General features: G+C 36.2%; 1 protein-coding gene across 1 annotated transcript; it reads right to left on the reverse strand.

Moving 5' to 3' along the window:
- Window positions 1-21572: 21572 nt before the first annotated feature.
- On the reverse strand, window positions 21573-29301 carry LOC134679671 (hornerin-like). Its single transcript, XM_063538620.1, has 2 exons — window positions 29215-29301; window positions 21573-22864 (listed from the first exon to the last, which is right to left on the reverse strand). Exons 1-2 carry the CDS (start codon window positions 29224-29226, stop codon window positions 21797-21799), a joined length of 1080 nt encoding a protein of 359 aa, XP_063394690.1. The 5' UTR covers window positions 29227-29301; the 3' UTR covers window positions 21573-21796.
- Window positions 29302-72089: the final 42788 nt, after the last annotated feature.

Raw genomic sequence — 72089 nt, forward strand, 5'->3', positions numbered from 1 at the left:
TTTGGTTTAATATTAAATATTTAGAATCAGATTTCGACGAATAGGTAAATAGGGAATATTAGGCAAAGCTCTGCGTAGGTGGCATCTTTGTGGCATATACAGTAAACAAACCACATCGACACATCACGTCACGTCAATCACATGGCCTACCGCGAAACAAGAAAATCGAAATTTCGTTATCTAATCTCTCTATCACTCTTGCATATTCGAGCGATAAAGAGGCAGATAACTAAATTTCGATTTTCGCGTTTACCGGTAGGCCCTTTTTAACAAGCCGCCTTGATGCATCAATGTCATATTTTATTGTCTGTGAAAACTTGTCAATAAACAGTTAGTCTATGAATTTACTGAGTCGGTAGTGTTGCACTCTGGCGGCAGAACATTGCAGTAATATTCCCTATTGAAAGAACCGAATTCTACAGGGACAACAAGAAAGACTTACACATGGTCTTTATAGACCTGGAAAAAGCGTTCGACCGAATCCCGAGACCTCTGATTTGGCAGGCGTTGCGGTACCAGAGGGTCCCCGAATGTTACATACGGATGATAGTTGACATGTACAGGAACGCCACCACAAAAGTAAGATGTTCAGCGGGAATGGGTGATGAGTTTCACGTAAATGTTGGAGTTCACCAAGGGTCAGCTCTCAGCCCGCTTTTATTTAACCTCGTTATGGACTACCTCACGTCTAATATCCAGAAACCAACACCTTGGAACCTTCTATACGCAGATGATATTGTCCTCATAGATGAAGAGCCAAGAATACTCCAAAGAACGCTGGAAAGCTGGAGGTCAGCCCTAGAAAAAGCGGGATTGAGAATAAGCAGAGAGAAAACTGAATATATGCACTGCAATTTTGCCAATGGACAAGCCCAACACACCCTACACCTGCAAAATACTACGCTTAAAACTGTGCAAAACTTTAAGTACCTAGGCAGTGTAATAACCAAGGACGGCTACATAGACAACGACGTAGCGCATCGTAAAAGTACGGGCTGGCAAAAGTGGAGGGAGCTTACAGGAGTACTCTGTGACCCGAGGATGCCCATCCGCGTAAAGGGAAAAGTGTACAAAACCGCTGTCAGACCAGCAATGTTATATGGCGCAGAATGCTGGCCTCTCAAGAAGCAACAATCCGACCAACTTCACGTCGCTGAAATGCGAATGCTTAGGTGGTCTGCAGGAGTGACACTCATGGACAAAGTGCCGAACCGTTACATAAGAGGCTCGTTCAAAATAAGACCCATACAGGATAAGCTAACGGAAACACGACTCCGATGGTACGGTCATGTCATGAGAAGGCCGGAGGACCACATGACTAGAAAGGTGCTAGAGTGCATGAAAGGACCGAAAAAGAGTGGACGACCCCGACTTACATGGATGTCTGTAGTTAGGAAAGACCTAGAGAATAAGAATATAGATCCAACGACGACCCAGAACAGATATAACTGGAGAAAATTGATTAGGAGAGCCGACCCCAAATAAAAGTGGGATAAGGCCGAAGAAGAAGAAGAAGAAGAAGAAGAAAGAACCGAATTCTCTGTTGCAATGTTTTGACATTAAACGAGTATCAACATGAAGCCAATTCCCACTACCCCGACTATACATGACATACGCACATTATTGTCATATAAGCTGTTTGCAGCGACACTATCTCAGGGTTAAATAAACTGCTGTCAGGCTATACAACAATTGGAAATTATGAGCTACGGTGGGAAATTAGTAATTCCGTAGCCAAATTGGCCAAAACAGAATTCTTATAATTTCATCTAGTCTGTCTGTCCGTAGGTACGTTATAATCCTTTTGTAAATAGCTTGAGTTATGTGACAGCTGTCATCTCAATACAATTTTTCGTTTTATAAGGTTATAAAATATATGGAGACGACAGCTGTCACAGAACTCAAGCTATTTGCAAAAGAATTATAATCCGTCTGCCCGTATGTCACAGCCATTTCATTCGGAAACTAGAGGTATAAAGTAAAATTTTAATGTACCTAATAGAATAAATTTAAAACCTAAGTGTAGTGTCGACACATAATTTGCTATATAAGTTAAAACTAAAAAAAACAGGGGGGCACTCTATACATGTAACGAAACGTGAAAAAAAAAATCAAGATCCGGTTTTTCATAATACATTTTTTATAACGGTATAATATGCCGTGAAGCTAAATCACTGTTATATGAAAGCGCGTTTATTCGGAAAAAGCAATAAACATTTTAAGCTGTCCAATCCCGTCAGCTTGTCAACTCGTAATAAATTAATTTACGTCCAGTCATTTTTGTTGCCATTGTTGTGGTTGTTTTTGTTAATTTGTAAACATCATGTTTTATTAATACCCAAAGATAATCACAAGTTCTCTTCTACAGTTTCTAAGTATTATTACCGAAACAAATAGGTAGATATACTCTTAATAGAAGCCTTATTCTGATTGTAATAACAGGTAATTACAATCAGAATACGCCTTAAGGTTTTCTTGTAAAGGTCTTACGTTAATAATTTTCTAGACACTTTTCTTGGTATTTCTGTGGACCCTAGAATTAAATTGCCCATAAACCTAGTCCTAAAGCTAGTATTATTAATGAGTTCGACGAATATGTTTTTTTAAGGTTCATTGGGTACCCTAGGGATGTCAAAATGAATATTTTTATTAAAACTCCGCTGTCAGATTGTCTGTTCGTTTTAAGGGACTCTTTCTTAAGAACCCTACCTAATAATATCGTGTCTCCTTATTGCCGCTATATCACAAGAAACGTGTCTAATTCTTTGTTTTTATTTTATACAATGCAGTATAATTGGTGTGATTATAAAATAAAATAAACTGTTTAACAAACAAGACCGAAGTGATCTTATAAGTGTTCCGTGAATTTGTACGGAACTCTTAAAGTACTAAAAACTGGTCATTTGAGGTAAAAAGAACTACACAGAAATGTGTCGGTAGGTACTGAACCTTCCTGAAAGCGATAAGTCCAACTCTCACTTACAAGGAAGGGTACCCAACTGTCCGACTCCGATTTGATTTATTTTGATATATGTTATAGAGTCAGCGAACTGATATACATGGAAGTATTCTGTCCGCTCAGTTATGACCCAACGTAAACTATTCGATTGTAGGCGGTGCTTACAAACTATTCGATTCGCAACTTCAGTTCGTCCGAGATGACAGTCAGTGACGGATGGCTAAATTGATTTATAAAAACAACGTTTTTTTGTAATTAAAAATGTCTTCATGTGTCGTGAAGTGGTGCAGAAATTATTTTAGTTCATACCAAGGATAGTGGAATCACTTTTCACTTGTAGTAAACAGATAACTTCAGTAAAATTTGGAATAAACATGACGATTTGTTTTCAATACTACCGTGCTAAGCTAAAACGTAATAACTGCATACGACTTTCATAACAACATACGACTTTTTAAATTGCGAGGATAATAGGGATGGTGTTATGCCAAATGAAGTAGACTATTTTATTAACTTGTGCTTGGTTTAGGTATTTTCTATATAATTATAAATGTAGTAATGAATTCTTTCTTACAGATTTGTATTTTCCTTTTTTATTTCATGAAATGGAGCTGTAAAAAAACTACCTAATTATTTCAAATTAATAATCAAATTTGATATTATCATTTTACATTACTTTCCATTCAGATTCCCACAAGATGCTATTCGCAGAGAACTATGGAAAAAAGCTGTCCAATTAGAGAGACATGAAATTAAGTGGATGCCTGGAAAGATATCTAGAATATGTTCTATTCATGAGATATAACTCGTGAGATAATCATACCCGGTCTTCTATATGTAGATACACTTCCACTGAATTAATTTAACAAATACACACATTATCTGAAAATGTTGATCATTCGAATCCACCCTCTACCGTCACATATATATAGGTTCTCTCTCAAGCCATTTCCGTCAGTAGAAAAGAGCGGCAAATTTAGAAAATGTAAGCGTGCTAACGGGTGTGGTCCCATACAAAATTTTAATTTTGCACCTTTTTCTACTGACAAACTTGCTTGACCGGCTATATACATATAAAATATTTCCATTGGAACTGAAAGTGGGGATTTATTGTGACTCCGCCTATTCAAATATTTTTGACCCGATTCGTGTACCCATGTAAATTTTGCAGGCTGTATAGCCAGTCCGAATTCTAAGATCAAGTTTACCATACATTTACAATGGCGTACTTCATCTCAGAAAAACGGACAGACTATACCTGAATGTGACTTCGCACTGCCATACAAATTGATAATAAAATATACAAAATACTTATTATAGCGGAATACATTTATACAACAATGATATATTTACTTATGTTGAGTTAGTCTGTTATTTCACAACAACATTTTAACTAGTTATCTTTTAATCTGCATTAAATTATTATACGTGTATTATTTGACTGGTTCTTCAATGTATGGCATAAACCTATCCCTGTCCAAGTCATATTCTAATCAAATATGAACCGCAAACTCTCAGCGGCCAGTACGTACAGCAAGAAGGTTATTAGCGGATTAATGTCGCTGATTGGTAGTTATTGACATTATATGCATTTCATCTACACTTAGCTATGTACCATTAGTGTAAAAAAGATGACTATTATTTTGTTTACCAGCTTTGATTACAGGCTCTGTAAACGCGTCGTCTTATTTAAATGTAGGCGTAATCTTGTATGTGTGCTAATTTGGCCTGAGAATTTGAACGGTAATGTTCCTAAAGGCGGTTTCCATACTAAATATATGCGTTCACCGTATAGAGTAGTCTAAAATAATGGACACGTATTTTTTTTTAGCTGCCCAAACTCAACCTGTTAGGAGAAAATGGCCTTCAAAGTACCTACTGAAAATTGACAAAATTGACAAAAATATATTTATTTATATATTTTTTTTGTATAAAAAATGAGTTTGTGGTGAAATGACAAAACACGTCCCCATTTTTTATTCATGTTCTCCAACATATAGCGAAACCAGTAATTAATTATCAATTTTTTTGAAAAATGTTTTTCATAGAAATTAGAAGGTTTGGTCAATTTTCAGTACTTTGAAGGCCATTTTCTCCTAACAGGTTGAGTTTGGGCAGCTAAAAAAAAATACGTGTCCGTTATTTTAGACTACTCTATAACATATATCAAAATAAATCAAATCGGAGTCGGACAGTTGGGTACCCTTCCTTGTTAGCTGTTGTGTTTAAAATTCTCAATAATGTTATTAAATTTAGGACGTACGTTTCAAAAAATCAAAACAATTATATTCCTGACCGTACATCGCCATAAACACGCGTCGTTTGCGTCAAATTGAAATCGTGTTATAAACTACATTAAATGTGGCGGCGCGACGTAACGCTGATGGTTATTGCATATTAAGCTCATGCCTCACCTTTTATTTCACCCCCAAACTGCTGACACTGGTTCCGTGGTTCGCCAAGTAATCGGTTCAGGTTTTTATGAGTCATAGTATTATATGTACATCTATATGATATAATCTTAAATTAATTATTGAGTCAACGGACTCAATAAGTCCCAATAAGTCAATTTAGTCCCACGGATTTGGAGTTACTAATTGGGCAATCGTGGTTACCGTAATACCACGTCATGGTGGTAGGCTTATACAAAATTGTAATGGAAAAACTTGTGATAAGATACCTAAGTACTAATCTTTTTTAAGAAGAAATAGAACCCAGATCGGATAAATAATACCGTTTAAGTAGGTATCTATAACCTTGAAATGTATACAGAGTGGAAAGATAAGTCGGGCCCTGGAGGGAAACTACCTTAAATCCTTAAGCTGGCTCATTTTACTTAAAGGAAACATTCCTTTATTTTTAAAAAGAAACAAAACTGCATTCAAATATTTTCTAAAACTCACTTGCCTCGCCCGGGACTCGAACCGTCTAAAAATTCCAAAAAATAAAAACTCGCAATTTTTTTGTACTAGTTGATACAGTTAATGTTTTTAAAAAATAACATTTCTCCAATAAACATTAGGTCTTACACTCGTCTGTCGTACAAAATATCCATAAAATCAAATATTTAGTACTCAACATTTTTTAGACAAGCCAAATTGAAGAAAAAAATAAAAATTCTCTGAAAGCAGTTTTGTTTCTTTTTAAAAATAAAGGAATGTCTCCTTTAAGTAAAATGAGCCAGCTTAAGGATTTAAGGTAGTTTCCCTCCAGGGCCCGACTTATCTTTCCACACTGTATATCATCTACCTTCAATGCAATTGTGAATCGTGAAAAAATATGGCCGTGATTTCATTAACACATGTTTTCATGCGTAATTAATTAATTTATATAATTTCATTGCACGAACAAAGAAAAATATACAAATGGCGGCCTTAATGCAAAAAGGAATTCTCTACCAGTCGACCATTGGGTCATACAGAGACATATTATTACCTACCTTGGTGCGGGAAAGATTCCTAACTAACAGGGACAAATTTTACTATATGTATGTATGTATGTAAATATATAAAATATGTAGGTATAAAAAAATAAATGTAGCTTTTTAGTTTTACTATAGTTATTTTGACTATCTAAATAAAATCGGCAGTAGTTCATGAAAGCGAACCATTGTCCGACCGCTAAAATATCCTTATTCAACCCTCTTTCCATATTTCCGACCGCCATTTGTTAACCATGCATTATCTTTGCCAATTGAACCCCAAATCCGAATATGACTAACCCAAGAACAATCGAAACGAAAAATTAAGTAGGGCCAATTCGGCGAATTTATTTCAGCAGCTATATTTCACTGGGAACGAGCACGCGTCGGGCTTATCGGCAAGGCGCTTCCTAACCTCTTATAACTTATGAGGGGACTGGCAAAATCTTTTTTTAAGTGCCAAACTCTTTTTCCGGCGTAAGCCTGGGACGATAGAGTTTTCTTTGTCTTAAGTACAGTCGACGTCAAAGAGAAATTTACAGCCAAAGTAACAAAAAAATGTTTACACGACCTAAATGCTATGACAATAAAGTCGTGTAAATATTTTTTTGTAACGTTAGTCGTAAAGATCTCTTTGACGTCGACTGTACAAGCTAGTTGTTAGTAGCTCTAGTATATTGTTCAAACATTTTATAAAAATATAGTTATTTTATATATACCTGTCGCTATTGACATTTAAAGCGGATAAATTCAAAGATATAATCGTGACTCAAATGAGATAAACTTTTACATAATTCCAAATTACATTACAGGTTAGGCAACATTATAATATAATAAGTGTCAGTATGCTTTTGGGGGGATAGGCGTTGAGTTGGCGATGAGATTTTCGATGGCCCAGGTACCAACAATCACAGTACTATGAATAGACATGCCATAAGATGCACTGACGATCTGGCGAGAGTTCTGGCGATATTTAGAGCGACAATAGGCCGAGCATGAAGATAATTTGGGAAGGGTTGTATTTTTCTGGTGATTTTTCTGATAAGACTCAATAATATCGTTCAGCTGCAACTCTCTCGATGAGTGTTAAACTCATGCCACCCTGGTCTAGTGTGGTCTCAGACTTGTTTGGTTTTAAAAATGTTTGATTAAAACACCTAAACAATATGCTTTTAACTTGACACGCCACTGTTATCCGCTGCGTCTAACTACGTAGAACAACCAAAGGAACTTTCTTGAGTTTCAGTACAAAAAATTTCGAAAAGTTTTCGGCTTACCCCAAATTTTACAAAGGGTTTTATGTTTAGGTACAAAGCTGTGAGGTTGGAATAATTGACAAATCTGAAACATGAACATCTGCGTGCCGTTTATGTTATTTAAGAATAGGATATAGGGTATTTCTGTACAAATTGTAAGGACTAATTGTGACGAGACGAAAATTTTGTAGTAAATTCCAGTCAACGCAATTTTAAGCGCATTTCATGCAGTCTACGTTTTTTTTGTTCTGCCCTAATAGACTAGCCAAAAAACAAATGGTAGTAAGCGGCCATATTGTCTTTCCAACCATTATTGGCAAGGTGCGATGTCGGTGGAGGGAGAAGTGGCGCTGATTGTCCAAAACAAACGTTCTCGTAAGTAATCTTATGGAATGTCACATGCGGCATATAGAACTTTAAACTCTCGCGTTTTGTACACATATTTCATTACACAAACAGGTCTACCGCGATATAGGTAGGTAATTTCATTGTTTTTACTTTAAATTCCGACGTTTCAGCTGAGTTGCACCATACCACAACACCCACAACCGTGCCCGTGCCACAGCTGGTGCAACTCAGCTGAAACGTTGGAATTTAAGTTAAAAACAATGAAATTATATCGCGGTAGACCCGTTTGTGTAATTAAATGTGTCACATGCGGCAGCCGTTTCAACTAATTTTACTCCATAAGATTTAAAATAAGAAGGGCACCGCCAGTCGTGCACCCGGCGAATCTATAGGTCACAAAACCTAGCGCGAATTTTAAACGAGTGTCTTGACAATTCAAAACCAATTTCCAGCTCCTTAGAATTTACTGCCATTGCCGGCAAGCTGTTCACGGCGCCAGACTTACCCTAAAATCTAGTGGTAATTCATTTAAACGGAGCCAAGATCGTCATATAATAAGATTCTTCATTCTTCAAGCTCATTTAATCATAAAGCTATTACCCGCAGCCGTATTCGCTAATTATTCCGCAGTAATTTTGGTGCCACAGTTGCATAAAGAGTGCATTTGCATTTATTAAGGTCAGCTTCTAGGACGGAGTTTCTGATAGCTAAAAGGATTTATTTGGATTAAATAGTTTTCTACATTTTGGGCTGAATTCATAAATTTATGTATAGTGTGATCTATGAACACTGAGTGTCATAAGAACATTGTATTACTAACATAATATGGGCTTCATGCCCAAAGCCAAATATTGAATAGAATTTAATTTAATTGAACAGATTAGGGACGTTAGCACATGACTGTTGTGTTTGAAAATACCTACAATATTGCAGAGGCCGAGCAATGAAATTTCGTAGATGAGATTCGATTTTGACGATGTGAAGCAGAGACTGACAAGAAAAAAAATGTTGAATTGCTATATGTGGTATTTCTTTTAACTTTAAGCGAACAAGTATTTAGTAATTTGATAATGTCGCAAGTTTGGAAAGATAATGGTGTCAGTACTTAAATGCTTTATTAGTTTATTACCTACGATAGGTTTTTGGAGTTAATTTAATTTGTTGTGAAGACAGCACCTGCGCACCTGGAGTGTAAGCAGTGTTCGGAGTTCTCAATTTACCGTCGAACGAAAACCATATTTGAAATCGCATTTCTATATACAGCAAAATCACTCTGGAGTAACACTTCTTTTGCACACAAGAATATTACTTTAAATGCCGATTATCACATCAGCAGTACCATCAAATAAATTTTGATGACCTATGAAGTTTCGTCGAATAAGCAGCGAGACTGTAACAGCACAATAAAGAATCAAATATTCAGAGAAACATCACTGGATAGTGTCGACAGATGGCAGGGTAGTGATGGCAGCGATAGAATGCCGATATCGAAACATTTCAAACTAGTTTTTGCAAAAAATACGCTTTAACTCCCTAAATTAAACATAGCCATTAAGGTGGCCACTGACGAGCCTTCCAACAGTCCAAATAGCGTGGCTGCAATTCAAAATCGGTCCGTGAATGTCAAAAACGTACAATGTTTACCTATAATATTAGGATGCCGTCCATTTGGATGAATCCATTGTAACGGCGTCCATTTGGAAGGCTCGTCAGTGGCCTGCTTTACAAATATTAAATAATATTTTATTCCTAATTAGCAATTTGTTGTGACTTCGTTAGCGTACAACTCAGTGCAGCTTCTATACAAACTATCGCTACTTCTTTCACTGCGAAGGAGATGATTTATAATAAGGTGATAATATAATTTCTCATACGAATGTACATTTGTGTGATATATATTAGAGTAGGTAGCAACCGTTACGCAAGACTTTACCAGTTGTTAGCCGCGTAACTAAGCTGGAGATGCCGGTCACTTTTTTAGGGTTCCGTAGCCAAAGGGTAAAAACGGGACCCTATTATTTGCTAACACTTGGCTGTCCGTCCGTCCGTCCGTCTGCCTGTCACCAGGCTGTGACTCGAAAACCGTGATAGATTGATATTTTCACAGTTGATGTATTTCTGTTGCCGCTATAACAACAAATACGAAAAACAACTAAAATAAATATTTAAGTGGGGCTCACATACGTGACTTTTTGTCGTTTTTTTGCATAATGGTACGGAACCCTTCGTGCGCGAGTCCGACTCGCACTTGGCCTGTTTTTTATCTTTAGTATACCTATAACATATATTCAAGTTAAAATTTAATGTATACAAATTAGCAAATATTCAAACATTCTGTTTTACATTTATAAGTCCTTATTGGTCATTATAATATAATAAGAATAATCTATCAATAAAATATTCTCATTCTATTCTATTATGTAAGTCTTTATTGGGCATTATGCACAATAAACTATACCTACCTCCTCGAAATAATATTTGCCAATCAATTCACCAATAATCTTAGTTAATTGTACTTAAATGAGCAGCTTTAATAACATCTATTACTTCAAATTTGTTAACAAACAGTTGGCATATTTTGTTATAATATCAATAAACAACAAAGAGGCTATTGATTGAAGCAATTTCAAAAGATTATATCAAGTGCCAATTATTAGAATGGAACGAGCTGGTTCACAATGGCAAATTAAAGTTAACCATTCTCTGTGTAACTGCTTGAAAATAAGTAAAAAGCTTGTTGTGCAATACATTTTGTACGATATACGGCAGTGAAAGGCAATTTTGTCCCTCTCCTTTCGAGTTAATTAATGCTAGTTTTTGTGGAACGAAGTTGCGGTCATTAAAGTGGTTAAAACATCATTATGTCATCGCGATTCGTTAATTTATTATACACAACAATGGATATTGATTGATTGAAATTTAATTTAATATGTAAGAATTAAATTATATCTTCATTCATTTTCCTTCATAATATAATATTTAAAAGCAAGAAACATTACCTAAATATTTATTTCTTCAATCCATTCAACTAAATTACACAGATTTTTGTAACACGGCTTTTAATTCAGGGATCTACGGGACCTCAAATAATAAAACCAGTTTGGGTGCCTTTATTTTCTTTAAACTAACAACACACCTCTCTTTGATATGAACTAAAGGAAGGAGCAAGAAGAAAAGTTAATTGACTGCGCTTCCTTATATCAACGGTCAAAGAGCGTGAAATTGCATTCTGTTCTGAATGTTCGAAATTCGACACGTTGATTAATATAGTTTGTACGTTTAAGCAATTATTTACGTTTACGAGAACGCCTGAGAATAATTTACAGCAACGATTGCCATGCTCGTGTTAAAACTCTGAGACTTTGACGAACTTTTTTTTTGAAATTCATATTGCCTAAAACCCACTCCTTCAAGAATAAACGTCAATATTGTGACAATAGATAAATGAAAACTTAACCTATCGATAGAATGTGAACTCTTAATTAATGATTTAAGTTCAATTCACATTTTATCGATGATTTTCGACGAAATATAAATTTCGTCCGTTCTGCACTGTTTCGCACGACTGTGAACGCGGGTTTTATTCAAATTTAGAATATTACGTTTGTCCCACGCTGCTACTACCTATCCGTCCAAGTTGAAGTTGTTGGAAAATTCTAACGGAAATCTGAAAATTGCGAAATGGGAAACCTTCCAATTAAATGGAAATTCATGCGGATAGTTTCTGAATAATCAATAAAAACCTTTGAAATGAAAATTTTAAATTAATACGCGTGTTTGGATTGAAGGATTTTAATGAATAAATTTTACTGTTGGATATTTTTATCTTATGCCACGATGAAAAAAAATCAAGTGCACGGCACGGGCTGCCATTTACACCGTTCGAACAGAACAAAGTGAAACATTGTCATTATGAACATCATATTTTCATAGAAATTTGACGTTGCCAGTGCTCTACTTTGTCGTATCAAATCCTATGCAGAGTTAGAAATATCAAATCGTGAAAATAATTATTGTAAACAAAAGAAGTTTCATAAATTAAAAGCATCAAAAACCAACAATTAATTTTAACACGATGTATAGAAAAAGCTTCGAGTGCTTAAGAACTGTTAAACAACAAGGAAGTCTCGAAGTTTGTAACTTTTTTTCCGGCGTTTTCTTAAATGACCTCTTCCTTAATTAACAGAACTTACTTTTGAGTTGGCTTGGCTGTAAGTGATAAACTTATACCCACTAGATAGAGATCTTTAGTTTAACCTTGCTGCTTTGTTATGGGTTGAACTTCGGACAGAATTTCCAGTGTTATCTTTGTATAAAAGCAACATAAGCATCCTGTAATACCTAACCATGTAAGGAGATTTTAACCTAAACCCCATTTAGACGGATCAAGAACAAACATGCAATATTTGATACATTTCTAACTACAGAGTACAATGAAGTCAGTCAATCGACCAAATACCGCAATTTAATAAAAAATGCATGCAAGTTTTTGATCCGTCTAAATAAGGCATAATGTTACAATTATAATAAATAATATTTTTAGTCTATTAATTTGCTGGTCCTTTACCAAGCTCTGTAATAGTTATCATGAGGCCAAAAGTCAATTTTGGTAGCGCTTTTGATAGTCTTATTCAAACAATAGCAGCGGGTAAGGAAAGTATAAGGGTTCGTAACTAGTCCACTGACTACGGAACCCTAAAAATCAGAAGATTATTGGATACCTATTAAAGTGGCCAACCGGTTGGTCGATTTAGTATCTGATGCGATCTAAAAACACACAGCTTCTTATAACTAAAACTTTACAAGCCTCTATTAGTTAATTAGGGTTTCGTAACCAAAGGGTAAAAATGGGACCCTATAACTAAGAATCCGCTGTCCATATGTCTGTCCGTCTGCCTGCCTGTCTGTCTGTCTGTCTGTCTGTCTGTCTGTCTGTCTGTCTGTCCATCTGTCCATCTGTCTATCTGCCTGTCTGTCACCAGGCTGTATCTCATGAACCGTGATACCTAGCCAGATTAAATTTTCACTGATGACGTATTTCTGTTGCCGCTATAACAACAAATATGCTAAAATGGATTAAAATAATTATTTAAATGGGCTCCCATACAACAACAAAGATATTTTTACCGTTTTGCGTAATAGTACGGAACCCTGCCACGCGTGGCGATTATGGCATTCACCCCCCATAACAAGGGGGAGGCCTATGTTCAGCAGTGGACGTCTTATGGCTGAGATGATGATGATGATGATGATGACGGAACCCTTGGTGCGCGAGTCCGGTCGCACTTAGCCGGTTTTTTTTATGTTTTATCCCTTTGGTGTAAGTAATTAAGTATACGTAAGTACAATGACAGATTACGGTAAACGATTAATAGGTAGCTAATTGACTGCCCGATTCGAACTTTAAGATACGTCAATTTTTAGATCTAGAAACGATATGGACCAGATGTGTCAAAAGTTACGTTTTTGTTTGAAGAAACGTCACATTGATATAACGAATCCATATCGTTTCTAGATCTACTTATGACGTATCTTATAGTTCGAATCGGGCAGTGAGGCTTGTACTCGTAGCGCGTTTATGAATAATGCCATATTAGTTTATTATTGCATCCGGGTCAGATCACGTTTACCGGTCTAGTTTTCTGTGTCGGTTAGGTAATTTGTTTTGAGTCCGACTAATAGCGGAATTCTACTTCCGCCAAGTTACCTACTGCTAACTATTGCTCATAGTTGAACTATACCTATTCGCTTTTTTCGACACAACAAAACAAAGGCAAAAGTAATAAAGGCAGTCTTATAGCTAGAAAGTGATCTTTTCCTGTTACATAACCTTTAACCTTTGGGTAAAACCTTGCTATTTAATATGATACTTTTTTCTGTTTTCCTTCACCAAAAAAGCTTTTGTTTATAAATTCAGAAAAAGGTTGTGGATCTCGCCATAATACTGAACATATATATGACTTTCAGATTATAAGACGCATTTGAAACTCGACTACCAACTACATTTTGTGAGTTGGTATAATTAAGCTAATAACACAGAAGAATCATAATATTCATTAGTCGAAATGAGTGCGCCAGCGAAGTTAGCTGTAATGTCCGACCACGAAATCACATTTGCGCGGAACACTGCAGTGGTAAACAACATTTTACTGTTCTGTGTGTTATGGTTGATAACGAGTACAATGTCACTTTATTAGGGGTCATAGGGACGGATTATTTGTAACTGCCCCCATTGTTCCCGAAAATTAAGAATATTGGATTACCAGAGCTTTTGGGTTTGCAATAAATCTGTACACAAGGTTTAATTTTGAAACTTCAGCGTTTCTAGCATACTAATGGCATTTCAAAACTTTTATGTTTTGAACACAGAGACTAAATTATATTTTATCACGGTTCGATCACTAATTTTGTTTACCTTTGATATCCTAAGGGATTCATGGAACAGGATAACGGGCAGGTACTTAACTGAAACTGAGCGAAATGTTTTCATCATATTTAGTGTATCGACACGATTGGTTATCATAAATACCTACCTAGGTACCTACCATTGGGTACTGACAGATATATATATATATATATAAACTGCAACAGATGTCCAAACTTATATAATATTTTGAAAGACTAGCCGCCGCCGTCGTATCAACCTGAAGATCCAAGTTCGAATCCAGCTTCCGCCACTGAAGGGCTCAATCACTTCTTCATGAGTGTATGACATCTATTTAAGTATAAAATTTATATATATAGTAGTGTAACTAAGTAGGTACCTACTTGAAAAACACAAATCAAAATATGGAATAAAATAATTTGATTCTACATTATCTTTAACTTTTACTGTCTTAAATACGAGTACCTATTTGAACATCCGGAGCACATGCATATGCACTTATGCAGATAACTGACAAACATACTTTATCTGTAGGTATAAATGGAAATAGTTGTTGCTTGCGAAGTCGTGACACGGCAACAAAGTATAATTTATTAGTAGAGACTTTCTATTTCACCTTCAGTTTGCAGCTGGACTATTAAAATTTTACACGTAAATGCGTAATTGCGTATGTTATTTCTATCTTATAAAATGACAACAAATAGTACCTATGTTTTTCTTTTTTTAAATAATTTTACAAATAAACTTAACACCTACCGTCCGTTTGCCACAAAAGTACATAGGTATTTGCTTTAATTGCTGTTTAAAACTCTTTGTGACCTAATTTATTATGGACACATGGAGTAAAAAAATGTTTTACATAATATGTTACTACCTATAGCACGAGGGTTAAACAAACTTTGTTACCGAGTGAAACACAAAAATATTCACCACACCAATGAGAGAAAAATACTAACTATAAAAAATATTGCTAATCAAATCAAATTCAAAATCGTCAGTTAAAAGTTACGTTTACCACCTGTTTTATATTTAAGAAGGAAAGACCTGGATATTAATTGCAGTTGTTTATTTCAGGAAGCCATCTTCAGTACAAATCTGATTCTAATTCTAAACATATTCAAAACATAGACATTCGTATAAAAACTGATACCATAAACAATACGGCCAGTATGAATCATGCCCCTTTTTAATGAAAAATAAAACGCCTCATTGACGTTGACGTGACAGGTGACATTTGACATGACTGGTCATACTGTAAACAGAAATTTTACAAGTTATTTTTTTATCGAAACAATCCTTATAATTAAATACATCTGTGAATAAATGTTAACACAAGTTAAGTTAAATATGACACCAGTGGAAAAGTGATAAGTGTAAATTATACCATTGATATTGGACGACAAAGCAATGTTATAAGATGTACGGATTATAGAGTAAACCAGTATTGTTGTAATTCCTATTAAAGTTATAAATCTAATCGTTTTGGTTTAATTACTTGCCTACCTGTTCTAGTAGTATAGTTACCAGTAGGTACTCTACGTATAACAGTGTCAGTTATAGGAATATTAGGAATATTGGGACTATTGGCACAACTAGGAATATTGGGACTGTTAGGTGCACAATTAGGTGTTGAAGAATGAAATGAATGTTGGCTTTTGGAACTATTGGCATTTGGTGTTGAACATAAAAACGAATGTTGATTTTGATCAGAATTAAAAGCATAAGTATCATGGTTATTATTTTCATGATCTTTAGTATTATTGATACTTATACACTCACTATCAGACTCAAAAGGATAAGAATCATAGTTATCATCATTATTTTCAAAATCTCTAATATTAGTCCGAGTTACACATCCACTGTTCTGTGGACGATAAATATGTTGCTGATTGCGTCTATATAAAACATTATCACTATCTTTAATGATATATGAGCGAGGATGATCAGCCTTAGATACTATTCTACCTTTATGCCAGTTATTATCAGTAGGTTTTTTCCTGAAATAGACATAATCATTATCATTCAAAGGGAGAGACATCCTAGCATGTTGATTGTAGTAAGATCTTGTTTTATCTAAATTTACCTTCTTATGTTCCAAATGTTCCTTAAAGTTTACTACTTTGGGCTTTAAAACAGTGGCTTTAGCCGGTAGTTTTGTTCTTAGTTGCCGCGACATAAGTAATTGAGCAGGAGAGCTAAGATTTCCTCTTGGGGAATTCCTATACTGCAGTAGACCAATATAAGGATCTGTTCCTGATTCATCACATTTTTTGAATATATTTTTTACAATCCTAACACTAACTTCAGCGAGACCATTAGATCTTGGCAAGTATGGACTTGAGGTAATATGTTCAAATTCCCAATTGATTGAAAAAGCTTTGAAAGCTTGAGAGTTGAATGGTGGACCATTATCGGTAAGAAGTTGCAATGGAACACCATGGCGAGCAAAGATAGACTTTAAGTTAGTAATAACAGCATTACTATCACTGCCTTTCTGTAAATGAGCGACTTCAATGTAATTGGAATAACTATCCACAACAAGTAAGTATTTTTTGGACTTATAGTCAAACAAATCTGCAGCTACCTTTTCCCACGGATATATAGGTTGTTCATGCGACATCATTGGATCTTTAGGCTTATTATTCATGAACATAAGGCAATATTCACATTGTTTTATCTTTGACTCTATATCGCTATTGATGTTAGGCCAGTAGACTGTACCTCTAGCCTGACCTTTAGTTTTCTCAATACCTAAATGACCTTCATGTAAAATAGAGAGCATTTCAGATCTCAAAGACGTGGGAATGACAACACTTTGACCTATAAAAACTAAGTTATTAATAACATGAATCTCATCTCTGATGTTCCAATATGGAGAGACAATAGGATCAATTTCCTTTTTAGAATTAGGCCATCCATTTTTGAAGTAAAGTTTCAGTTTTTGTAAAGATTCATCTTTATTAGTGTGTTCAAGGATCTTATTCAACTTGTCTTTAGTAATAGCCAAATGAGAAGTTAATAAATTGACATGAATTTCTACATCTTTTTCTAAATCATTGAAATTGAATTCACAATTAGACTCATCTTGTACAGGAGCTCGAGATAAGGTATCAGAGATATACATTTCTGACCCTTTAGTATAAGAAACTACTAAATGATATGCTTGTAAGGCAATCATCATGCGTTGTAGTCTAGCAGGAACCTCGGCTAATGGTTTTTTGAATAAGGTCACCAGCGGTTGGTGATCGGTCTCTACATGAACAGTGTTACCATACAAATACTGATGGAATTTCTTGGCACCAAATAAGATGGCAAAAAGTTCTTTTTCTATTTGTGCATAGTTTTCTTGAGACCTGGTAAGGGACTTAGACGCATAAGCTATTGGATTTCTCCCATGAAAAATCACAGCACCGACGGCAGACTTTGAAGCATCAACTGACATTCTTATGGGCTTCTTTAAATCAAAATGAGTAAGGACTGGTGCTTTACAAATCAATGACTTTAGCTTGCCAAATTGTTTTTCATGAGATTCAGACCACTGCCAAATATTTTCTTTCTTTACCAAATCTCTAAGAATACTAGTTTCCTCAGCTAAATTCGGAATGTATTGACCTAAGTAATTTACCATTCCTAGGAATCGTTGCAATTCCTTGACATTTGTCGGACTAGGCATTTCGGTAATGGCTTTTATTTTTGACTTATCAGGAGAAATGCCATCTTTGTTGAACATATGACCCACATAGTACACTTCAGACATATTAAATTGACATTTTGACCTATTGAACTTGATGTTCACTTCCTGTGCTCTTTTTAAGAGATTGGCTAATCGTTCGTCATGCTCAGCTTGCGTTTTACCAAAAACTAATAAATCATCTATAAATATCTGAACACCAGGCAAGTCACCAAATAATTGCACCATAGTTCTGTGAAAGATTTCAGAACTTGAATTAATTCCGAAAGGTAAACGAAGGAATTTGTACCTGCCAAATGGGGTATTGAATGTGCATAAATCGCTACTTTCCTCGTCTAAAGGTATCGTCCAGAATCCTGAGCTAGCATCTAACTTGCTGAAAACTGTTGCACCAGCTATATTTGATCGCAAATCGTTAAAAGTAGGAAACGTATAGTGAGGTCTTTTTATAGCTTCATTCAAGCTACGTGGATCTAAACATACACGAAGGGTACCATTTGCTTTTTCGACTACGACAATAGAGTTGACCCAATCAGTGGGCTTTTCAATTTTTTCAATGACATTTAATTTTTCCATTTTATTTAATTCTTCTTTTAGACGCGTTTGCAAAGCAAAAGGTATTCTTCTAGTGGCACTAATCTTAGGTTTGACACTAGGATCCACATCCAAATGAGCTTTTACTGGTAGACAACCTAGACCTTCAAATAAATTTGGATATTTATCAACGACATTGGGTACTGACCTTGACTTTGAAGATTTTAGACACGACTTTTTAGGATTTTGACTGACCTTTTGTTCTTCAATGTTTAATACCCTTTTGACTATCCCAAATTCATCAATGGTTTGTTGTCCAATAATGGTTCGACTTACAATATCTGCTACCACAAAATAGACCGTTGCTGTTTCATTGTTGGAAAATGTGCATTTTAAGTAGCATCCTCCAACAATGGGTATTTTGTTACCTGTGTAAGAATAAAGTTTATGATTAGCACTAATGATAGGTACATTTTTATCCAAGTCTTCAAGTACGAATCTAGAAATAACATTGATTTCAGCACCTGTGTCAATCTTACATGGCAAAGTTTTGTTGTTTACTTTTAAGTTCATTGTCCATTTACTTTTATAGGAAGGGTTATCTATGCTTGCTATGATATAGATATCATTATCCCTGCGGATGCTTACCATGTTGACATTCTTGTTGAAGAAACAGCACTTTTCGTAGTGGTTACTACGCTTACAAATCCTGCAAGTGACTCCTTTAGCTGGACACCTAAAACGATGTATCTGCCCACAGCGTGTGCATGTGCTCGTACGCGTGTTGCTGGGACTTCTGTTTTCACGACGGTAGTTATTGCGCGGACTTCTGTTTTCATGACGGTAGTGGTTGTTTCCGTTTGACGTTGACGTTCTTCGAGACTGTGACATGCTTCTTCCAGTTGAGCTATTACGACGATGCTGCTGACGGTATGATTTTGAAACTGAATCAACTGTTTGATTTTCATTATTGTTTATTTTAGATGATCGTTCCTGTGACAATTTCATGCTTTTTGCAATTTTGAGACATTTTTCGATTGTCAAGTTGTATTCTTGTAGTAGTCTTTGTTTTACTTTTTTATCTGATATGCCGATGACAAATTTGTCTTTTATGAGACTCTCTTTTAATGTGCCAAATTCGCAATAGTTACTGAGGTTAGTTATTACAGTGACATACTCTTCGAAATCTTCGTCGGAATTTTGTTGTCTAGAAAAGAAGTTATACCTTTCCACGGTTAGGTTTTTCAGTGGATTGAATTTGGCGTCGAATTTTTCTATAACTTCTTTTAGAGTGGCTGTTTTTCTGTCTATGGAGAAAGAGTTAAATATTGTGAGGCCTTCGTCTCCAAGTAAATTCAGTAATATGGCTACTTTTCTATTTTCCGGGAAGTCGTCGAGTTTGTTTGCTTCAGTATAAATTTCGAATTTCTGTTTCCATATTCTCCATTTTTCTGGCACTTGACTGTCGATTTTTAGCGGTTTAATCGACCCAATTATTGCTACGTCTTTGGCATGGCGTTCTTCTTCATTTTCAGATTCATCTTCTGACACCATGTTTTATATTTAAGAAGGAAAGACCTGGATATTAATTGCACCACCCAAAATGAGAAAACAACTATAGCGTGAAATTACTTTGCCACTCTTGTAGATAAAATGCAACTTTCCCATCAGTTTTTGAAGAATAAAGAAACTTCTATACGACCTAATGTGCTATACATAAATGCCTTTTTTCATTGTTTCTATCTACAATTGTTATTACCAACTAATAAACATGAAATATGGTATCGCGACACTTTATTAGCTGCCATTGCGGCCTTGTTTTTGACAACAACCTACTAATATTACGAAGGAACTTGCTTAGTAACTTCCTTAGCGGGAAACACGTAATAAATGTCACTTTTTATACGGCGATGCTATTAATTTTGTTCCTTGGTGCCCAAACTGTTACTTCTTTCGCTTGGAGTTGAATATTCTTTGTCGGATACTAGTAACTATACCGAAAACATAAACTTATGTTCGTTACATAATAATAAGGGTGAAATAGTATTCTAGAGCACTGTCTACAATTATAGTTCGTTTTTTAGGGTTCCGTACCCAAAGGGTAAAACGAGACCCACGGGACTAAGACTCTGCTGTCCGTCCGTCCGTCTGTCACCAGGCTGTATCTCACGAACCGTAGACAGTTGAAATTTTCACAGATGATGTATTTCTGTTGCTGCTATAACAGATACTAAAAATAGAATAAAATAAAGATTTAAGTGGGGCTCTCATACAACAAACGTGATTTTTGACCGAAGTTAAGCAACGTCGGGCGGGGTCAGTACTGGGTGACCGTTTTTTTTGCCTTTTTTTTACATTATGGTGCGGAACCCCTCGTGCGCGAGTCCGACTCGCACTTGCCCGGTTCTTATTTAACATTAGAAATAAGGTAAACAATCTTGATGTGTCTTTTAATTGAAAAACACATTTTAATAATAAGTTACGGCAAATATATAACAATTATGAATCGAATACGATCACTTATATTCTTCTGCTTTACTGATTCTTAAAAAGCGTTTTTCAATTAGAGACAAAATCGCTTACCTTCTTTCAAGTTCTTTGTAATGCTAAAAAAACGAACTATAGTTGGACCGGTGGTAAATGGAAGGTGTAGTTCAGTCGAAGAATGTCTAAACAGACTTTTCCCGTTGGAATATAATGCTTGATATCAAAATGACATTATTTGATCATCATTCTGCCGTGCGTCTCGCTCGGGCCAATTCATGTACGGACAAGTACGCTGGATAATGGATAAATAAATGCTCATTGACATCATATAGATATCGAAATGTACGTTTGAATCGGCCTTTGAAATGCAATACCGCTACACCATAAACCACATTTCATAAGTTTTTTTAGGGTTCCGTACCCAAAGGGTAAAACGGGACCCTATTACTAAGTTTATAATAGTAAACGGTAGTTAAGGTACCTATGTATATAAATAAATAAATAAAAGTCAACAGTAAAACAACAACAAATGTATATCAACAACATACACAATAAATAAATCAACTACAACCATCAAGTTGAAAATGACTTAAAATTAGTTAACAACATTATTTACATGGCTTGGTAAACAACACACGCAACATACCATACTCATAAGATTCAACTCAACAACCATTCGCATTCAATGACACATTTTAATAGGAGCTAAATAGATTTAGTGGTCTTTATGATGATGAATCGTTTTGTAAATGGGAACTTTCACGGGGTAAGGTTGGGGTACATGGACATGTACGGTTTTTTCTACCTTGAATGGAACATGTTTTTCAACCGGATAGGGAACATGCTTTACAACGGGATAAGGAACCACCTTTTCAATCGGGATGGAAATTTCGGTTTCAACAGGAACGGCCACAGGCTTGTTGACAGGTACCTTTACAGGGTACGGTTGGGGAATGCCAACCAAAATTGGTTTTGGCACATTTACATGGACGAGTTTTTGCACAGGTACAGTTACATGTTTATACAACGGCACTTCAACTGGCTTTTGCTCATCAGTATGCTCACCAACGGTAAACGGTTCAGCATGGTCTAATCCTCCTTGAAATCCGTGATTATACTGTCCTTGGAAATTGTGTCCTTGCAATTCTTGAACACCTAAATCATGGACGATCGCACCTTGTCCTCCATGTCCATATTCGTTGCCACCGTCGTGGAGAATATACGCTTGCGTTTGACCATGCGATGGAGCATCACCGGCACTCTCTGCCTGACCATGAAATTCTTCACTATGTTCATTTGATTCTTCACCGTCACTATGACTATTCGAATCCCCGTGATCATTACCACCCTGACCGTTGAAATCTCCAGCATGTGCATTATAGACACCTTGGTCATGATTTCCAAAATCATGAGCAGCTTGAAGATAAGTGTCGCCGTTGAAGTCATGTCCAGATGCTGCGAAAGATGGAAAAGCATTGTGGCTTCCTACATCAAAACTCTTTGCCTGTCCCTGATTGCCCAAATCATATCCATGACCAGTATTTTGTCCGAATGAGTGCGTAGGCTGAGAACCTTCATGTTCAAATGTGTGTCCACCTTCTTGTGCGTGGCTTAAAGCTTGATAATCAGCTTGACTAAGTCCTGCTAGGAAGTGACCATTACCCGCAAGATTTGAATAGTCAAGCGCCGGGGCGTGCCATCCACTGCTGTCCCCATGATCATGCGATCCACTGGATTCTACACCACCAGCTGCGCATGCTGCTACCAAGCCTAATATCTGCACCTGCAAAAGAAATTGAGGTTTGTAATGCTATCGTTTTTCTTCCGATTTAACTTTCATATATTTATCTGGGTACCTAATAAACCTTAAACTAGATAATTTAACCTAAAAATAATAATTAGTTGCGCACATTTTTTTAACTAGCGAACTGCCCCGGCTTTGCATGGGTTACATAAAACCTTAACAAATTATAAACCTAAACCTTGCTCAGGAAGCATTATATTGATAGGTGAAAACCACATGAAAATTCGTCCAGTAGTTTTTGAGTTCATTGCGAACATACATACATACAAACAGACAGATGTGCCAGGGGACTTTGTTTTATAAGGTGTAGTGATAATAGGTATGTAGATATAGGTACCTATTCAAAAATCCTAAAAATTTATCTCTAATGTCGATAAATAGTCGATTTAGAATTTCTGAAACCACTTTCACTTACTTTTACTTTTGGCACAAATAAAATACGAGTAATTGCTACACTCTTGTTTTTAGTTTTGATTAATTTATATCTTTTGCGAACTACTTTCTCTGAACATTAAAAATAGTTTTACAAATCAAAATTACGGTCAGTAGGAAGCTAAGTAAAAAAAAAAGTTGTAGCTAATTAAAGTCAGAGTTCCGTAAATTTCTGTGGGTCAGTTTACAATCTTGCGGTTAACTTTGTCCAACTTAGTTATGTGTTTAATCCCATTAAAGGGGTTGACTAGGTCAATACAGAGCGAAATTAACTACGGAACTTTAATTTAGAAGCAAGTTTTATTGATATATACAAGTTAATATCTAAAACATCAGTCAAAATCTATTTTTAACCTTTTAACCACTGTAAACGTAAAGGTATAATACAAACAAAATCAGGCTCATTATATACGCTGCGGTCTGATAAATAAGACAAAACCGCTGGCGTCAGGTGCACGCTCGATGAAAAATTATATGGTGGTTAAAAGGTTAATGTAACTTAATGAGAAAAGGCATTAAGCTCGCCTTTTGTATTCGTGTATAGTGGAATGAAGTTAAAGAAAAATGAATAGAAGGCTTCGTTGAAGAGTATTTAGCAAAACAAGAGAAAGGCATACGAAATGAATAACCAGGTTTACTGGCACATCTGGATGTGGCAAAGGATATAATTTTTTAGTTATTAAGGGATGGGTCTGATACAATCATGAACCAACATTGACTATAAAACTGGCAATCCACCTCGTTGAGAGCGTACGCTTCGGTTTTATAGTCGCTCCGTATAATCTATATTTAAATTGTAACACACATTAACATAAACGAAACCTTTAAACCAAATGTCTAACTTCTAAAATCCCTGCCTCAAATCTTTTACTATTCGATACCCATCGGCTCTATTAAGCTTTTTTTGTCGTCTTTGTCGGTGTCGCCTTTATCAAACAACTTTTTGCACTTAAATTAAATTAGATATGCGCTTTCGCTTTTTGCGGTTACCTATAATTCAAAGGTACTTAAGTTTTTGCAATTACTGGTCTTTGATGTGAACAAATCAAGCCAGTTTTTAACGAACATTTTTCGTAGGTAAGTAGATATATATTTTTAAACTTGAGTCAATTACTATTACATAGGCTATATTTATGTATGTACTTATATATAAAGTATTTATTGTACAAAACACAAAATACAACACAAATAACGTAAATTATATCGTTTCCGCTTGTGTGCCAAGTGCCAACCTTACAAGTAGATAATCATTTCAAAATACAAGCACGGCAATTCATTCCAAAATAAAAGGTTGGACCGAAATAATAAGCTTACTGTCCAAATAGGCCCTTGTTACTTAGGAGGATAATACGTACAAAACGAAAACCCGAAACGAGAAGCTAAATACATATTACATGGACAAAAACTTGACCTAATTGAACGTCACAGTATCGTGACGTATTCTCTTGTTCAACCGTATCATTCAAATAAAATGAAATCCCACCAAAAACATTCTGTAAAAAACTAGCCAAGTCTCGATGGAGCTGCTTGTTTATCTCTAAAAAGTAATGAAATCTAGACAAAGTCGTGCCAAGTCTAAGGTTCCTTACTGCGATTTCTTTATTATTATAGTTAATGTTGTGTGACTTGGCCGTTGAAGGGTACACAAGGGTACAAAACCAGGTGCTCCATGACACCATTGCACCAATCTGTCGCCAGAACCGCTACCCATTGACGATGGAAAATTGCCACTTGGAAAACGTTGATTCAATAACCAGTCAATTGTAGGCTTGATAAAGCTGCGTATTTCAATAATACTTATGTATGGGCGAGCCTGAAACAAACACTTCTTTTTGGTGCAATGGCAGATTGGTGCAATGGTGTCATGGAGCACCTGGTTTTGTACCCTTGTGTACCCTTCAACGGCCAAGTTACACAACATTAACTATAATAATAAAGAAATCGCAGTAAGGAACCTTAGACTTGGCACGACTTTGTCTAGATTTCATTACTTTTTAGAGATAAACAAGCAGCTCCATCGAGACTTGGCTAGTTTTTTACAGAATGTTTTTGGTGGGATTTCACTTCTTTTTGTAGAAACGTGGGCATATTGATTTATTTTATTAGATTTTCTTATTTAACACATTTTTTTTCTTTTTAGGAGTAGTTTTTTTATTATTACAAATCTTTCTTTTCTTTTTTTCCGGTTCTGATTCTTGTACAGTAGCAACAGTTATTCGTATTGCCCATTCATTAAATCTAATAATTAAATAATAATCAGTAATCCGTCACTAATCATCATATAATGACTTGGCAATCGCACATAATGCTTTACTCGTACCGTACTCGTAAATATGTGTAAATGCTCAAACTGCAATTAGCGCTAGCGTTATGTTCAATTAGAATTATTTTTAATAGGTGACGATGATCCTTTTGTCATTATGCAACCGTGCGATGGCCAAGTCATTATACGTATTACAAATTAAAGATATCTTATTGATACGGTTTTAACACCCCCTGGCACTGATTAAAATAACCGACTTGGTTTCACATTACATCTTAAAACTTTTTTGTAGTAAAAGCGTTGCGAGACTTGCACCTTTTTACATGTAATGTTTTTGATGGGATCTCATCTCTTTTTGTAGGCAGTCCTTCTTTTCGGGTACTCATACCCATACTATGTATACACATATCATAACTAAACATATCTTCATTCATACTCACATCGTACATCGTAGTGTACCTTTACTTTACTTTACCTACTATTTGTAGGAACTGCAACAGTAACTTTGTAATATCATATATTTATATGGGATTACAAACTTACTTATGCAGTTCTTAGATCTTTAAAACGTGACTGATATTGCAATATTTTTAGGTTTTCCCTTTATGTGGCCATTAAACCCTAACTCTGTACCAAATTTCAGCTCTCTGAGTTTATGGGAAGTACTAGTTCTATTCGGATGATCATGAGTGAGTTTCATAAATGCGAAACTTTGCTTTCGCTTAACTTCGGAACTAAATGACCTACAGACTTGAAATTTTGGATTTTAAGTATGTGATTATAGCTTACTGGATGACCAAAATTTCTGCGTTCTGGTCTTATCCAGAGGTTCTCAAATAGGGGCCTGAAAATGCGGCGAAATGGTTCCAGTAAAGGATGGTACGGCAGTGTTTGCTTCGCGCTCGACTTGGCGGGGGCACTGCCGTGCCCCCCGATATCGACTATTATAGTAGCTACTCGCAAAAACTCGCCTGGCGCAATGAACTCGCAATTTTTTTCCTTCAAATATGAACTCTAGTTATATATTTACAAAGTTGGTTTTACGCTGAAGATAAATGTAAGCCAAATAACATTAGATGCGTTGCATCTATTTTATAAAATCACGTAATTTAACCCATTTTTGAGTTAGCTCAATTATGACAATACGAAAAGAAAGGAATCAGAGCGTAACGATGCGAAATAAAACGACCTATGTTAAACTATGACATCAAAAAATCACCGGCAACATTTATTAGATTGATTTAATGTTAATTGACCTACACAGGGAAGCATCTTGTTTATACTGAAAGGCAAACTATGGAAGCTAAAGAGCAGACTGAGATGACCTTTAATGGATTCAAAATAGACACACCACAAATTCAAACACCTTCGTCAATAATTCAATAAACATAATTTATTTAAAATCACAGAGTTAGACCGAGATAAGTCTATGTTGTAAAGAATATAAACCATGAATGGTATTTTATTGAATGTGGTGGCTGATTGTGGCTTAGAATTAAAGGTTTTTAAGAAGTGTTTTTTATTAACCTCGGAAGTCTCCGCGTACGTGTACAAGTACAAATTAAATTCGAGTTTTGAACTCTTACGCTACGTCTTACGTAGGCGAACAACGCGCGAACGCGGCGCGGCGCGGCGCGGCGAAATCAATCCTTTGATGCCCATAGAAGTGTCCTACGTAAGCGATCTCGTTGCGAACGCGGTGCGGCGCGATTTGCACGCGAATGTCAGGCGGCGCGGCGCGGCGCGGCGCGGCGGCGGCCGCTTTCGCCGCGCCGCGTTCGCGCGTTGTTCGCCTACGTAAGACGTAGCGTTATAGAAATACTTAAAAGAAAGTTCCAAATTCAAAAGCGCAAAAATTGACTTGGGTCTTACGAGGACCATGTTACCATGTCAATTGGCACCATTCCGTCTTTTCTTGACCAGTGGTCTTGTATATTATGTTTTGTGGTTAGCCAACGTAATTTAATATAACATAAACGTTAAGAAATTACGGTTACTTTTGTTGTCTGTCTGTCGCCACATTTCGTGAATCAGAAAATAATAATACTGAAAAAAAAACAGTAACTTGACTAAGTAATATATAATAGCTTGTTATGGATATGGTTAAAGTTTAAACACTTAACACGTGTAATGGTAACATTCCATTTCTAACCGCAGCTGCACTCTCGGTACTAAACGCGACGCTGTCATTGTCAATATTCATACTAAAATGAACAGTAATGCAGCTGCGGTTAGAAATGGAATGTTACCATAAGGAGCACATCCTGAAATACGTTAACATTGATGTGCACTTAATTATGATCTGAGGTATTCAGAGTAAAACTTTTAACTTTCAAACTATAATTCTCAATTAAACTTAAATATTCGTTAATTTGCAAGTAAGTACCTAATACCAAATATTATGAGAATTGTAAATATTTATACATATAACAAATAAAAAGGAAAAATAATTTTGTGCATTTAGAAATTATAAAGTAATTATAAAACGAATAAATAATTATTATACAATACATTTTAAATGGTTTCGGACTACACTTATGTTCTGGAATAATTATAGGTATAAATATAACGGTTTTTTATGTCTACTTCCTACGTAACTGTCACATTTTTAACGTAAAATACTAAAACGTGGCAACAATTAGTATGGATTTATTCTAGTTCCAATTTATTTAAATTGTATTGTTTTATGTCGCACTATAAACAATGTAACGACTGCAAATAATTATCAATAGTATTCGATAAAAATAATTCCTGTCTAATTTGGTTGACAAATAGGTATTTCATTAGACATGTTTTTGTAGTTAGAGTGATTTAAAATCAACTACTTAAATCTTTTGAGTGATCACGCACATTTCAACTATCACATTTATACATCTCGCCAAATCTCCAAGAAAGTATCCATAGGTCATGTGGTACAATTCTTCATTTGGCATATTCATTTACTCTACACCGTATCACAGATTATATAATAGTCCCGTATTATGTACTTCCCGCCAATTTGGATGGAATGAGTTCAAGTCGTCCCGCCATCTCCTTTTCGGTCTGTCTGCATCCCGGCTTGCACCGGGTGTTCCGCAGGTTCCCACTCTTTTCATTTTTTGTACTGTACTGCACATTTATATTACCTATATTACGATCCAGTGTTGCGTGTAGTTGAAGAAAGGCTATTACTCGAATAAATTATTTAAAAAGATGCTCAGAATTTTTGCACTGCAATTACAATGATTTAATAGGTAGGTACGTAATTACTTGTTGAAATACTACATTTTTACTTTCTTCAAAGGGATTTAAAAGTAGCACAGTCTTTCTCTATCTCGGTGACACCCCTAATTTTCGCATTAATTACTAAAATTTATGTCTATTCACGAGTTTTCATTAAAAAAGTTAATTTTGCCTTATAGTTTTGCTCTTGATATTTTTTTTGCTGTTTTGGTGTAAAAGCGTGTCCTTAATTATAATTAAAAGCTATTATTATTAAAACTTACAGCTTCGCAAAAAAGAGTAGAAATTAAAAAGTGGCAAATTTATCGTCCTGTTTTATATAAATTGGTTTGAAAGGGACACTACAGTGTTGCCACTTTTTAATTTCTACTCTTTTTTGCCAAGCTGTATATAATTGAAGTATAATACTCACGAAAATGTTCATGTCCGTCGTTTACTCCGGTCCTCGTACAATGATGCTGTGGACAGATGCACTAACATTTTATAGAGGACGGAAGTGATGGGAGACAGTCTCGCGAGAAAGGCTTTAGGAACATTACGGCGTGGCTACAACGTCGTACTGTTCTATCAAGTTGTTCTTTTGTATGTATTGGGCTGGTTAGAATATCAATTTAGGATATCTATTTGGTAACGATAAAATGTAAGAGTTAATAAAAAATTTAATTTGATTTTCATAACTTCATTATACACTTCCCATGTTGTATTGACTCGTTGTTGTTCTTGTACCAATCTAGCGCAATGTTAAATATCAATTTACTTCGACAATGATTAAACAGTTAAAAGGGTGTCCCCGGCGTAATATGGATAGTTTTATCCATCTTTATCCACGTGATAAAATAACTAATACTGTTTAACACCGTGGGATAGAAAGTGACTGACACCGTTTTATCACGCTGTCACGTAGACAAGAACGACCATCATATCCATACTGTTTGTGTGCCTGTGTGGGTACTTAAAATCTGTTTATGAAAATTGTTATCCTACTAAAGGCTGCTCTTCACGTTGGGCCAACGCCAACGCCAACGAGGGACGCAGCCATGCGGTAGAATGAGATAGCAATATCACTTGCTCCCTCTAACGCATAAATGCGTCCCTCGTTGGCGTTGGCGTTGGCCCAACGTGAAGAGGAGCCATATCATTGAGCAATGATGACCAACTTATGACTTTAAGATTCCCTTCCAGCCAAACATAAAATAAAAGCACCCAAGCTCTAGGTCCATGCTCAAGCTTGCTAATCTACGACGGAATTACACTAAGCTTTTAACTGGTCTTCATCGCTCCTTAATATTTATTAAGTCGCAATTTTGGTGCGTTTGAATGTGTACCTATATCAGTAAATGAGTACATTGATGACGTCATTCGTTAACCACAGCAAATATACACAGCGTTTATAAATAGCTTTGATTTGTGATTAGTTAGATCAACGAATTATTTGAAATTCATTTTCATTTTATAATAAAATAGGTATATAATGTGCTCAAAAATAATTACAAAGTAAACGAACGACAAGAAAAATATAATGACATGAAAAGAGACGACGCTAATTAGATATGATATAACCAGCCAGTCTGTGACGTTTTAATTAATACCACGCCCGGAGCCAACAAGTATACACCCTACTAATGATTAGAAGATAGGCACTACCGTGCGGAGCCTATGAATCCTTGCAATTCCAAGTATATCACACTCGCGTTTCGAATTATTTGAAAACACACTCGGGTTTTGAAGAACCCTACCAGTACAGGTAATTTTTACACTTAAGGATTCACAATAGCAAAACCCTAAATGGCGAAGGAAATTGAATTTGGAATAAAATACTTCATCAGACACAATCGGTTCTTGAACATAATGTAAAAAATTCTGAATTGCTTTGTGACGCTGACGAGTCATCGTACTCATGAAAGTTCTGTCGAAAATGCCGTAAAAACAATTAGAAGGAAATAAATGAAACCGGCAATCGATACTTTTTAATCTATTTTTTAAATGATACCTAGTATTTCCATTCAATTAAAATAGTTAGGTTAGGTTAGTAAACCTAATTACTTACATAATGATTCAGAGCTGCACTTAAATGCAGTCGGTAAGACTCGGTCGGACTTGTGTTTTGATTACGTACTAAAACTTATTTTGTTGTCACGCGTGCAACTTCAATAGAGTATTTAAGAATAAGTTCGGCCTCGCCAGCCACATTAAGGCTCACGCTAGACAACGTCCATATTGTTTATTTACGGTCGCCCATAGTCTAATAAAACATGGTCTTCTCTTCCCAGAGTGACACAAGCCTACGTCACAATAATAACATGGCCGCTATATACCTATAGCGCTATCGCATATTATTATATAGCGCTGTCGCAGGATGTCGCATGTGTCAGTCACGTGACCACGAAAAGACGGGAAGGGAGTACCAGGCGGAATATACTTATTATTATACCATGGGGTCGCCATTACCGAAAACGATGTGGTGGACTAGAGTTAGACCAAGAAAAGTCTGCAGCGATTTTGATAACTCACGCTGTGCAAGTGTTATTTAAACGTCATAATTTCATAGAGTTTTTAATGACACTTAAAAAGACGTTTAAAATGACACTTGCACTGAGTAGGCTATCAAAATCGCTGCAGACTTTTCTTGGTCTAACTCTAACTATATATTTTTCCTTAATTAGTAAACACATCAAAATAACAAAATGTAATTTTCAAAAATCCCCAGTGAGAGTTTTAACGAAAATTGTATTTAGTTTTATACTAGCGTTTCTGTAACTATAAGTAGCCCATGGTCTAAAAGATGCAAGCGAAAATCCTCCGAAGCCACAGAAATTCCTAAATGTACAAAGTAATGAATATAAATAAGATCACTGTCAGAACCGAAGTCCCTGATAATTCCGCGGTCAAGTCATTTACATTTCGGTTCATTTGAATACATTACAGTTCACGTCTTGATGAGTATATTTTAATACGTAAGCCCTAATACTATTCATTGAAAGCAAGACAAAAGCTGCAAAAAATATTTAATTTCAGACTTCTTCATAATGGTCCATACATAGTCCGACAAGAAATTGTAGAAAAATATTGGGGGGCCACTTCCTACGTAAAAGTGACATTCCATTTCCAACTGCAGCTGCAATACTGTTCATTTTACTATGGAAACGCGTCGCTGTCATTGTCAATTTCCATAGTAAAATGAACAGTAATGCAGCTGCAGTTGGAAATGGAATGTCACTCTAACTGTCACATTTTTGACATAAAATGAACAGGGCAACAATTTAGTATGGAAATATTTTAGTTCCATTTCATTTAATTTCTACTATTCTATATCGCACTATTAGTACCTACTTAAGACTATCTTAAGTAACTAAACTAAATAATTGTTATTAATTTTAATTTACGATAATATATTGTATAATATATCTATTTAGACAGGCATATACACTACTTACTAATAATAAGTTAACTACTACATACTGCCGTATTCGAACGTCAAGATATTCACAAGAGACGACACGTACTAGATCCATTCTAGATACGTTATAGTTTAGATATCAACTAGTTCTCTTTTGCACCGCAATTCGGGCAACCAATGTCACTTTTACGTTAGATAGAGTAGATGTCTATTAGATGTGAATTGGATCTCTAAGTCATATCCTGTGGAAATCGTTCAAGAGTATCTCCAGAATCGCGCAAATGTCAAATTTGACAGGTTAGATCTAAAACATATCGTTATCGATGATGTCTAAAAGATATCTAACAGATGTCTATTTCAAAATCCGAATCGGGCCCATACACTCAATTGTGTACGTAGCTACCATGTATCATTGAGATGGACTTATCTTTTTACATTATAGTTATATATCCATTATATAACTTGAAAAGTTGGCTTCTGATATGTCCGATTTCACCTTATACCTATAGCCAACATTAAATCAAGTCTGACGCTTGACTACCTACCCTCCAGGACCACAAGGTTGAATTCCTAAAATGTTGGATTTGCATAAAGTTGAATTTGCAGCATGTTGAATGTTAAAATGTTGAATTTGCATAATGTTGAGTTCTTTTTATGTCCAATTCGCATAAAGTTGAATTTGCAGAAAGTTGAATTTGCGATATGTTGAATCCTAAAATGTTGAATTTGCATAAAATTGAATTTGCGGTACTTACCAACTGTAAAGTATTTTTTCATTTAAATTATATTAAAAGTCAATAAGATAATGCCCGACCATATATGACCAGCTAAAAGTGTAAAAATACAAAAAAAATACAGAAAAAAGGTTTACTTATGGGGTTTATTGAAACCTAAATAGTAAATCAAACAAGAAAAAACAAAACATCGTTCCTCCTTTAAACCAACTTACAATAAACAATTAACCCCCTTACCATAAACGTACTTCAACCCTGTTTTAGCTAAAAATATGTTTTGCCCTTTTTTGTCACCGTGACAATTGTGTTTGTTAGATGCACACAAAGCCCCGTAGCACGAAAATTTTTAACACCGTTTTTATCGCCTCCGCAGTATGGAGTTGACAGGAGAACGGCGTTAAAAAGTGGTGTTAAAAGCTTTCAAAGCCCCCAAAACATATTTTAGCTGAAATAAGTTTGAAATACGTTTATGAATAAGGGGGTAGCAAAATAAATATACTCTTACACATATCTTGTTTACTTCTTATAACCTAGTTTCAATTTAATAAAAATTATTTTTCTGAGGAAATTTATAGGTGATACTGCTTTTTTTTCCAGCTTTTTCAATAAATGTAAATATTTTTTATCAAAAAGGATATCTCTTATACGCCTGTTCTTTTTAAAAGGCACGAACAACATATATCGTTCGATTTTCCTGTCGTAATGTTGCATTTCTTTTATAAGTGTGTTGAACACCAAGTACCAGTTTGGATTTAGAGGTAATCTTGAATTAATTCGACTGTGGTAACCCTCACAACTGTTTGTTGTGCGATGAGTGTCTCCTGCACAACTTATCAAACTGTGGTTGCTGTTATACCATGTATCCTTAAAGTATTTAAAAAATAACTTCATTTTCGTTGTAGTCGGTGCAGCATTTTGAATGGCAATCCATGCTTGTGACATAGAAGTGGGTGGAAGTAAAACAAAATTTGAGCAAATTCTTACAATATTTCTTGCACTCCTGTCATCACTAGTAGGTCTTCGGATCTTTGCTATTTTAATTTTTTTTGCCTTTCGCCAGATGGCTTTGTTGAAGTGTTGATAGCAGCCAGTTAATTTAACACCTGGAAAAGTAGACTTTACGGCATTGATCGGGGCAATTTCGAAATCACACTTATAGGATTTTATGACGACAGGCAGATTTTCTTTTATCAAGTTAAATAATCTCATATATGTTTCTTGTGTTTTATTAGGAAGAAATGCGTATATAACCGGGAATACGTTAACCGTTCTTTGGTCTGAATATATGTCTAGATGAATAATATAAAGCTGGCTAAAAGGACGCGGAGCTGTTTTGAATGTACCGTCACCACTGTAACTACAACGTTTTGATGATTTTATTGCCGATATTGCCGTTTCAGAGCAGAGGATAATAATTTTTTCTTGATCTCCATCTTCTATAACCTTGAAATGTTTAGGTATTTCCTTTGGAATTTTTACGTCTTCTATTTTCTTGTAAACAAGCGAACTAGTACCCAAGTACTCTTTTCGCGTCCTGTATAGAGTACTTTTGATCGAGGCAAATGATGGAATTTCGGTCACAGGAAAAAAAACATTACTTTCGACAAACTTTTGCACCATTCCTTCATATATTTGCTCTATTGGGTGTAAATTAAAACATACTTCCCGCTTCATATTATTTATTAGCTCTGTAATTTTAATTTTATTTTTGTCCGGTCTACATGAATGCTTAGTTTCCCGCTTTATCTCACGTTCGTCCTTACTTAATGTCACTGTGGCAGAACAAACTTCCCGATTCGTGCACTTCCATCGCGAAGTACCGTTCTGGTTTGATCTTCCATCTTTTGTCAGGGTATATTTACCTCTGATTACAAGAAGTTTGCGTTTCTTTTTATTAGTCATAAAGGAAACTGTTTTAAAAGGATTCATTTTGAATCCAAAGTGTATTAATTATGTTTTCGTTTATTCTCTCAAGATTTTAATACTTAAAATTCTTATTTACTGATTAGAACATTAATTCGCAATAATTCATTGACATTGTCTGGCATTGACAATGACAATTAATTGTTTTCTAAAGAGTATTATCATCTTATCTAAAGAAGGTTTGCAGTACTTCCTGTTCATCTTTATCATCATAAACATTATAGCATAGGTAGATATATCAAACTATACTTAGTCGTGTTTTTGTTTTGTGAAAATGAAGAAAGTGTCTTGGATCATTTTAAATTAGTACCTACATATGTATTTGGGTATTTTTTAACGTTGTAATATACCTAAGTGGGGGCCACTTTTTTATTTATTTATTTAAACTTTATTTCTCAATACAGAAGTATAAGTAACTGGCGGACTTTATAATTAAATAAATAATAAATAAATAAATATTAGGGAACATTCTTACACAAATCGACCTAGTCCCAAACTAAGCAAAGCTTGTACTATGGGTACTAGGTGACGATATACATACTTATATAGATAAATACATACTTATATACATGTATAACATCCATAACTCAGGAACAAATATTCGTGATAAGCACACAAATAAATGCCCTTACCGGGATTCGAACCCGGGACCTCCAGCTTCGTAGGTAGGGTCACTACCAACTAGGCTAAAGCGGTCGTATACTTTAAAACATTATCTACCAGTAAACTAATGAAAGCCGAATTCCTAAAATGTTGACTTTCCCAGTATGTTGAAATTATACATTTTGATAATTCAACTTTTTAATATTTCAACATTATAAGAATTCAACATTTTGCGAAACTAAATATATTCAACTTTCTGGGAAAGTCAACATTTCGGGATTTCAACATTTTAGGAATTCAACCTTGTGGTCCTGGAGGCTACCTACGTATCGCATAAAAAGGGTACCGTCATAAGACCACTATAAAGTGGGCTGGCAAATCAGGTTTTAGGTTACTTTCCGTGTATGTCACCTCGGATATGGTGACTATGGTATCAATACATTCAGTTTGATGTTTTGAACCCAAATAATAAGAGATGACCGGCGCGAAAACGGTAGGGGTAGCCACTGTGACGTCATAAAGGCGGCAGTACAATAGTTATTTGTTTGGCACTCGGGGGCAAAGTTGTTGTTTAACCGCTCGTGCTAATATTGATACCCGAGCAAGCGAAAGATTCCAATATTCGAAAAATGGAATCTTGAGCGTCGCGAGGGTTTCAAAGCACGAGGGTTAAACAAAATTTGCCCCCGAGTGAAACACATCATTTTTCACCACACCAACCCGAAGCAAATATTAAATGTAAAATATCAAACAAATTCAAACCAAAACAAATCCAAATGAATGTTATTAAATATTTGTCATCCCAAATCATCATTTAAAAGTAAATTTTACCAGCAGACGTAAGAAAACAACTCAAAATTAACATTTGATTACTTTGCCTCACATGTGAATAAAATGCAACTTTGCTATCAGTTTTTGAAGTGCAAAGTAAGCCTTTCCGAGCTGGTGTGGTGAAAAATCTTTTGAACATATCATGTAGGGTACCAAATGAAAGGGCTGTGTGAGTAGATTGTGTACCTACTTGTTACGTAAAATACACTAAGAGTGATATGCTTTACCGATTATTTCGAGTACCTATCAATATCGGTTAACTAAAGAGGTTGACAAATGATTAATAATTACAAAAAGACTAATTGCTTAGAGCATTTAGTAACTGGAGACGCCTTGTCTGTGATTTACTGTTACAAAACAGTCTGCCGATTTTTGCGGGGGAGGGGCACGTTAAATGTATGCTGGCTATTTTGTACTCCATGTCAGGTCAGATAAACGTCAGTTTATACAAAAGTTTGCACAATTTTTTTTTTATTATGAATGGGCTTACTCATGGCCACAGACTAGCCGAGGCGTAGACGTGGCCTACGATGGAGCGAGCTCGCCCAGAAGGTGCCTGTTCACTCTTAATTGAATTGTGCAAGGTTTTCGGTAGAGGGGTAAGCTCTGAAAGGCGACTCCAGTTATTAAATGCTCTAAGACTAATTGGAATCGTACTCTACGCAGCGTGACGTCATTTTTCCGTCAACGGCATGACATGTACAGTCAACAACAGAGCTATGAATACAGGCAAAGTGCCAAAAATATGTATACACGACCTTAATGTACAGGCAATAAAGTACTGTATACATATTTTTGACACTTTGCCTGTATTCATAGCTCTGCTCTAGCAACATTATTTTACTAAATAGTTATTCTTGAAAATAATATATTACCTAATCAAGAAATTAAACACTTTTGTAATTAGTTCTGCTCAATACATTAGATTATAATAAACGTCAAAACTTGTTCTATAGTTTGAGTTATAACTACTTATGATAATTATTATAACTGCGAAAGTAATAACAGCAAAAGTCTGTCTGTTTAGATGTTACCTCTTCGCGTTTTAATCGCTAAACCGATTTAGATGAAGTTTGCTATGGAGATAATATGAGGTCCACCTCATAGCTCTAAGAGTTTATTTCACTCAATCATCATCATTGTTTTATGCAAATGAAGTCTCGGGCACATGTTGTGACGTTAGTTGAACTATAATTTGAGCGTACAGTCACCTGAAATAATATGTTACACATCGAAGGCCGCAAAAATATCTGACACGATCTTATTTGTAGAGCCATAGGAGCGTGTCACATATTTTGGGGCCTTCGAAGCAGGGATGTTGCGGATGCAGATTTTTTGACATTCGCGGATGCGGATGCGGATGCGGATATTTAAAGCCTCACATCCGCGGATGCGGATGCGGATGCGGATGTCAAGATTTGGTAAAAAACGTCAAATATTACATTTTTAGCATTTTTTATTTAAAAAAACGAAACTTCTAGTATTTGAGCAAGAATATAGGTGCGTTTTATTGAATAAACAGTAACTTGGCCGACTTTCCGGGTTTTAGACAATTTCGTTATATATAATGACGAAATTACCTATCACTTACGCCGCCGGCGCCGCCGCTAATACCTTCCTGTTACCGACTTGGTCGACATCCGCATCATGCGGATGCTCCGAATCGATTTTATGCGGATGCGGATGCAGATGCGGATATTCCGCGGATGCGGATGCGGATGCGAATATTCGCAACATCCCTGCTTCGAGGTGTAACATAGTATTGCAGGTGACTGTACAGGTAGGTACGTATTTTACGTATGCACGTTGGAAGTGGAGCGGAAAGATTCTTACTCAACTTAATCTGTAGTAAGTGTCTGTGTAGGTAGTAATACTTTTATTTTTATGTCTACCGAACTCGACTTCCGATAAGTGCTTTCAAATAAGAAGACGATGAAAAATAATATGTTGCCATTGACGTTTATCTCAGGATTGGCCTTACGGGCAATAAGAATGGGGCATGAATGAGGCCAGAGGGGCTACCGCGAAAACCGAAATTCGCAAATTGCGGGGATCTTTCTCTTTTACTCCAATGAAGGCATAATTAGAGTGACAAAGAAAAATGCCCGCAATTTGCGAACTTCGATTTTCGCGGTTATAGCCCAGTACAGCAGTGTGACACCGCTACAACGCGATTGGTCGCAATTAGTTGCGTTAGACTGCACAATTGGCTCGAATTCGTGAGTGACACCTCTGAACTAGTACCATTTAAAATGCTCGTAAGGCCCGTTCTGAGATATAAGTCAATGTATGTTGCGGTATCAAATTAGGCAGGCTTTTTTACTAGACTTGTTGTTTATAATAAAAACGTTATTATATTTTATAATGAATAACGAAACAATACGCATAACAGAAGTATGCCTACACAATGAGATTAATTTGATTTTTTATTTGCATTTAGTTACTTTTTGTGCTGGCCATAGTCCATAATCCAGCGCGTAGGTAAATGCCGCAAGCAGGAAATTTCTATAAAGCGCGGTGTGTTTCTATAAAGTTTTAGTAGGTACCTAACTACGAGTAAATACTAACCTAGTAATATTTATCTTATTTTATTATCTTATTTTTAGGGTTCCGTACCCAAAGGGTAAAACGGGACCCTATTACTAAGACTTCGCTGTCCGTCCGTCCGTCCGTCCGTCCGTCTGTCACCAGGCTGTATCTCACGAACCGTGCTAGCTAGACAGTTGAAATTTTCACAGATGATGTATTTCTGTTGCCGCTATAACAACAAATACTAAAAACATAATAAAATAAAGATTTAAGTGGGGCTCCCATGCAACAAACGTGATTTTTGACCAAAGTTAAGCAACGTCGGGCGGGGTCAGTACTTGGATGGGTGACCGTTCTTTTTTTGCCGTTTTTTGCATTATGGTACGGAACCCTTCGTGCGCGAGTCCGACTCGCACTTGCCCGGTTTTTTTTATGTATCTACGTAACCTACGTTACTGTCATTAGTTACTTGTTAAGATGATCATTCATTTAGATAGCAATCAATCATAACATAACTTCATTTTATTTTAAGTATGTAAACCTCATAAGGCTCATTCTCCATATTCATTGTAATCTAATTAGAGCCTTTTGTGGACCAAAATAAAGTAGCATTTCTTTTATTTCATTGCTTTTTTAAACAAACTAAATCCACCCCAATTTACTTATACAACAAGGTTCAAATTAAAAATAGGTTTTTTATTGTAGATTAATAATTATAATTAACATTTTAAAATTATAATTTAATTATGATGTACCTAACTGTAAGAAAAGTGCCCTCTAGGGAAATGTTCCGGAACTCGTTGAGCGTACTCTACCTCTACCTCACGCAACAAAAGCAGCTCGCTCCAAGAACGCTCTACTACGTAAAACTTTCCATAATTCATAATAGATGGCGCTGTCACTTGAATGTCTAATTTCATATTGCAGTTTCAAGTTTGTCAGTACGTACATATTATATAGGTAAGTAAAAAATACTCGCTCTAAAAAAAGGAATAGCTCTCACTACTCACAATGTAAATTAATTTTCCTAACAGTAAATGTAAGGCTCTTATTCTGACAGTGACATCTTTAGAATGTGCTCAAAACTAACACAGAGAGGAGTGTTAGTTCTGTGTATTTTAAAAATATGTCCTTTAAGTTTATGTAGGTATAGTCAGAAATGAAATACTGTTGTTAGCTTAGCAGCTAGGCATACATTTTTTTTTTTAATTTTAAGTTCTTAACTCATCAATCAAATAACAGATGAAATCTAAACTAACATGAAATATTTATTTAGGTAGGTACAGTCAGCAATACTATTTCGCAAACAAACTTTAAGCATGGAGTTACCTTTTCTCTGCAGCTGCCTGTACTTATATACCTACGTATTATATACACATAGTATGTATATATATATACTAGGTACCTACTTTTAGTGCTTTCTTACTTAATTAAATTAACAATAAGTAAGTGGCTCACGCCAAGCATATTGCATTTGGTGTTACATTATTTTGTACAATATTATAGTGAATTTACTATAGGTAGGTACCTAATTAGGTACACAAGTCTGTTATCGTATCTTATCGAACGCAGGAATCAGGTAATTTGATCACATACATCTCGTAGTAATATCCATTTACCTATATACCGATGCTGAGCTCCAATTAAGGTGATCCCGATAGAAGTAGGTGAACCATGTTTTAGGAATACGGGAATTATTATTTTGTTTTAAGTATTACGTACGTATTATAGTTCGTTTATTTAGTATTAGAAAGAACTTGAAAGAAGGTAAGCGATCTTGGCATGTAATGTATTTTAATTGAAAAACGCTTTTTAAAAATCAATAACTATTACTTATGAAAGCAGAAGAATATAAATGATCGTATTACATTCATAATTGTTACATATTTGCCGTAACTTATTTTTAAAATGTGTTTTTCAATTAAAAGACACATCAAGATTGTTTACCTAATTTCTAATGAAAAAAAACTAAGTACTTATACAGGCCGAAGCCTTTTAGCTGGAAGAAATCCCTTTTAGGGATAAGTTCACCTTTGTAGATCACATTTTTATTTTTGTTTTGTCCGTTTTACATAAACCTGTTTATGTGCAATAAAGTGATATACATACGACATACATTATGTAATAATTTTTAGTACTAAAGTGATAATAAAAACAACATTAAAATTAAAACTTACTTAATTATGTTTCAAGCATTATTACTATGATCGTTTAAAATAAGAATTTACTTCACAGTTCACGTGAAAATGCTTAAAAAGAACTAAGACAAACGTTAAATGATTTTCAAAATGTCCGTGTTTGTTTCAAAAGCTGGCCACAGCCGCCTTGGCCGCGACGGAATACCCGTGCGACCGCGACAGGCAAGTTAACGTTCGCCCAATTATTCCCAGTGTCAATGTGTACCGAATTCGCTGCCGGCTACGTACCTACGGCATTTATTGGACTCGTGGGTGCTCCTCTTTAATATGGTTTAATTAAAGGTTAACCCCCTTATTCATAAACGTTTACTAAAGTTAACAAGCCGAAAATAATCGTTTGTCCATTTCCATCGGGTACACTACACAATTCCGAAATATTTTATGCCGAATTTTAGAATATCGAATTTTATTATTCCGATTTTTAAATGCTCGATCCATCATAATTCCGAATGTCGTAATTACCGAACGATGAAAATCACGAAGTTTTATATTTCCGAATAGCAAAACTGCCGATTATTTAAAATTCCGAACCACATAATTCCGAATATTACAATTCCGATAGTGAAAAATACCGAATTTAACATTTACGATTGTTGAAATCACGAATTCCGAATTGTCATTATTCCGAAATTTTGAATTCCGATTTGACGTGATTCCGATTTTTTTAATTCCGAATAACGAAATTCCGAATTTATTCATAATAAATAATGGTACCTACGTCGTTAAAGTAAGCAGAAATGCCTTTTAAAATTTCCTATTTTACATAATATTATAAGAGTTACTCACAAACACAATTTTTCAACATAATTATGTATTATGTATGTTTCTACATAATTGTGTATGTAGTTAGTTCTGTTTCTAAAAACACTTCTTTTCTGTGGGGGGTTACAGTTCTAACCTAACCTAACCCGCTTTTCTAGTAGCGGTTAGTTTCTGTAAAGGTCGCAGTTCTAACATAACCCAACCCATTTTTCTAGTAGCAGCTGGTTCCTGTAAAGGTCACAGTTCTAACCTAACCTAACCCACTTTTCTAGCAATAGTTGGTTTCTGTAAAGGTCGCAGTTCTAACCTAACCTAACCCATTTTTCTAGTAGCAGTTGGCTTCCGTGAAGGTCGCAGTTCTAACCTAACCCACTTTTCTAGTAGCAGTTGGTTTCTGTGAAGGTCACAGTTCTAACCTAACCTAACCCACTTTTCTAGCAATGGTTGGTTCCTGTAAAGGTCGCAGTTCTAACCTAACCTAACCCACTTTTCTAGTAGCAGTTGGTTTCTGTAAAGGTCGCAGTTCTAAACTTACCCATTTTTCTAGTAGCAGTTGGTTTCTGTAAAAGTCGTAGTTCTAACCTAACCTAACCGATTTTTCTAGTAGCAGTTGGTTTCTGTGAAGGTCGCAGTTCTAACCTAACCTAACCCACTTTTCTAGCAACAGTTGGTTTCTGTAAAGGTCGCAGTTCTAACCTAACCCACTTTTCCAGTAGCAGTTGGTTTCTGTAAAGGTCGCAGTTCTAAACTTACCCATTTTTCTAGTAGCAGTTGGTTTCTGTAAAGGTCGCAGTTCTAACCTAACCTAACCCAATTTTCCAGTAGCAGTTGGTTTCTGTAATGTCGCAGTTCTAACCTTACCTAACCCACTTTTCTGGCAACTGTTCGTTTTCTTGGGGGTTGCAGTTCTAACCTAACCTAACCCACTTTACAGACAACAGTTCGTTTTCTTGGGGGACGCAGTTTTAACTTAACCTAACCCACTTTTCTGGCAACAGTTTGTTTTCGTGAGGTCGCAGTTCTAACCTAACCTAACCCACTTTTCTGGCAACAGTTTGATTTCGTCGAGTTGCAGTTCTAACCTAACCTGAGCCACTTATCTAGCAACAGTTGCTCCGCAACTGCTCCGGCGCTGCGGGATTAGCAGCCTCTTGGCCCTTGCGTAGCAAAGCGCAGGCACTAATGCTCGCCTCAGCCGCTTCGGCTGCTCTGCGCTTTGCTACATCGGGCGTGCTTCCCCTCCGCGCCTCTGGCTTTTTATATACACTCTAGGGGTAGGACAGACAAGACGACGTGGATAGTGGGGTGCTCCGATTCGGATTTTGGTTAGTGAGACTTAAAAAAGTGCGTTTAACCCTTAATCAAACGGAACACTTTTTATGAGATTTTTGAAAACTAAGAATGGTTTTTAGGTAATTTGGGTGCGTAGATTATGAAACAATATGTAAAAAGAATTTTAGTGGGGGGAAAGGGGGGTTTTGCGGTGGGAAATAATTTCCCGTTATCCGTAACGGAATAGCAAAATTTTAATGAAGTGGGAAATAGTTTCCCATTGTCCGATACGGTTACGAACTTTTTACTAGTTAGTAGCTCCCCCGCCTTTGCTTGGAATTCAAGTATGATCCTTTGATGTTATCTTCAAAAATCAGAGAAATAAATAAAAGAAAAAAGAAAACAAAAACAGGCACAGATTTTTTTGTGTAACAAGCATACGGGCATGTATTTTTATTAATGGAAACCAATTAAAATTTAGGTGGAGAACAAACAATGGGAAATAATTTCCCACTTGATAAAACCTACCAATTTTTTTGTAAATCGTACGTTTCGGAACAAACAATGGGAAATAATTACCCACTTACTAAAACCTTATAATCTTGGCTAAATCATATCGTTATCACAATTCTTTTCAAGCAAAACACAGGAAAAATAAGTCTAGTTTATGATAGTATTCAGTGTATGCACGAACAAGATTTTTTTTTTTGCACTTAACCTCAAAATACTAGAAAAATTTTCGTTATTGCAAAAAAAATCATAACAACTGACATTGACTTTGACGTATGGTCACAAATGGCGACCATTAGAAAAGTGATGCCATTTTTCAAATTCAAAATGTTACTAAGATTTTAAATCTGTATGGTTGGTATCGCTGAGTGCTGCCTTTAAAAAGATAAAAAATATTTCGTAAATTAGAATGAAGTGGGAAATAATTTCCCGATATTTGATTAAGGGTTAAATCTTATTTTGAAAATCACGAATTTCATTATTCCGAATTCACAAAAGATCGAATTTCTGAATACCGAATTACTTTATTTCCGATCGGTCAATGATTTTTCGGGATAGACAAATTCGGGAAAAATATTTTCGGATTTTTTCTAAATCGGAATTTTAAGCTTTCGTCCATATGAAAATCGTATTTTAAGTTTTCGGAAATAACACAGTCGTGATTTTGTTCTTTCGTGGTTTTCAAAGTCGTAATTTCGATATTTCGGTCATGTAAAAAATCGGGATTATGAAAATCGAGGTTATAATAAAAAAAAATAATAAAAAATAAAAATCGTTTATTTCAGACTAAGTCCATAAAAATGTTAGTTATATTATATTACAAAACTTAAAAAAAGGCTATGTTAGTTAAGAAATAATCAAAAACACACAAAAAAAAAACAAAATTAATTTAAAAAGAAAAGGTTCCACTGACAGGAGCAGGTAGTAAATATTTTTATTCACTACCTGGTCCTGCCAATGACAACCTCCACCCAGTACTTGGTTAGCGGACAGTCCAGGCGTTCCGCTAACACCCTCAGCATACTGTTGCTGCTGCCACGCACCCTCCTTAGCATCGAGGCAATTCTTTTCCGCCTTATAGCGAAAAAGTCATCCGCCCGCGCCTCGGCAAACATGGCTGATGCACTGCAGTGCTTCGGGCAGCCTCAGCAGCATCCTGAGGATGTTATTGTACTGCACCCTTAAGGTGTTATAGGACCTCTGCGTAAAGCTTACCCACAGGCTGCACGTGTAAAAAGTTTGACAATATGCTTTAAAGAGCGTCAACTTGACTTGATCGTTACAACGTGCAAACCTGCGGGCAAGCATATTTCCCCTCACTGCCATCGCCCTTCTTTCCCTCTCCAGGTCCAGATCGTCATTTAGTTCCGCAGTTAGCATGTGGCCCAAATACTTAAACTGGTTCACTATCTTAAGGGGCTCGCCCCCCAGCATGATCTTAGGCGGGGTGTTTGGGTTATATTTTTTTGCCTTAAAAATAAGCACCTCGCTTTTATTCGCATTATATTTAAGACCATGCTGTAGAGCGTAGCCCTCGCATACTCTAAGTAATCTCCTAATGGAGTCAACCGACGGTCCCAGCAGGACCATGTCGTCTGCATAACTTATGTTATTGAAACAGATATCACCTATATGACAGCCGACATGCGTCCTGCTGAGCCGTACTATCAGCTCATTGACATATAGGCTAAATAGGACGGGGGATGACAACCCCCCCTGCCGTACACCACATTTCAGTCTATACACCTCAGAGTCTACCCCAGCCCATCTTACGCGATTGACCTGGCTGCTGTACCAATATTTTAATAAAGCCACGCACTCCCTAGGTAGATCGGTTTTCTGCAGCTTGTCCCACAATATGTCGTACACAACCAGATCAAAAGCTTTGGACAAGTCCAGAAAACACGCATAAATAGGCGTGTTTCTGTCCTTGTAGTACTTGACAGCCTGCTTAACGCACAAAATCGCACTTTCCGTCGACAGACCTGGCCTGAAGCCGAATTGAGCGTCGTGAATTTTAATATGTTTACAAAGCTGCGCGTTAATCAGGCTGTCAAGCACCTTCGCTAGTACAGTGGCCAGAGAAATAGGTCTGTAATTCCCCATGTCCGAAAGATCACCCGTCTTGTTTTTGACCAACGGAATTACCACTGTACTAGTAAGTTGCTGGGGCAGATAGGCACGCCTCATACACAGCGTGAAGAACATTGCCAGCACCCGCGGCAAGTGTACCCCAGCGTACTTGAGGTGCTCGATGCTGAGCCCGTCATGTCCCGGTGATTTACCCCTTTGCATGCTTTTAATGATTTTATCAACCTCACTAGCTGTAAATCTCAGGGAGCATTCACCCGTTCCAGTCTCAGCATCTCTCACCTCCCCCACAGTTGAACACAGCAAGGGACTTACGCCAAATATCCTGCTGAAATTATCTGCGATAGCCTTTCTGTCACTCTCTTCCCCCACGCTCACAGGGACCCCTGGCTTCGTGTTAAGTTTATTTGTGTTTTTCCAGAAAGCTTTAAAGTCCTTAGCTGTCCGGTTAGAGGCAAGAATATCACACTTAATTTGTTCTTGCCTGTCCTGACACCATTTCAGCTTGGACTTAAAAAGCTTCCTGGCTTCACACATGTCCCGGTAGACTGGACCTATTTTAGGTCTGTTCGCAGACACCCACACTAGAAATTTCTCTCTGGCATCCCTGTGAGCATGAGCCACGTACCTGTTCCATCCGGCCACCTGTCTACAGTGTTTCCCCTGCTTTTTCTTGCTAGACTTTTTCGCTGCCTCCGTCAGGGTATTCACTATATAACTATGCATATTATCTAGTACTACTTTATGATTAGAGTCGCTACATAGCTTATCCGCGCATGACGTTAGCTCAGCAGGAAAGTCCAGCAATTTTAACTTCCTGTGACAGATTGCCTGGTAGAGCTCCACTTGAGCTGCTTCTCTTTCACCCCAAAGTACGCCCTCATTCCGTGACGTAGAACTATCGCATACAATTTCAACTTTTTCCAGGTCACACTCTATTATAAGCGGCAGATGATCGGACCAATACACGTCGTATTCGTAATCGAAAGTATTCGTATTCGTAATCGTATTATGAAAGTCGGAAAAACGTATTTCGGAATATTTGGGTGTTCCCATTTCCATCATACCCATACGTCGGAAAAGAACAAACGATTATTATCGACTTGTCAACTTTAACTTACTAGACGTTTATTTGCGTATGTAAAAGAGCTTAATGACATTAGGCAATCAAGCATGCTGATTTAATTTAAAGATGCTCGATACTAGCATTGTATTGGTTTGTACAACTATTTTTGCACGCGGGGTCAAAAACATTTCAGAAAAAGGGCTCTTCTAAAGACAATACAATAAAAGTTAACGACCCGGGTACACGTTTCCTTACTTTGAGTCTCAAGTGATCCTTAAATAAATAAAATATATAAATAAGTACTGAAAATTTAGGTAAATTCTGCTTGTAAAGATTAAAACTTTTCATGATCATGATTTTTTTAGATTTACGCCGTCTACAAGAACGGCGCGAACGAGTTTAGGATGACTCACGTTAGACCGGGCCGTGGCCGGGCCGGAGCTCCCGGCACATCGTTTTCTATGGAAAGCGTCAAAAAAGTAACGCGGCTCGGTCTAACGTGAGTCATCCGTTAAGCATACAATGTGTGTGACCCACACCATTATTTTTATAGCTGATTGTAGTTGTTTCACTCTGCAAATGGTCTTTGAAAAACTCCAAGGATGCTTGGTCACATGCTCCACACGCTTAAGTACCGACGGTAGCTAAAAGTTCTTATTTTTTGTACTTATTTATATGAATCCCTTTTGTCTCAAATTTCTTGCAAATAATACTGCACCTAACCTTTCATTTTAAGCTAAGAGAATATGTAACTACATAGTAAAGTTATTTGCTTTACATTGGGAATATTCCAATATAATGTCGTTAACTACAATTTTGGAAACCATATTAAACAACATTTCCGATATTATTATGTCTATTACTAAACTTAGCAGCAAAGTTGTCTTTTACAAGTTACGTTGGCAGTTGCTCCAGCTTTTAGCAAGCGAGAGCGAATGACTGAATAATTTAAGCTCAATATCCTGTGAAACTATTACATAATATCGTTACTAGTAGCGGAAACACAGTAAACATACGACGAATAACGATGTGTTTTGTAACGAATAGGCTATTAAAAAAATCGTGGTTATAGAACCCTGTAATATTGAGCCAGATCGAGGCAAACGTATTAAAAACCGTGAAGACGTTGATGAAAACCGGAACATTAATTTCATCAGAAAATTCGAAAAAAAACGGAGTAAAATTTATTATCAGCGCGTGACGATAACTAGAAAGAAGTTAGCGCACGCCCTGATTCGGTTGAGATAAATGTTATTTATAGCGTAAATTATGAATTAAGCATAACGATAGCCACCACTGTATACCGAGTGTGGCCTGTAATATGAGCAAAAATTTTTACTATAGGCTATACCTCATACTGACCAACATTTGTTCAGCGACTTTTGAAAATAACTTGTGGTTTGATTTTTAATACACTTTAAAGATTATTCTAAGACGCAATGTATTTCGAATTCTGTTATGTTTAAAGCGTGACAAGCAACGTCAATCACAATGATATGGCGTGGCGATGGCGTCCATTGAAGATAATATTTATTTTATATGAAAAATAGGGAGTCTAAATACCTATACTTCATAATTTTTAAAAGTTGTTGAACAAAAGTGTCACCGTTTGAGGAGTACAATCTATGTTTTAATTATTTGTTCATGTTACAGGCCACACCCGGTATACGTAAGCACTAAGTTAATAGGGAACAAATCAGTCTAAATTTACCCTTCAACCATTCCTGTTGCTCACCACTCTCACCAGCCCGCTGAGTGCTAAAGTACCTACTAATTGTAATTACATATAATCATAATTATAGTATTAATAAAACTATGCACTGTTTTGCATGAAATAGCAGTAGGTAGCTATCGTATTTTGATAACACTGAGAGAAAAATCATTAGTAAACTAAACCAGGAATTAAAAAAACAGTTCTGTACTGGGGGAAAAAATGAAGTTTAGTAATAATTATAGACGTTACACTATTTCTGTAAAGTTTATTTATTTCTACAAACAGCTCAGTAATCCTAAATCTAATTTCAACAAACAGATAATAGAAATTGCAAGAACTAATAGAAATTGCAAAAGTCAATTTGTGCCTATTAGTTGACTCTCCTTGTCCCCGGATTAAGTTTATTTTTGTAATTCTATGTGTGTTTTTGTTATCCTTTTCTCTCAGATTTACTATCAAACGTTAAGTATTTGCATCCGTTCTGCGTAGTTTACCTACTGTCATTTATATGTTTAATGTGTCGTTTGAGTCTGGTACGGTATTGACTTTCGCCTGAGCAAGCATTATGAGAGTAATCAATATTGAAGTTACAGTTCGTAACAGAATCCACAGGGACTGTAGTTAAAGGACGCGCATTAAAGTAAATGAACATAGTTTGATGTATTATTTCATTTACTACTTAGTTTTAGATGTTTTAGTCCTTATGTAGGACAATCAAGAAGAAAAAAAACTATGTTTACGAGCCTCGATCAAACAGAATTTCAAAAAGAGGAATATTGTCAAAGTAAATCATGTAGTCAGTACATTTACTGCCATCTATCGAAACAAATGATTAAAACTTTTAGAAAGCCATTTGACATTTGTGTTGAAAGACGAGACGTAATCTAAATACCTATCCTTATTGATAGATGTCAAAAAGTGACAAGTAACATTTTGCAAAAAGTAGGTCTTACGAAAAAAAAAATTAAATCCATTTTAAGTAACAAGTTTGCCAATAACATTTACTTTTGCATGTACAAATACCAACATATTTAAAAAAGAATGTCAATATTTACTAAAACGGATGTAACATTTTTTGCTCCTTATGACATCAGGAATGCGTGGTTAAAATCTGTCGGGTTTTACCAGCCCACGGTGTATATTGTATAGATTTTTAAAGTTTCAGATTGTTTATTTATTTATGAATCACAACCCTGGATTATTTATTTAGACTCGATACAGTTGAGATGAAGAGCTCGCAACCAAGAGCCATTAGCAGTAATTCGTCCTAGAACTGCGCCGTGCCGCCAACTTAATACTGTGTGCTACTTCAGAGGGTGACCACGCTGTTGGGAATTATTTAATAAATTACAAAATTTCTTCTTAAAAAGTAGGCACCTTAATATTTTATATGGGTACTTAACGAAATTATCCATTTAAAAAATTGAATTTCCTTTGTTTTTTTTTGGTATTTTTTTTCAATTTTTGGAAGCTCTTCACTTAAGAAGTGTTATGGGTGAGTAAAGATATAGGCGGTGAGTAAAGATTACATTTAAACGGTGCTTGCTCCTGCCACTGTAATAGAACTTCAATTTGTAGTACTTACGTACATTATGTGGCGTATTTGGCGTAAATAGATTCTACTTGACAAAGTAGGTACCTCTAAAGCTTCGCTTGACAAGTAAAACTTGAAGCAATATGTCGTGCCATGGGCTCTACCAACGATTGATACGATTTACGCTTACACATTTTATTTGATTGATACGAGTAGAAAAAAAAATTAATGAAGAATATTCATATGCAGAATCACTGTGTTACTTAATTTTAATTTACCTTCACATTTGTTATAAAGCAAAGAGAATAGATAGTATAGAGGGCTATTGCCAAAGGAAATTTTGTAGTCACGGTACATTTACTGCCATCTATCGACACACGATTAAAACTTAAAATAAAATTGAAAATGTATAAATTAATCAAAATATGTTTATGGATGTTCTTTCACTGATATGTGTTAAAATTGTTAAATATCAAACGGTGGCGTCAACGCCATCTAGCCGAGAATAGGCCAAAGGTATGGCGCCATCTATTCGACAATGATTTTTTCTTGATTTCCGAGTCTCGTTTTTTTCTTAGACTTTATTTATCTTATACGGAGTTATATATATCTCTGTTATAAAGCAAAGACTTTTGGATAGTTGTTGTATTTGTATAACTTTAGACATTCGAGCAATACTTGATGTTATATATTACATTAGATAAACAGTCTTGTTTTAATCAAAAATCTACGTCACCCTACTGTCAAAGCACTAGCACAGGACTATATGTACACCTAAGCGGTTTCGTAATAGACTAACTAGAACACATCTCGCTGCGGTCTGTGCAAGTTCTCGCATTTAGGCTGCTATTAGCTCACAGGGACTGAATGTGACTAAAAGGAATTTTAGCAATTGTTAACTTCAAAATAAAGCACAATTTGCAGCGGTATCATGGTCGCGTTTTTATCATTTGTCATGTCATGCGTCACTTTCGCTCTTACATACTTGTTAGAACGTGACAGGAATGGTGACAAATGATAAAGAGCAGGGCAGGCCATCTAAGCCCTTCTACACAGCAACAAACGCTGTACCGTGACGTGTCAGCGTCAGTATTTATTAAACCTGTCGCCTCCACATCATACAATCTTCAACATGGCTTCCTAGCAGGTGTTTGAGTGTTGAGTGTGATATACTTACGTGTTGTATTAGCTAAGTAAATTTTGTATTAAGCACACAGACTCCAAGCGACATTACAAATTTTAAACATAAGGAAAAATTGAAAAAATATACCTTTTAGGCAAGATTCGAACTCGCGATATTTCGGCACTCTGGGCCGATCGCTGTAATTCTAAACCTTAGGCTTAGCATTAGCACAGAGTGCTGAGATAGTATCTCGCCTGCGATATAGACTATCAGTCTTTTAATGTGTTAAATATTAATTGAGAGCGACCAGGCAAATTTCCACGCTTTTTCTCTGTTCGCAAGCGTTCTTAGCAACATATTTCAAATACATATTTCTAAAAAACAAAGATTTGATTTGTCCTCAATTCTAATGTCAGTCGAGAAGATGTTTTATTCGTAATGAAATATCAATTTCAAACAGTGTAATTGATGCCGCAATGGCGGTCGTAAGAAACCGTTTCCTGAACACGGTATCGTAGACAGCTTCTAAATAACGTTAAATTGCAGTCACATACTCGTAAACTATTAGGTATTCATATCTTTTACAAGATGCATTCCGAAGCCGGTACGGCAAGCAATTTTCGCTATCCTCTGCAATTGCAATTTTATGAACTCTGTAAGAGACCTTGGTTTTCTTCTTTTTTAATCAAACTTGCAATAGTTGCAAGGGCATACCCTATAGCTCGTTCTACGCTGCATGCGCGCCGTAAGCTCTTTGAACTGAACGTTCTTTGTTTTGTTACACTGTAATACTCTAGAAAAACTACCACTATTGCTTATTAAAGTCCTCAAACTATCATCGTCTGTGCAAGCAGAACTTCAACTATTAAAGTAAATAACTCCTTGCAGACAGAAACACACGGCACTTGGAATCGTGAAAACGAATCATAAGAGCCACTTTCTAAGGATCGACTTGAAGCAACAGAAGAGTTCCGCTACTTATTTTGCTAGCTGCCAAAGGTACCAAATTATTATATTGCCATGTTTTATATACTTGTAAAGTTAAAATACGGTACGGATATTAAATAAGGTTAAAAATAGATGTGAGCCACGCAGACTTAGCAGATGTGTGCGAATTTTTCCATTCCTTCCCTCAACGCCTTAGTTGGCAGTAAGCGATTGGACCGCTGTTCCAATGGTCACAGGTTCGAGTCCTGCCGGAGATGTAATTATTTCCATCTTTTCTTTAATTTAAAAATGTGTAGTAGGTAACGCTCGAAGATGTTTGTGCTTGATAAAAAAAATAGTTTTTGTTAATATAAACTTGACTTGAAGATGGTTTAACAAGTTTCCTTGCCCTGGAGCAGAATTACAGAGTTAATAATTCCAGCGCTGGTATTTAAAACGAAAAGCTACTCTAAAAGGAGTACTGAACAGTCGGAGAGGTAGACGGATATAATTACTTTTGAATTTTTATGAAAGTTTTAACAACTCGCAACGGCCACTGGCGTGAAGTTAACCCGTAGGTTTTGCACGATGATACTGTAACAAGATAAAAGCGTAAAGCGTAAAATTTAAGCACATACTCGTAATAATATTAATCTACAATAATGTACTTAGAAAAAAATGGATAAAAGGAACCCAAAACAATGCTAATAATAACTATCTCAACGCATTGTGTTAAATACATTTTACCTATGAATAAAGTCAGACCGTGGCTCTGTAAGAAGTAAATTCACGCGTTTGCGTTAAGTGTTATTTTGTATAGGATTTTGCGTTTCGTCCGTACACGGCTCGATTAGCGCGTTGTTGAAAATCCCACACAAAAATAGACATAACGCAAAAGCGAATGCTCGAATGAAATTTACACTACGGGTTCTGTAGACCTTATGAGCATAAATTTTAGAATAAAAGTAAATGTAATCACAGTAAATTCATTAAAACAGTATGAGGCTAAGACATAAATGGTCTAAGAGTTGCTATATTATACCAGCTCCTAAAATAGCGGAGCAGAAGTTGGTCCGTTTTTTCCCGGTGAAGACAGACTGTGCTAACAACTTGCTCGTCCCATTTCCCGCTTCAGCGGACTCCGTCCCATTCACATCCCAAACAGATGCACCCACAGAATTTGTGTCGACATATTTCATGCATCGGACTTGCTTTGTTTCAGACAGGTAGTCAATCGGGTGAATTGAATTTTCTAATACTATTAGAAGAATTTTTGCTGAGCGTTGAGGAAATTAAATGGTTTTAGCTCCTTTCTAAGTTGTTAATTTTATTATAGGAATCACGGAAAATTAAGGTAAATGTTGCTAGAGCAGTGGTGAGCAAACTTTCTTCATAAGGGGACCAGGGACCTTCGACGGGCCGGATAATATTCTTTTGCGGGCCGGAGCTGGCTCATCACGGGTCGCACGTACTTTGCCCACCACTGTGCTAGAGTGTTGAATGTAGGGAATGCTCCCAGTACTGAGTTTGTATGGCGAGAACCGGGAATTCCCGGTTCCGGTACTGTATTTGTATAGAAAACCAGTACTGGGAGCACTCCTTAGTTGAATGCCAAAGTGAAATTTAATAATGTTTACGGACCCGTACTTATTTGTTTTCTTACGTCCTGACTTCTAATTTGAGTTATCATCATTTTGGGTAGGTACTTATACACCAGCTAACTGTTACCTATGTTGTTCTTTATGTAGAGTTCAATCAGATAAGAATATAATTGTGTCATACGTGTCAGTCCTTAGAGTTAATGACAAATCCATATAAAGCACAAAGTGGGTTTTAAATCCTTTTATCTATACTTAAGCGACAATGAACGAATGAGTACTAAAAAGAGAATTTTCTCAAACATGCAATGAAATATTGATGTTATGTTCCTTATAATAGGCTGCGAAGTATGACGTTTCAGGTGCGGCTAGGACAAAAGGTCGTTAATGGAATTTCATACACATCTTGCAGGCCTAGGCCGGCAAAGTCCTCTTTTTTAATTTTCATTTCACAGATATTTGTGACACAGCATCGTGGCATTCATCCATTAAAAAAAATAGAGGCTGTATTTGCTTTATGGTTCGTAATGACACTCTGCCACTACGCCTATAAAAAAAAAACAAAAAACAATGTTTGCTATAATTTGTATAAAATCAACATGAACTTAATAAATAATACCTTATTAATCAAATTCCATAATTTTAAATTATAAATTTAACTACACAAATAAAAACATTTAAAATATTTCATCTAAACTTTAGCGGTAAAAAGGTCTACTCAAACACGCGTAGTAATTTTTTTTTAAATGTTATGGAGGTAAAGTTGAAATTTTTTTATTCTGTTTTATTGGATTTAATATGGTGTGTTGTTGATTTTTTTACTTTAATATGAGTTCCGACGAAATAATGAAATTAATATTAATTGTAATCGTAGGTGTTGGAATTGGCAGCGTAAGCAGAATTGATTTTAAATAACTTGCTGCCTCTGCCGCCAAGTGTAAGACGAAGTATGTATATGGTTGCTTATGGCAATTTTATTATTTGAGAAACTAAGAAAAATGGCTTACAGTTTATTAGAAACAGTTTTGTGGCATATTTTAAATGAATGTAACTACAAATTCGTCAACACTGTGGAAATTATACTTATTTACTCCATGCATAAAGCAACGATGTATGTGAAACATGATGATATCAACATGAAAGACTATGTAAACTTATGTGACGAAAACGACAGTCAGACGGATACAAGGCGAAAAAATCAAAGATACATGAAAATATACGGGTAGTAAAAATACACGACTCGTGTAAAACATACGCGTGATAATGATATAGGTACGTGTTGGTTATATTTTGGGTGTAGTTTACTTTTAGTTTTTTGTATAAATAAAACTCGGGTTTCGTGGATTTTTTATTTTATTTATTTCATTGCATGTTTGAGAAAAGCACTATACATACCTCGGCGGGAAATGGGGCTGCCCGCGCTCAGACCTATCCGGCCTCGCTTCGCTCGGCCGTCTATATGTCTTCGGCCGGCAACCCCTTTCGTCCCGGCCTCTGTAGTAATGTACTATTAATTTAGGCCGCCAGCGTAAAGGTTATATCCTAATAAAATAAAATTCCCCTCTTTCATTGCGCGAAATGTGTTCGTTTCGATGTGTGAGACAAAATGTGACGTCCCACGGGAAAAGGTACCTTATGGTGGTTGGCGCTTGTGCTATTATTAACGCCGCTCCAATATTATTGCGGCGCTATGCGACGTAAGCGCCAGCCTCCATAAGGTACCTTTTGCCGTGGAATGTCACAAATAATGTTTAGTAATCAAAAAAATCACATGATAGGATGAAATTTAGAAACATTGGTGTTTTTAAATTCTCAGACGCTATAGAACGAAATATAACACAGAGGGTTCTGTACCATAACGCAAAAAACAGCAAAATAATCACGTTTGTTGTATGGAGCATCACTTAAATATTTATTATAATCTGTTGTTACGGCGGCAACAGAAGTATATCATCTGTGAAAATTGCAACTGCCTAGCATTCACGGTTCATTAGATACAGCCTGGTGAGAGGACTGACAGCATAGTCTTAGTAATAGGGTCCCGTTTATACCCTTTGGGTACGGAACCCTGAAAAAACACCAAAAACTTTATTCTGTTACGCGTCGGTGTGGCTGCGTACGGTCCAGAAAAATCAGTATACTCCTAATCCTCAGGGAAAAACTCTTCATAAATAAACTTATATAAATGAATAAGTTCTGATATAGTCGTTGATTGGAGCCCGATTAACTTACCTCGCTGCCTCTGAGTTGGCAACACAAATAATCAAGTTTGCGCCTCTATCGCCCGCCTTTCAAACTTTGCCGACTTACTCAAGCAACTATTTGATTAGATTTTTAGGTTAGTGTCTTGGGATCACATTTGAAAAGGCAAATAATGGAATGCATGTAACTTGTCTGTATACTCGATATTTTAGGTGAATTGCGTAATATCTAAAGTAAGATACCAACAACTTAAATTCATTTTAATCCGGTACGTGACATTAATTCTAGGTGCACCAACCTCAAACGATGGATGAATTATCATTATCTCGGAGCCATGAAACTTTGTCATTTAAAACTTTTCTGAATGTTATTAGGTACCTTTGCATATTAAAATAGGTCTTCAGTGACCTTAGTTTCTTTGGACGTATAATGACGAAAAAATTAGGTACCTATCTTTAATAAATAAACATCCAGAAAAACAGTCGAATACTGAATAATAGGAAAACAGCTTATAGACTAAGTATATTGGATTTAATCAATAAACTCTTTTTTAAACTCTGCCTTCAGTAAGTACCAAATTAAAAAGAAGAAATGTTTAGACAGTAAGAGTGACATTCCATTTCCAACTGCAGCTGCAATACTGTTCATTTTACTATGGAAACGCGTCGCTGTCATTGTCAATTTCCATAGTAAAATGAACAGTATTGCAGCTGCAGTTGGAAATGGAATGTCACTTTAAGTAGTCGCTATTAAGTTAATAAAAGTTATGAACATTATGATTCTAAAATTTAAATTAAGATCAATTTCCCGGACCCTTTAGCACCAAACTAAATGTATTAACTACTCGTAGAATTTCTTTTCTGTGTAATCACAGACATCGGTTAACTAAAATGTCAAACGTTATTTTAGGTTTTTTAAATATTTGAATATCGTTATCAAGGGAAAAGCACTTAAGAGTGGTAAAAATAAACCGTTACTTAACTTGAAAACATTTAGGCATTCGTGCCCTCTCAATTAATTGGCTACGCTTTTAAATGTATTTTTCTCCAAACGGGCTATTAATGATTCAGTTTTTTCGCGAAAGTACCATTAAAGCCATTAACTGAGTCGTTCTTTAAACATTCGGTTTTTATCGGAAAGGATGTTGTTGATTTTTGGGTTTATTTAAGGTAATTATGTCCAGCAAAAGCTAAGTAGGTACGCTTCTACCATATCTCTATTATGGGTGTAATAAGCATCACAGTATAAATATTCTGTAAAAGGTAAGGTAAATCTTTAGGTAAAACCGTGTATTATGCACCCGGCTTTATAATATATGGTAATGTGTATATGACCATATTTAGTTTTTTATTGAGAACTGTCAGATGTTAGAGGGAATACCTACGATTGTAGTAACAAAGTAGGGGATACATGAAGAAGTTCATCAAGACAAAAGTGAACTGAATTATATTCATAGACATTAAAGTTTGATTCTATTTATTATTTATTTTATTTATTTATAGTATATCATCTTCAATATCTTCCTAGCGTTGTCTCGGAATTTTGCTAAGACTTATTTGGTTCAATCCACAACTTAATCCTAAAAATTTCCACAGCCACTAGTTTTTTATGAATGTAACTGCTGAACAAAAAACGGAATAATAACGTTAGATGACTTAGGCCCACTTGCACCATTCCACTAACCCGGGTTACCCGGTTAAACCTGGCGTTACCATGGCTACCAGTACAATTTGACATTAGGTTAACGGTTTAACCGCTTAATCCCGGGTTAGTAGAATGGTGCAAGTGCGCCTTAGATATAATTCAGTATTGCTTTGTATACGATTGTGTGAGTGATTTTTAGATCAAAATCAAATACTAAGAAATACATACTACTTACTGTTACTGTGATTAGATTGCGTAATACTCATTTTAATTGTTGTTGTAAGCGATTCAATTCCATCATTATCTAACAGGCTTTATAATTAAAAAAATCTTCCTACTGAGGATATAATTAAACATATACCTTAAATTCGGGTCCATTTTCAATTGGGTTCCATTATAAATAGAAATCAAGTAAACCTCGCTCCGTTTAAAAGGCTTTTAAACAGTATTGGATGAAATGGATGAATTTCAAATCAGAAAAGTTAAATATTAGGTTTTTTTGATATATTCCTGGTTCAAAATAGGCTGGCTTGTTGGGATTACTATGTAATTAATCATTTACCTGTCATTTCTGGAATAAATAAGTATAAAAGTGACAGGTATGACGTTACTGCCATAATTATGCCTAGTTTATGGAAAGTAATAAAAATAGACAAATGCCACGCCATCAGCTTTTACTCTATTACTAGAACCTTTTAGTTACCTAGTACTTAAGTATGCTACTTAAACGTTATTTCATCGATTTTTACAGAATCAGTAACTAAACATTGAACCGAGTACGAACCGAGTAATGAAAGGAACTTTCCTTAAAAATAAAGGTAATTTACAAATCAAATATTCAAAGAATTTTCTAAGAAAATGTTAATTAAGAAGGCGATTAATAAGAAAAGGAAACAGGTAAAAGGAAATACCAAAATTAGTTACAGGAATATCTTAAGCGGATGCCGTGAATTACCAGTACCACCCACGTTTCCAATACTTCATTTACCCCCTTCGTTGCACAATAAATGTACTATAGTTGTTTAGAATAAATAGCACACAAGTAAATGTGGTTGGTGTGGCGAACTGCAAACCGACCAGTAGGTACCATAAATCTAAATCCGTTTTGCCTTTAGACATCGGGCGCGGTTGCGGTGAATAAACAGAATCAAAGGGAAAGGAAAGCTTTTGGCAATCCTTTAAATTAATATACATTCCAGGTTAAAAGTATAGAAACAAACAATATACAATAAAAAAACAGGGATTTTGTTGCGAAGGATTTTGATAAGTACGAGTACTTCATTGACAATTAAATTAATCAAAATAGTAAAAATGTTAATACAACATTTTTAAATTTGGGTGTAGTGTAGTAGTACTAGTAGTTAAGTTGTATATTACCATTGTGAGTACGCCGTGATAATGATTTGTAATTTATTTTATAATGTAGATATTAAGAATTTGACAATATGTTAATTAATAATATACTTAAAACTCTTATATCTTAGAAATATGTATTGGAAATATTTTTAAAGTAGGTAAATTACCTACTCAATTTGTGATTACGATAATTGACCGTTCAACATTTAGTAAGGCAAATATTTTTTTGGGGTTTAAGGTAACTTTTTGGTTACCTACTAATCTATTATAATAATAAAACAAACATGAGATAATTATTTAAAAAAAAAACAACGTTGTCAACGTTAAGATACAAGACATTTTTTAAATCATTCATGTATGTAGTCCTGACCCCGAACCTTGGATTCAAGTCGGTCGGGTGGCCTTAATAAAGTACCTAGGTACGGATCAATTCATAAATTATGTCGTTGAGACCGATGTCAGTAGGTATTTAATACTTGAATAAATCCTAAACAAACATTTTTATGACTACTTTGAAAGATCTAGGGATTTTGCGCACGAATGTTTTTTTTTCGTATCTATTCTTACGTTACGTATTTAGTCTTCAATATAATTATGCCTAAATAAGACTTGAATGCTTAAAGTCATTTAAAAGAAAAACATAATCGAACTGCCATTACAGTCTCAAATGCTTTCGGACTATATATTTACGGTAAAACTATTAATTTATTGACATACACATATGACTGTTAACACTCGTATTGTTACAAGTGTTACAACATTACTATTTGAAACAATACACATTCTTACAACATTATATAGGTAAAAAAACCTAACTTTGTTATAATATAATAAAAAATCCATAGCAAATTCTAAATACAATTCAGATTACAAAATATTAACTCGTGTTTAGTTCCAAATCCGTTAAAAAACATAAACCACGTCAGCTTTTTTCACACATTTCTTACGTCCCGCGTCTGATTTCAGAAACGTCACTTGAGATCAAAATAAATAGTACCCTCGCGAGACGTGAACCTTTCGGGCCTTTTTGCCGATTTCAATAGAGCCTCTTTTATCTTGCTGCAGGGTTGTCACATACAGTTGAGGTTAACCTATTACAAAGACCAAATACGTTACTTCCACGAGATTGAACTGTTACTGTGTCGATGTTTTGGTATAAAACATACATTTATGACAAGTTTGCGTCCGAAGTACGTCGTATTACATATCCATAAGTAGGTAGTGCCACACTCCAAATAAAACATCAGATGCACAATTACATTTTTCATCACTTTTTATTTTCAATCGGTTTGCGTTTAGTTTGGTTAGTTGGATTCCTAAAGCGCATTTCATACCAACCATAATCGCATTCGATCATGATTTGGTTTTGTCACATGATTCATATATGAATTGGAGTAGTTTTTCCTATTGTCGCGCCGCATAAAGCGCATGTGACAAAACAAACCCAGGTACTTACCTATTTAACGAACCATCAAACCTCAGGTCTGACTGGGCAATCATTATAATTAGTGCTTCGCTTAAGGATTTGACAACGACATAAATGCTTACGTTGAAATCATCCCCAATCATTTCCCCTGACCTATCGGATTAATGATGAAGACATGGACCGAAACGCTATTCGGAACACGCCCAAAGCCAGCTTATCCCACCCGCGATAGACAACCCTATTCTGTCACACTTATGTAACTTTTCTCCGCCCTTACAGCCTTTTGAATAAGGTTTAAAATCCATTACCCGGGTGAAATGTTCCGAAGACTATCTCAGGCTTTCTTGTGGATTTTATCGCACGCAAAAGGTATTTTATTTAGTGCGATATAGTTCACTACTGGCCAGTATAACTTTGACCGTTCCATTTCGTATTTAGCTCTATTTTACTAACATATTTTATGGCATGGTTATGTAATGGAGATCTTGCATAACTGGTGGAAATTTGGGAGTATATTTTTATGCGGTCGTCCCTTTTATGATTGAAGTTTCCAATGTTTCTCCCGTGTCGGAATGTGGGCATATAATCTTATCAGTGACGCTTTGTTTTTCATAGCTTGTTGGTAATGTTTCCTCAATATAGTATCGTCTCTTTCCTCCCCTGTCTCAGATTTTTTCTCTTTTTCTCCCGTTTCTGTCTCTGATATAAAGACCATAATAAAAGCAATCAAGTCTAAAGCCGTGGGCTGGGATGATGTCAGCCGTTTTATGATTCTATCCGTTCTCGACTGTATGCTTCCTACAATAGCTGACATCATCAACTGCTCACTGGCCAATGGCGAATTCCCTTCCCTTTGGCGTAAGGCTTTTGTTATTCCACTGCCTAAAGTTAGTAATCCCTCCACTCTTAGCAATTTCCGGCCAATCTCTATCCTCCCTTTTCTCTCTAAGATAGCTGAAGCGGTGGCTCACAAGCAATTGTCCCTTTTTATTCACTCCCATAACTTGTTAAGTCCCTTACAGTCAGGTTTCCGTCCTAGTCACAGCACCTGCACTGCGCTTCTTAAGGTGACGGAAGACATCAGACAGGGCATGGAGAACCAAATGGTCACGATACTCGTTTTAATAGATTTCTCCAACGCATTTAATACCGTAGACCATGTTATCCTCCTTGCCCTGCTCAAACATCTGAATGTGTCTCCGACAGCCCTTAACTGGTTCGCGACTTATCTGGGTGGTCGCCAACAAGCGGTTAGGCTTGACAAGTCTCTATCTGATTGGTGTGATCTTGCGACTGGCGTGCCTCAAGGCGGAATTTTGTCTCCGCTCCTTTTTTCCACCTTCATAAATTTTATCACACCTGGCCTTCGTTGTTCCCACCACCTGTATGCCGACGATCTGCAGCTTTACGACCAGTGTGAAGTGACTAATATTTCGAGTTCGATTGATAGGCTCAACCTGGACCTATTGCACATCCAACAGTGGTCTGAGCAGTATGGCCTTTATGTGAACCCGTCTAAGTGCCAGGCCATCGTTATTGGCAGTTCTCGACAGGTGGCCAGACTGGACTTTGACACTATTGCACCAGTAAACTTTAACGGATCACCAATACAATTTAGTCACAGTGTTAAGGACCTAGGCATTATGCTCGACAGTTCGTTGGATTGGAAAGCGCAGGTTTCTGAGGTCAGCCGAAAAGTTATGGGTTCTCTTCATTCACTAAATAAGCTAAAGCACTTTTTGCCTATCAAGACTAAAATTCTCCTTATAAACACTCTAATTCTACCTATAATTGATTATGGTGATGTGTGTTATCCTGACCTAACTGAAGAACTTCTCAATAAGTTGGATCGCCTTCTCAATAACTGCATTCGTTTCATTTTTTGTCTGCGTAAATACGATCATGTCTCTTCATACCGCTCCCAGCTTGGCTGGCTTCCCATCCGTCAACGACGCAGTGTTCGCATGCTGTGCACTCTATACTCTGTCCTCAACGATCCACACTCTCCTGTATACCTCAGGTCCCTCTTTCAATTCTACGGCGTTTCTCGCAACCGTCAGCTTCGCTCTTCTGGCAATATGTCCTTATCCATCCCTCCACATCGCACTGGCTTTATGTCAGATTCGTTCTGCGTGCAGGCAGCGCGCCTTTGGAACCGACTCCCCCTTAGTATTAAAAATGCCCCAAACAAGTTCGCTTTTAAGAAATCGTTACGTGCTTTCTTTGCTGGTAGAATGAAGGATTCCTAGTTTTAGTTATATAAGTTATATATTTTATTGTATATATTTAATGTTAGGTATATATATATATATATATGTATATTTATATTTATATTATATGTATCGTGTATATTTTGATGTACTTGCGTATGTATGTTAAAATTCCTTAAATTAGCGTTGCGTTCTTATATTAAATTTTGTTAGTAGTAGTAGCAGTTGCACCGCCCACAATCTCTCTGCTTTGCCTTAAGGTTGACTGGTAGAGAATGCTTTTGGCATTAAGTCCGCCTTTTGTACGATAAGTTTTCTTTTGTGCAATAAAGTTTAAATAAATAAATAAATAAATAAATAAATAGTATATATTTTATGTTAGGAAATTTAAGAGGAATATGTTTGAGAGTGAAGCCATTGGTTTACGAATTTTACGATATATTTCCTATACAAATGATTAAAGAATTCATTCCGCAAATAACATCATGCGTAAAATCAGTTATTTGATACTTAGATAGGCTTTTTTATGATTTTGAGATCTTATTTTCCAAAAAAAAAGTGAGCAATGTTGTTTGACATTACATCGCTTCCTCATTTTAGAATAGGTAGCTGGCTAGCTGGTAGCAGCTCTAGTAATCTGCTTAAAATATATCTGTTATCCAAGAATTCAATGGACCTGAATCATGAAAGGCTTTGTATTGTAAACAGGAAATGATTATATATTTTCTAGATGGGGCAATTTAGCCCTTTATCCCATACTTTCTTTTAAAACTAAATAGGTACGCTTAAATATAAGAATAATGAATTATTTTTGTTATTATTTTATTTATTTTTCCTTTGATTGTGGGATGCAAAACAAATTCAGTATAATTACAGGGGAACCTGGATAATTGCAATCTCAAGGGACCAGCCATTTTTTGCCAATTAACCAGGTTTTTCATTTAAGCAGGTCATGTCAATTAACGAGGTTCAAAAAATCGTTGTGTCAATTATAGAGGTCCTCATTAATAGAGGTTGCGTTCTGACAAATTTCTTTTATGGAGGTGCAAATAACCTTTGAAAGTAGATTTACACGCTTACGTTCTGGGTTTTTGGTCTTTATATTGCTTATGTCTATAGGTACTTGTACTTTTACACTACATTAATTACTACTTTATTTTCTTATTAATCATTTGGGTTTAAAAAAAAACCCTTGAATTGTAGAAGAAAGTTTTATTAGAATGTAAAAAGCATACTTTGTTTTTGATTTAATTAAAAGTATTTCACCTACTACAGGCTGTGATAGATACCCAATAAATAAATTGAATTCGGGATGAAGATATAAATAAAATGATCATTGCTATTAATACATACAGTGAAACCTGGTTAATTGGCACCTGGATAAATGGAAAACCTCAATAATTGCAACCAAAAGTCCGGTCCCGGTCCCTTGAGACCAAAAGGCCTCTATAATTGAAATGATGGAACCTCTATAATTGCAATTTAGATTTTAGTGCTTTTCGTAATTTTGCCTCTGTAATTGACCACATCGCAACTAAGACCTCTATAATTGAAACTGTGCTAAAAAAACCGTTATTTTTGCTCTCCTTTTTACCTCCATTATTGAAACGAGTCTTACTTATTACCTCTGTAATTGAAATAATGTAGTTGTAGACAGCAGAAACAATATATGTATTAATAGCAATGTACGTTGTGCCCCTCTCTGGAAATTCCCCGTTGTCACGGCAAACATTGACCAAATTTTAAAAGACACCGTCGCCAAAATTCTTAATGTTACATTCACACCCTCCAGTTGGATTCAAGCTACCCTTCCGATAAAATATGGTGGTCTTGGTATCCGTTTGACGGGCAGTCTAGCTCTGCCGGCCTTTTTATCGTCTGCCTATGGCTCGCTCACCCTCATTGGCGGTATATTACGTATCCCTTCAACCGCTAATGTGTCGGTGTCGTGCCTGGGGGACGCTGAATCGGTTTGGCGGGCAGACCACCCTGTCGAACGGGTACCAGAGGAGAAATCCAGCCAAGCAGCTTGGGACACCATTACCATAAAAATGCACCACCAATGCCTTTTCCAGAGCTGCGACAACGACCACGAACGGGCGAGGTTACTGGCCGTTTCAGAAAAAGAATCTGGGCATTGGCTGCACGCACTTCCGTCGCGAAACCTTGGCTCAACCCTAGAGCCATCAGCCTTGCGAATCGCTGTTTGCCTCCGCCTGGGCTTAAAGGTATGCGAGCCACACGCGTGCAGGCGGTGCGCCCAACCGGTGGATGCGTTGGGGCGGCACGGTCTGTACTGCCAAATGAGTGCAGGGCGACTTTACCGGCATGGCACTCTGAATGACCTGATCCGCCGCGCTCTTAGCACCGCTTCCTTACCCGCGACTTTGGAGCCGTCAGGCCTCTCTGCCACCGACGGCAAGAGACCGGATGGCTGCACTCTGGTCCCTTGGAGCCTTGGCCGTCCTTTGGCGTGGGACGCTACCTGCGTCGATACACTGGCCCCGTCCCACGTCGAAGGGTCTGCTCGGAAGCCCGGGACCGCCGCGGACCAGGCCCAGACTCTCAAGCGCCGCAAATACGCTTTCCTAATGAACGAGTACGAGTTTGCGGCGCTTGCAATGGAAACGCTGGGCCCATGGTCGACTGACACAAAAAAATTCATAAAAGAAGTGTCGGTCCGGCTAATAGGTGTCTCGGGCGACCACAGAGCAGGCTCCTTCTTTGCCCAGCGTTTAAGTCTGGCGGTGCAAAGGGGCAATGCCGCCAGCATCCTTGGCACCATTCCAGAGGCAGGAGACTTTGGTGAGGTTTTTTATATTTAATTCGTGGTTTAGTTTAGTTTTAGTATAAGTTAGTCAGTAAGCTAGATTAGTTAGTAGTTTTATGTTAATATAGCAATGATCATTTTATTTATATCTTCATCCCGAATTCAATTTATTTATTGGGTATCTATCACAGCCTGTAGTAGGTGAAATACTTTTAATTAAATCAAAAACAAAGTATGCTTTTTACATTCTAATAAAACTTTCTTCTACAATTCAAGGGTTTTTTTTTAAACCCAAATGATTAATAAGAAAATAAAGTAGTAATTAATGTAGTGTAAAAGTACAAGTACCTATAGACATAAGCAATATAAAGACCAAAAACCCAGAACGTAAGCGTGTAAATCTACTTTCAAAGGTTATTTGCACCTCCATAAAAGAAATTTGTCAGAACGCAACCTCTATTAATGAGGACCTCTATAATTGACACAACGATTTTTTGAACCTCGTTAATTGACATGACCTGCTTAAATGAAAAACCTGGTTAATTGGCAAAAAATGGCTGGTCCCTTGAGATTGCAATTATCCAGGTTCCACTGTATATTGTTTCTGCTGTCTACAACTACATTATTTCAATTACAGAGGTAATAAGTAAGACTCGTTTCAATAATGGAGGTAAAAAGGAGAGCAAAAATAACGGTTTTTTTAGCACAGTTTCAATTATAGAGGTCTTAGTTGCGATGTGGTCAATTACAGAGGCAAAATTACGAAAAGCACTAAAATCTAAATTGCAATTATAGAGGTTCCATAATTTCAATTATAGAGGCCTTTTGGTCTCAAGGGACCGGGACCGGACTTTTGGTTGCAATTATTGAGGTTTTCCATTTATCCAGGTGCCAATTAACCAGGTTTCACTGTATGTTATTATTAAGTTAGACTTTATGGCACGAAATGTTCACTCAGTAGCGTTTCTACATCCGTGGTCTCTACCATTAATCATAAGGGTAAAATATTTGAACCATAAATAAAATATAATCCTACCTATACAATGTACGAACATACTTAAAAATATACAATATTTAATAAAAAATTACACTGCAACAAAATTGCACGACTCGACAGTTATAAAATCGCCGCTGAAGAAAGTATAATTATTTCTAAAAACCTATAGTTCTATAGCCAAAATGCACGAATTTCACAGTTCTTTCCAGTAAAATTAAAAATTATATACATCTACGAAATTTCCATGATGTTATCACAAATGCTAGACGGAAATTGTCCGACATTCTCCAATCTGAGACAATAGGTTTTCGTGAGATAGGTATCTACTATCAAAGCAGCTTACAGGCATCGCACAATAGCTCTTAATGAGATTGCGTTGTATAAATTTTGAAGGATTTCCTACAGAAATGATGACGGAAATTAATTATTTAATTACTTAAGTATGGTACGAAGCAAAATCGACTCTTAATCGCGTATGAAATAGGTACAGTGAGCAGCAGAAGTTGCTAACCGAGCGAGGTGTTCAAAATTACCTTGACACGCTTTTATTCTCTTAACTGTTTTATTATTTTATCAAAAAAGTCGCGTCAACAAGTAAGTGTGTTGTGTCTATGAGATTAAATAGATATATGGAGATGAAGATATTTTCATCCAAGTACATTACATAATGAACAGTTAGGTACAGGAACTCTAGAAAATCATTACTTTAAATATAGGCGTAGGTGCATAACAATAGAATAAGATCACACCCATAGAGATTGGCTAGGTCTACACCTGTAATATTTATTAAAAACCTTATATCCCTAAACCCAACTGAAGTTTTGCGGGTAAGTAGTAAAAACAAGTGCGAGTCGGACTCGCGCACGAAGGGTTCCGTACCATAATGCAAAAAAACAAAACAAAAAAAAAAGCAAAAAAAAAAACGGTCACCCATCCAAGTACTGACCCCGCCCGACGTTGCTTAACTTCGGTCAAAAATCACGTTTGTTGTATGGGAGCCCCATTTAAATCTTTATTTTATTCTGTTTTTTCAACTGTCTAGCTATCACGGTTCGTGAGATACAGCCTGGTGACAGACGGACGGACGGACGGACGGACGGACGGACAGCGAAGTCTTCGTAATAGGGTCCCGTTTTACCCTTTGGGTACGGAACCCTAAAAAACACCCAGGATGCAAGCACCGTAGCCGCAATGCGAAGCTTTTTGTGCCTTCAAAACGTTTCCCTCCGTAAATATTATTTCAACCGATACATTAACGCTAGCAGGATTTAGTGCCGTCAAATGGAAAAAAACGGGGGTCTATTATTGACAATATTAATTTATTATTGACAACATTAATTTATTATTGACAACATGAATTTATTATTGACAACATTAATTTATTATTGACAACATTAATTTATTATTGACAACATTAATAATTACAGTGTTGCCTACTCCAATTCTAGGACAAGGGAACCCAGGGATCGTTTAGGGTGCGTCTTGAAACTCTTGAACTCCAGAAAGGCGCTTACCTAAATGAGCAAAAATAGCATTGGCTATGCTCACTTAGATACTTTAAATAATGACATAAAATTTGGTGTTAACAATTATATTTACATTCTCTAGTTTTTTAATTTGTTTCAAATGTCTTCGTCATATAAACAATTAAGTACAGGCACCCACGCATTCTCACAATTATAAGACTTCCTTCAGTTCAATACACAATTTATAAAAGCGTATACTGCGACCTTGCTATCCGTTTCGCGATAATTGTTTTTTTTAAAGGTGCCCTTAATCGTATTCCATTTAGTACGCAGCCCCACGCTCTTAATCTGCTCGATGAGTTTCCAAACAGACCAGATAGCTGACGTGTTTGCTGATGCTCGGGGTTCATTATCCAAAAACAGATAAGTTCTCGCGTACCTACGTTCTAGAAATAAGTACAAATGATCGGTTTGATTGAAATACCTCCGATATCTATAAATACATTTTATTCACAAGTGACAAAGTAATTTCATGCAAGTTTTGAGTTGTTTCCTCATAACGAGTCATAACGATTGATGGTTTTGAATGATGATTTTAAACCAGTGAAGATATATGTAACATCATCATGGATAGAATAATAACGCAGAAACAATATACATATTGCATGCAAAACTTCGATTTCTGTGAAATAAATTGGCAAACATAACTCCTAATTTTATACTTCTTTTATTTTTTGCACACGTTTGGTTCCGCGCTTACATCATACACTGCGAACGACACAAATCACTCGACAATTATATCTCTCACTTTTATCGCTTGACTTGGAAGATAGCGCCCTGGGCCCGCATTTCATTTCCACTACCATTAAACAGATTGAGAGTGGAAAAACAAGGAGTAGGGCTTCGTTTAATGCACGTCCTGCGGAAATCTGCTTTTAGGATTAATTTGAAGTATGAAAAAGTTTTGTATAAAATATGCTTTTCGTTAGGAAAACTCCTTTACCTACTTATCGCTTTCCTGTTTGATATGGGTCATTGCTGGAGCCCCAAGGCGCATATGCACTTTATTTGATTAATGTCAGTATTCTTACAATTTGCTTATTACAATGGCTTTGATGTATGTATAATCCCGCTTGGTGAATAAGAAAGAAAGTAGGCAAGCAACGAATTCCCAAAGCGTGCAATGAAATCCCGCTCACTAAGGTAAAATAGGGATATTTCCTTACCACAAATGCTGAACGTTCCCACAAACAGAATAAGCGTGCAAGCTAACACGGCATACCACAGTTGACAACGACTGAACATCATGTACCTATCTAGTGGAATTTTTGAAATAACGCAAGCAAAACTTACAACAAAGAGCGTTCAAATTTGAAACTATTTCTGAATTTCGTAATATTTAACAACCACCGACAAGTTTAAACTTGACGGTGGCGTGCCTACAGCAAATAATATGAAACAGTAATAAATAATATATATCAGAGTTGAATTAAAAACCGCACCGAACAAGCAGGCCCCTCTTGCGTGATAACTAGTACACAGAATATGGAAATCACGTCAAAGTTCAATTAATGAGCGTCAACTTTTGAGCACAGACATATTATTTTACAGTAATTTAATGCTGATATGCGAAACTACTTACGCAAACCACAACTTTTACCTGTTGTAGTGCACGATAAAAATAACATTGACATAGTTTTCTCCTCTAACCAAGTATGCTTAAACTCTGCTTTTAGCACAATTACTGTACTTAAAAACAACACGTTCAATTCATAAAAAAATATACATAATTCTTACGTACTTCTTACTTTCAAAAACTGCTCAAACATTCTTGCTGGGATTCAAACCTAGGACCACTAAATATCGTGTCACTTCTTCTTTCCAATCGTATCCTCATTACTGAGGATCGTAATTACCGCGGACGCTTTGCACCACCTTCTTCTAGCCACTATCTAGCCCGAATTAGACAAATATATCATCAAACTTATGACTTATGAAATTGACTGTCGACAGTTTCTGTACACTGTGACGCAGTAATGCAGCGTTGGAAACTTAATTGAAGTTCCAAGTTTTCGCTGCAGTCCGTAGTTTTTTCGAGAGCTCCATTTTACGGCCACAGATTGAGGAATAACTAGACGTTTTGGTGTAAAAACAATTTTTGCATCTCCGTCGGGTGAATAAATTAGGTAGGTTCTTTGGGAGAAATATTACTCTTGATGAGAAACTTAAGACTACTTACCAAAGCTAATACCTATACATTAAAGGTACATGACGAAGGAACCCGAAGGTAGGTATTCTGACCGATATATCTAATCAAATGAAGGGGAGCAATATATTAGATCAGCGGTTACATAGTGATAAAAAATAATAAGTGATAAAAATTAAAACACAGCTTTAGGATTGTCTACTTGAGTTTTTATTAAAAGCACTTTAAATGCCACCTAAGTGGTTAACATCCAATAGACTGCACGAGTTCAGAAAGTCCATCAAATTAAAGTTGGTAGAATTCATTGCAGGTGATTAAAATTCATTACAAACTGTCTGTCACTCTTACTGTCTGTGGACAGACGACAATTTTTTTAACTTAATGAAGGAAACTTTTCTCAGAGTGCTGAGACAGGTGCCCTCGAAATGTTACGTTAACTTTTACATTTATTTTGTCTTTTAAGGAAATTGTAAAGTAGGAAACTAAGTATCTACTCTTTAATTAGTTTATGGACTGTTTCTGGTATTGTCGAAGTTTGGTTGTACATAGTTTTAGAAAGTAAAAAAACAAAGCAATTTCACGAAGTAAAAAATTTAAGCGACAAATGAACTTTTGCGTTTCATTTAGTAACAAAATAATTTTACCCTTAAAAAAAACTTTTGCGTTGTTTTCTAATGAGTTTCATTAAAAAAATATCGTTTGTGGATACCCAAGCAATATAAGACGTAAGCAAATTTAATTTATTGGACATATTATTTAAAAAAAAAACTTATTTTAACGCTTTTGATGTTATGTTAATTAAAGTGAACCTGTATTTGACTTGCGTCATTACTTACTTTGCACCATTATTTTTACAATGAATTAGAAATAGATTTTTGAAGTAAGTTGTAAACTATTAGAAAACATTGCATTGGCTTTTTTACCTTTTTAAAACATTATTTAAAATGGTAACACTTTCAAGTCCAGTCAACCTATAAAAAAATCCTGAACTAGCTATATCACTAATCGTGGCTTCTCCTTAGCATGAAGCGGGAATAGAAAATAAATTCTAGCACTTAGTAGTCCGCTTATCCAGCCATATCGTAAAGACCCCTGACTGTCACAAGTATTATGATAGATATGTCGGCGGCAGATCGTAAAACCGGGCATATCGAGATATTCCTAGGCATATCATGAAACGCCGCCATTTCATGATCTGACTAAGATTTGCCCAGGCATATCACGATCTGCCTTATAAAAGGGGCGGCAGATCGATCAGAGCATTTGCATTCGTTGATATTCCTAGCTTCATACCGGGCGCATCGTAAAATAACCTCGCGAGGATTGCACGATATGGCTGGTGTTCGCTAGGCATATCATGAAATGCCGGCGTTTCATGATCTGCCTAGGAATATCACCCTGTGAGGATTGCACGATATGGCTGGTGTTCGCTAGGCATATCATGAAATGCCGGCGTTTCATGATCTGCCTAGGAATATCACCCTGTGAGGTTTGCACGATATGGCTGGTGTTCACTAGGCATATCGTGAAATGCCGGCGTTTCATGATCTGCCTAGGAATATCACCCCTTGTAGCAAAACGACGCGGTTTTGGAATGAGATGCAATGCCAATTCACAACATTCAGGATCGAGCATAAATATCTATACTCACCGGTAATAAACGGTACAACACGATAAAATAACCAAAGGATATCACGCACTGGACTGACCTGATACAGCAGCAATGGCGGAATTCTCTCGATGCCACTAGTTCTTTTTTTTACGTTCAGCACCTTCTCCTCTTTCACACGCCGGCCGGCGGTACGTTAAACAGTCTTAGGCCTTTTGTCACGCACGATATATCACTAAAACACTTAGTTTTGGAGGCTTAATACATATAATGTGATTTAAATCGATAGCGGTCGATCGGCATGCCGCGGCGTCTCGGTAGTTCTCTTTTTCGCCAACAGAGGCGCTGCTGAGGCTCGTCCTGAGCGTGCCGCCCGAGAGTTTTGGACGATCCTATTGGCTAAAATGTCAATATTGTATCGTTGTGAAGTGCGTTTTGGCTTTGCATCGATAAACGGTAGAAGCGCGCAGAAATTTGATTAATTAGGTACTTAAAAACTAAACGTTAAGAACGGAACACCCCTTGAGGCTTGCACGATATGGCTGGTGAAAATGAAAATGAATGAAAATGAAAATTTATTAATAACATT

The sequence above is a fragment of the Cydia fagiglandana genome, chromosome 2 (genome assembly GCF_963556715.1).
Source record: "Cydia fagiglandana chromosome 2, ilCydFagi1.1, whole genome shotgun sequence".
NCBI lineage: Eukaryota > Metazoa > Arthropoda > Insecta > Lepidoptera > Tortricidae > Cydia > Cydia fagiglandana.